This window comes from Myxocyprinus asiaticus, chromosome 8, assembly GCF_019703515.2.
Source record: "Myxocyprinus asiaticus isolate MX2 ecotype Aquarium Trade chromosome 8, UBuf_Myxa_2, whole genome shotgun sequence".
Lineage (NCBI taxonomy): Eukaryota > Metazoa > Chordata > Actinopteri > Cypriniformes > Catostomidae > Myxocyprinus > Myxocyprinus asiaticus.
Window position 1 is genome coordinate 52496155 of NC_059351.1, and position 69429 is coordinate 52565583.

The 69429-nt window shown below is 37.5% G+C and overlaps 3 protein-coding genes across 3 annotated transcripts; 2 read left to right on the plus strand and 1 right to left on the minus strand.

Annotated features, from left to right (window-relative positions):
• The first annotated feature begins 6561 nt into the window (after nt 1-6561).
• On the plus strand, nt 6562-15697 carry LOC127444710 (golgin subfamily A member 6-like protein 22). The gene is made up of 4 exons (XM_051704257.1): nt 6562-6628; nt 11641-12321; nt 12471-13391; nt 13893-15697. The coding sequence occupies exons 1-4, from the start codon at nt 6610-6612 to the stop codon at nt 14735-14737; spliced, it is 2466 nt and encodes an 821-aa protein (XP_051560217.1). The 5' UTR covers nt 6562-6609; the 3' UTR covers nt 14738-15697.
• A 21628-nt stretch (nt 15698-37325) lies between these two features.
• LOC127444731 (GTPase IMAP family member 9-like) lies at nt 37326-42146 on the plus strand. The gene is made up of 2 exons (XM_051704297.1): nt 37326-37471; nt 39902-42146. Exons 1-2 carry the CDS (start codon nt 37453-37455, stop codon nt 40582-40584), a joined length of 702 nt encoding a protein of 233 aa, XP_051560257.1. The 5' UTR covers nt 37326-37452; the 3' UTR covers nt 40585-42146.
• Nucleotides 42147-45386: 3240 nt separating this feature from the next.
• On the minus strand, nt 45387-60210 carry LOC127444809 (uncharacterized). The gene is made up of 7 exons (XM_051704349.1): nt 59417-60210; nt 58416-59214; nt 55738-55873; nt 51135-51756; nt 49291-49326; nt 47537-48463; nt 45387-46985 (listed from the first exon to the last, which is right to left on the minus strand). The coding sequence occupies exons 1-7, from the start codon at nt 59418-59420 to the stop codon at nt 46267-46269; spliced, it is 3243 nt and encodes a 1080-aa protein (XP_051560309.1). The 5' UTR covers nt 59421-60210; the 3' UTR covers nt 45387-46266.
• Between the last annotated feature and the right edge of the window lie 9219 nt (nt 60211-69429).

The following is a 69429-nucleotide window of genomic DNA, read 5'->3' on the forward strand; positions in this document are numbered from 1 at the left end:
TGTCGTTGCTGTGTCCGGTGCGTGCTTTACGCATCTATTTGGATCGCACACAGAGCTTTAGAATCTCTGAGCAGCTCTTTGTCTGCTTTGGTGCACAGCGGAAAGGAAGCGCTGTCTCCAAGCAGAGGATCACCCACTGGCTCATTGACGACATAATTATGGCATATCTCGCCCAGTACATGCCGCCCCTGGTAGGGCTACGAGCCCATTCTACCAGAGGTGTAGCGGCTTCCTGGGCCCTGGCCAGAGGTGCCTCTCTAACAGACATTTGCAGAGCAGCAGGCTGGGCAACACCCAACACCTTTGCAAGGTTCTACAACCTCCGGGTGGAACCGGTTTCGTCCCAGGTAGTGGCACGCAACACAAGCGGATAAGCCCGGGATAGCTGGCCGGTTGTATCGCGTGCACATAGCGCCTTCCACCTCCCTTGGAGCTGAAGATGTGCGCCATTAATTCCCAGTAGTGTTCACAAACTTTGTTCCCTGGTTGACTTCCTCCGAGCCCTGTGGCAGTCGAGTTTTCGGAGAGACTCACTGCCGGCCAAGTACACGTGCTAATTAAGAGTCCTGTTCTGGGGTAGGTGCTCCACATGTGGCGGTTCCCTGTAAGGCTAACCCCATGCGATATATATCTTCCGCTAGTTCGTTTCCCTGTTGGCAAACTGCGTCTTCCTTGGGAAGAGCTCCTCTGCCCCAGTCTCCATGTTTGTAGTAACTCCTCCCCCATTGGGCAGGATCTACCTTGAAGACTCTCCACATGGTTGGAAAGACCATGTGATGTATTCTTCCACTTAAATATCCCCCACTCTCTTTGGGCAAGGTGTGGTCTCTGCTGTATCTTCCCCTCGGGAGGGACACCCCCCAACTAGACCTGGCGGCCCAGTCGGATATTCTCCCTTCTTTTTTAGGGAGTGAAAAAAAAGAAGAAGGGGAAAAGAGGCCACGACTGGGTTAAGCATGTCTTTATCTTTTGGGTAGTCGACTTGTCCCCAAAAAGGGCCATTCGACACTCATAACTATGTTGGGGGAGGTTACGTGTCAACCTGGTGTGCTGACTATGAGGTACACAGTAGTCTGCCCACCACACACCGCCAGTTCACGTAACACAGTTCAGCCAGTTGTGGCGTTTTGTATAGGAACCCCTAGTGTCACTACATCGACACAACGTTGAGTGAGTGACAGATAGGGAACATCATGGTTACTTGTGTAACCTCCGTTCCCTGATGGAGGGAATGAGACCTTGTGTCCCTCCTGCCACAATGCTGAATTTCCCGCTGAAATGGCCGGACCTTATATTGGCTCCTCAGCATAAAACCTGAATGAGTGGTTGCATACCAGCTCCTTTTATACCCGTATGTCCGGGGGAGTGGCATGCAAATACCACACGCCAATTTTCATTGGCCTTTTATCAAAGACCAGAGGTGTCTCAGGCTCCCAAGAGTGACCCCTAGTGTCACTACATCGACACAATGTCTCATTCCCTCCATCAGGGAACGGAGGTTACACAAGTAACCATAACGATCATTCAACATGGCGACTGGCAGACAGTATTTTGAAATACCATCACAACATCCAGGTGAGCTAAATTCCTGTACAAAAGTCTTATTGAACTCAGTACATTTGTATTAAATCAGCATATTGTAAATTTTATTGGCTTTTTAAATGAGTAATTAAATAACACTGTAAAAATGTACCATTGAAAATTAATAATTCATTATGTTCATTTTATATAAATAAATATGTGTCAGATCTATGTACATTTGGGATACAGTATATGCAACAACAAATCTTTTTGATATACAACAGTAAAGAGAAGACTCAGGGGTGCAGGCCTTATGGGAAGAATTGCAAAGAAAAAGCCACTTTTGAAACAGAAAAATATAAAGAAAAGGTTCGAGTGGGCAAAGAAACACTGACATTGGACAACAGATAATTGGAAAAGAGTGTTATGGATTTTAACCCCATTGAGCTTTTGTGGGATCAGCTAGACTGTAAGGTGCGTGAGAAATGCCCGACAAGACAGCCACATCTATGGCAAGTGCTACAGGAAGTGTGAGGTGAAATGTCACCTGAGTATCTGGACAAACTGACAGCTAGAATAACAAGGATCTGCAAAGCTGTCATTGCTGCACATGGAGGATTTTTTGATGAGAACTCTTTGAAGTAGTTTAAGAACTTCTGAATTTTTTTTTCAAATTGTAATTTTTCATGTTATTAATGTCCTGACTATACATTGTAATCGGTTGAATGCTACTTTTGGTGAATAAAAGTAAAAAGTTATTTCCATAAGAGCTAAATCTGTACATTATTCCAAACTTTTGGCCGCCATTGTAGTTGACAAAGGTTGTGTCATTCTGACTTCCTCAAAGATAAAAAAAAAAAAAAAAAATGGTAAATTCAGCATGAATAGAATAAGAAACAATAAAATAGCTGATAAATCTCTTGAGAATTGTACTCTGCATCTTTGCAAACTAGATGCAACCTTGATGACATCAACAGTAAGTTGATTTATATAAATCTCAGCACGTGTAGGAAATGTTTTTTGACTTTTCATAGTCAATAGAGCTGTTCAGGTTCTAGTCCAAGAAACTTAAAACAATTAGCATTTTCAAGCAATGGATTCCTTTGGAATTTTCTTATGGGTTTTATTATGGCAGTTTTGGATTTATGAGAAAAATAAGATCTGTGGTAAACATTACTTGAATATACTTGGAATTTTGGTTCTACAACATAAATTACACACAGCCAACACTTTAAAGGAATATACTTAAAAAACCAAAAAAACCAAAAAAACAAATAGCAGTTTCAAAATTCAAGTTTGAGGTATGACGTAATTTCTTTTGTAGAACAAAACGTCCTTGTGTTTCAAAGTAATGTTTACCACAGACCTTATTTTACTCATAAATACACAACTGCCTTTATAAAAATCCATAGGTAAATTCTGAAGGAACCCATGGTGAATTAGGCTTCCGAGATTTGCCTACAAATCTATTTTGTGTTTATGTGGCTTATAGAGGAAGGAGATCTTACAGAGATATACCAACCAAAATAAAGTATTTATCATTTTGTAACTGTCGCATTTATAGTCCCGTGCTATTACTTGCTGTGATTGATTCAGATACATTTGATTGACTTTAATTCAATACTCTACATCTTTCTGCAGGATGGGAGCGGTCAAATCATTCATCTGAGTTGAGGATTGTGCTGCTGGGAGTCTCTGGTGTTGCAAAGAGTGCAACAGGAAATGCAATACTGGGCAGAGAGGCATTTAAAGAGAGCAGCACACTATTGAGTGAACTACAGAGAGGATGAGTAGAAGACAGAAACATCCAGTGATCGACACTCCAGGATTCAACAACACTGAACTGACTGATGAAGAGCTGCAGAATGAAATGATGAAGAATCTTTCTCTCTCTTATCCTGGTCCTCATGTCTTCCTGCTCATCATCAGACTGGACAGAATCACAGAGGATGTAAGGAAGATTGTACAAAACAATCAGGAGAACTTTGGACCACAAGCTTCAAGTTCACCATAGTGCTGTTTACTGGAAGAGAACAAATGACAAATAGAGAATGGGTGGTCTTTATGGTTAATAAACAATTTCAAGAAATCACCAACCACTGTAAAGGTAAATATCGTGCAATAAACAGTAAAAGTGAAATTAATTCATCTCACATCTCAAAGCTTCTGATGAAGATTGATGAAATCATCAAACAGAATGAAGACCAGCATTACAACAATGAGATTTACCTGCTGTCATTAACAAAGTTTATGAAAGAAGAGAAAACAAAGGAACAAGAGAAAGCAAAGAAAGAGGAAAGAAAAGAATGTGCAAAAGTCTTTTGGGAGAGATTTAAATTTGACCCAAAAGGAGATCACTGTGTAATGGAAAAGAACACAACAAATATTGTGACTGACGAGGAAAAGGATCAGATTTCTCAAAAGAGAACTCAAGTGAATGCAGGAAACATAAAAAAAGCAAGAATGTTGAAGAGAAGATTGTTGTAAAATCGCTAGTAGAATCACTGAAAAACCCATTTGAAAGAATGCGTGAAAACTATGAGAGAGTCATAAAGATTCCCAGAAATGGAAGAGAAGCTGGAATACAGGAGCAAGCGTAGAACAGGTGCATTTCGCGGCATTCGCCACCCCATTCTCCCTGTCGATGTTCGCAGGAGAAGCACATCTATCAGTGAATGCCTTCTTTATAATGCATGGTCATAGAATAACAGTACCACCCGCTCCCCCCTTCCCCCCCTCCCATTGGATGACTGGTAGGGGGGCCCAGTGGAACGGTGAGCCCATGGGGCCTGAGGTACATTAATGTACCCCTGGTCAGAAGATGACTCGGTCACAAATAAATAAGAGAATTACCACTGTCAAAATGGGATAATTTTACAGACAAACCAAAAAATGTACAAGAGATTTAAAAAGTAATTGGAATTTAATCAAGAAAATATGTTACAGGCAGGGGTTAAATTGGGGTGGAACAGTCAGGAATGGTGTTCCGGCACCTCCCATTAAAAAAAAACAAAAATACTGTATACTGTATATTGGCAGTTTATTTGTAAATGTATTCTATTTTGTGCAGGCAATCTCCAGTTCAGTTTGTTTGACACATTCTGTCTCCATTTAGCAAGTGTGCTCACTGAAAACACATTTAAAGTTCTTTAAAATTAATTACATAAGCATTATGCTTCCATCTAGTCATGTTGGAGGGGGCTGTTAGTGTTACCCCACCTCCACCCCTGGTTACAGGGATGTATAGGTTTCCAATTTCAGTGTTTTCAGCAATTCATTTCAGTCATGGCTTATATGAATGCAGAGCAACCAGGATCATTCAGGATGATGCAGTTGAATGATTTTGATAAATTACAGAGTGATATACAGGCCCGCCCAGCTTTCAGGGGCCCAGCCACTAAGGTGGGCTCAGGAGAGATAGATTAACACCCCTATAACCCCACCAACCCCTCATTATGAAGGTCATGAAGTCAGCTGAAATTTACTTTATGAAAGAGTGAACACTAGATGGCATTCACACTCACATAATCTTTAAGTCTTTCAATAAATATTTAAACTAGTTTTATTACATAAGTTAGTAGGTTAACACACTAAAGAGAAATGTATATTATTTTCACCTTCATTATATGTACCTGTTTGTTGTTTTCCATGTACAGGTTTCTAATAATTATACAAATGTTATTCCGAGTTACAACTTAAACTCCTACATCCTATAGTGCCATTCCAACTTAAACAACCTTGCCAGTCATTTCTTTGGGTACAGTAATTGTGTACCCATAGACCTTGATTGGTCTTGGCATGTTTAAAGTGAATCGTAACCAGACAGAAAGGAGCAAAATTGAGCACAGATTGTATGTATTTACTGTATACATATGTACAATGAATAATACATTTACACATGACGTGGGACCCTGGCTCGGCAACCATGACGTGGGACCCTGGCTCGTCGGCCATGACGTGGGACGCTGGCTCGTCGGCCATGATGGGGTACGCTGGCTCGGTGGCCATGACGGGGGACGCTGGCTCGGCGGCTATGACGAGGAACCCTGGCTCGGCGGTCATGAGGGGGAACTCTGGCTCGGCGGCCATGACGGTGGAGTACACTGTAGGAGTGCATACAGTGTACTCCTACAGTGAAAGATGAACCGCTCAATTGTAGGGCTAAATCAATGTACTGAGCCACATTGAGGGTTATTCGACCGTCAGGCATCAGGGAGGAGACAGGCTCATTCAGCCCATAACGGAAAAAGTCCTTGAGGGCAATATCATTAAAGCCCACCCTGCAGACCAGTGCGCAGATGTCCTCTACATATTCCTCCAGGGGACGATTCCCCTGACGTAGGCATAGGGGCTGAACTGCTGGGTTCATAGTTGGTCAGGTATGATCGCTCAGCAATGACAGGCAGACGAAGAAGATGTGAAGAACTCAAGTGCAGTTTATTTACAGTGGCATTCAAATGTGAAACATAAGCATGAACTTGACTAGACTTGACGAAATTTGACTTGACTTGACTTGACTTGACTTGACTACCAAACAACGTTACATTAACAATACCTGACAAAGGACAATGGCAGACATGAGGATTTAAATACACGGATATGGGTAACAAGTAAATAAGACAACCAATCACAAGACTCATGAACTAATAACAAGCTAACAAGACTCATGAACACAAGCCAATGAGAACAAAACACATGGAGCAAGAGAGGATCGCATGAGGGAACAGATCACATGACATGGCAATGAAACAGGTATAAACTTTCAAAATAGAAGACATGAACACAAAACATGAACAAAACACATAAACATGACACATTAATGTATTCCAATTTTAAGTATACAAATCTGTTGAAGACTGTATTGTGGGTGGGATTTCAGTTTGTTATTGCAAGCTGAGTAGCCTACTAGACCAAACAAAACTAGGCTTGTGGTACTACCATAAACTGCGCATGACTAATATACTTAATGGGTGGTGCTGCTGTTGGGAGGAAACAGAAAGCTTACACACATTTTCTATTATTCAATTTACACAGAACAGACTGAGAAACTCTGTATGACAAAAACAAACTGCAGAACTGCAAGTAAGAATGGCATCAGGATATAAAGGTCAGTTAACATTTATTTACCTACAGTATTCACAGACTACATCTAGTTTCATAGAATACTGATAATGATATTATGTTTCATTCTGATTCATTTTTTTTTTTTTTTTTTTTCTGGTATTTGAGTAAAAATAAAAGGAAAAAGAGTGAATTTGGACATCTACATAGTACTGTATCTAGTGGTTGTGTTACAGCTTTGAATAAAAATCTCTTCCATGAAATTCTAAATATACATGAGTTTAACTTCACTCCATTATAACATTTGTATAAAAGTACAGAATATCTTGATGTTGCAGTAAATACATTATGACGCTGCCAATGTAATGGTAATCTGTCAAGCTTGAACAACCATTTATATACAAAAGACGTACTGTGTCTGTGACAACACCTTTTAGCTACTCACAATGCAGCTCTCTCACAATAGTTAATGTCAACACCTGTGAGAAACACCTATGTTGACCACAGTGCACTAATGAAATAATGTTTTATCACCCTGTTTGTCCCTCACTAATAATATAACATCATCATTAAATTAATTCAGTACCAACACATTGACACTATTAATGTTTTTGCTTTTAACAAGGATATATAAGAGTTGGTTGGTTCCTCCTCCTTTTTTTTTTCTTTTTTTTGAAACAGAGTATGCAAATTAAGTTTCCAATGTGTCATGACATTGTTTATTTTACAGGTATTTTCTTAAAGGGATAGGCTCTTGCGGTTGTGCTTTTTCCCATGCGAGAGCAGACAGTGACCAGGAGGTGTTAAGCTGCAAACCCCCAACCCCCCCCCAAAAAAAAAAAAACTCCATAAAGGTATCATAAAAGTAATTTATATGCCTTATGCACTATTTTTCAAATCTTCTGGTCATAGGACAGCTTTAAGTGAAAAACTGGTTTAATTTATTAAGCTAATTAAATTATTACCTTTATTAACTGTTAAAGAAATATTCAATACAAGTTAAGACAGCATTGTGGCATAATGCTGATTACCATCAAAAAATAATTTTGAATCTGGGTTTGTGAGGCTCTTAAAATGGAAGTGAATGGGGCCAATCAGTAAAAGTTTTTATAATATTATTAGCTTGTTTCTGCCTTTAAACTCTCTAAAAATTTGCCCCTTTGACTTTCATTGTAAGTGCCTCACTGTAACCAGGATTTTTTCAAGAAAAGGATGGACAAGTCAAAATAGATTTTTGTGGTAAACAGCATTATGCTACAGATGCTCTCGATTGAGTTTAACTTGTACTGAACCCGAAATATTCCTTTAATCTTCCCTTTTTGCCATAGCTCTCAAATCACGTTCACCTTTGCACATGTTCAGATTGCTTAATGATGTCTGTAATGAGAGATAGTGGGAACAAACAGACCTAAGAGCAGAGGAAACGTTCAAAGGATTTATTAAGAACAAATAAGTGCAGTCACTGGGCTATGGAATGTCAAAGATCCCGGCACCGGCTGCCGCAGCGGGAAGCAATCTCCAATAAGCGTGCTCACTGTGGCCACGCAAGGGGCAATCTGTGAAGAGTGTGTTCGTAGGATGAGTGTGTGCATTGTGGAAGTCAGGAACAGACTCATAGAAACCTCCATTGACATGTGGGCAACCAACAGGACAGGAACAACTAGACAGGGAGAGTGAGGTTAGTACTCAACATCAAACAACAATCTAGCAAAGAAACTGAGAACACGACAGTCTAAAGAAGGGAGTGAATTAGAGGAGAACAGGTGTTGTTTGGCACGTTATTCAGTGACATGATCAGCGTTCCCCCCGAGAACAATCAGTGCTCCCATGGAAACGCAGATCATGCATGCCGGCCATGCCTATGAGACATGAGGATGAGAAAATGACAAAACATACAAATCAAACCAACAAACTTACTGGAGTCATGACAGTGAATTACATTCAGAACAACACTGTTCTGGACTGGACTCATTCAACTGGACTAATGACCTTGGCGATGGGAAATGGCCTGATAAACTTGGGACCCAGCTTACGTGAGGGGAGTCAGAGTAGGATGTCCTTAGAGGACAGCCAAACCTTCAGCCTGCACACATATGCAGGTACCTTAGACCGGTGCCGGTCTGCCGACCTCTTAACGCGAGTGCCAGTCCATATGAGGGCTTCTCTGGGGGCTTTCCAGGTGCATCAGCACCTCTGCATAAATGCGTGGGCAGACGGAACTTGGACGTTGGGTTCTTGTTTGGGGAATAAAGGGGGCTGATAACTGAGGCTGCACTGGAAGGGTGATAACCCCGTAGATGACGACTGCAAGGAGTTGTGGTCGTACTCGACTCAGACTAAATGATCGCTCCAAGAAGACAGATTGTGGGAAGCCACACAGCGCAGAGCCTTTTCCAGGTCCTGATTCAGCCACTGAGCTTGCCCATTTGTCTGGGGATGAAACCCAGAGGACAAACTCACTGTAGCACCCAGCTGTCGAGAGAATTCTGCACAAAAACATGACACAAATTGGGGGCCTCTGTCAGAAACCACATTGACCTGGAGGCCATGGATGCAGAAGACGTGGTTACTGACTACTACCGCTGTCTCCCTCACTGAAGGTAATTTGTGGAGGGGAAAAAATGAGCTGCCTTCGAGAACCGGTCCACTACAGTCAAAACGACTGTGTTGCCATGGGAGGGGTAGACCAGTTACGAAATCCATGGCGATGTGTGACCAGGGTCTCAAAGGGACAGGCAGCAGTTGGAGGAGCCCTGCTGGGGGTTCACAGGACGTCTTATTAGTCAAACAAATGGGGCAAGTGGCTACGAATTGACATATGTCCTGCGCTAATGATGGCCACCAGAATCACTGTCTAATGAATGTCTGAGTGCGAGTTGCCCCTGGATGACAAGCGAAGTTGGATGAGTGACCCCACTGTATGAAGTGTGTCCGGGCAGATCGCGGAACAAATAACTGGCCCACTGGGCACGTGGCGGGGGGCGCATGGACTTCAGCCTCCACCTCCCTGGATACCATGCCCACCATGCGAGTGGCTATTAGAATGGTATCTGGTGGGGCAGTAGAGGTCTCAACCTCAAAACATCAAGATAGGGAGTCTGGCTTGATGTTTTCAGAGCCCGGGCAATAAGGCAGCATGAAGTTGAAATGCATGAAACATAGTGCTGAGCGAGCCTGTCTAGAGTTGTGTTGTAAGTCCTTTTTTTACTATAAATTATCCTCCCTACCAAGAACATGGCGATATGTACAAAGAATGTGAATTGCCAAAAACAAAGGAAGAACTCTTAGGAGAGCAGAGCGCTTAGGAAAGTGAAAGTGGAGACTTATAGTAAAAAGGACTTAAATATTGATTTGTTTCTCACCCAAAGTTTTGGACCCTGTTGACTTGCATTATATGGACCAACAGAGTGTAAATATTCTACTAAAAATGTGCGTTTGGGTACAACAGAAGAAAGAAAGTCATGCACATCTGGGTTTGCATGAGGGTAAATTATGAGAATTTTAATTTTTGGGTGAACTATTTCTTTAAAGTAATCCATAAGACTGCAGTGGTTTAAACTTCTTAAGCAGTACAATCAGTTTTAGGTGAGAAGAGACCACAATTTAAGTCCTTCCTTATTTTTGGATGAACTACATCTTAAATATTGTGTATTTTAAGACAAATAAATTTTGGGGTCATACAAAAATTCTGGCTCCCAAGAATAAGGTCACTGTAAGACTGCATCGCCGTGTTTGTGACCGAAATTCCACATATCTTCTGTGTGCTGCGCTGTGGGATGCAACCAAAGTTGGCGAAATATTTGTTTATATTTATAAATCATGAAAATGTTAAACTGCTGTTTACGTACCAGAGCCAAAATTTTCTTTTTTATTTCACTAAAGTTATATCATTCAGGTGACACAGGCTCATTTCACCAAAGTCAAGCAGCGATGGGAGAGCAGTGGTAAAACACTTGGTTTTTATTCAGACAGGTATGTGTCAACTAAATGTATAAAATAATTGAGTCAGATACAATTAAAGTAGCACATTAAAAACACATAGGACAATGTTAAATTCATAACATCCAGACTGTATGAAGGTATATCATAATTGTAACACACTGAAATAAATAAAAAGCAATATAATGTCAATATAATGATGCTTTGTAATACTGTGACCAAATAAGACCAGATACATTTGTAAATTCTGAATGAGAGATGCTTAAGATTATGTACCGATAGGTGTGTGTACTGGATGATAACACATCATACTCGCCGGCGTACATGATGTAAAATAGATAAATCTAAATGTCTACAAAAGTTATTTTTTTAATAAGTGTGCTGACTTCAGACCTGCATACACTTTCCTAAAAGCCTTGGGGTGATTGGAATTAATATGGATGTAGAGATAATTAGTTCATTTTGCGTAAGCTCCGTCCTACACTTCAGCGTTCAGATACTTGCCCAAACCATCAGACCCTACAATAAGGGTGGCATTGTTTGTGCAATACCCTTGCAAAAGGATAAACAGCATTTTGTGTTGAGCCTTATGATAAGGGCGATCATTGTTTGTGCAATGCCCCTGCAAAGATAATCAATGTTTTGCTATGTGAAGGGAAATTAAATGCTTTATTTATTAACCACATTTGGTGTTGTGGGTTGCTTAGAAGCACAGCACATTTGCACTGCTTAGAATATGTACTGAGCAAATAGCAGAAAGCACACTGCAGTTGATTGTTTTAGTTGATTACAGATTGTTTCCTCCCACTGATGGCCACAAATACAGTCTCTGCAAGCAAAAAGTGATGTCACTGAAACAGGTCAATATACCAAGAGGCCATGCTACATACAACATGTGGTCAGATCATGTTAGGTATACAAACTAAGGATAAAGCTTTCTTTCAAAATGTGAGTGGGCAAGTAGACCTGACAAGATAGCAAGGAATAATTTTCAAAATAAGACATAAAAATCATACACTCAGCTAAAAATCAGGCAAGTTGGAGTCATAGAAGTATAAGTAAACAAAGAACAAAGCTAATAAAAAATTTATAATGATATCTACTGTATTAATTTCACAGAGCCTGATGAGTTGAGGATTGTGCTGCTGGGAGTCTCTGGTGTTGGAAAGAGTGCAACAGGAAATGCAATTCTGGGCAGAAAAGTATTTAAAGAGAGCAACACACCAGTGAGTGAACTACAGAGAGGAACAGTAGAAGACAGAAACATCTCAGTGATCAATACTCCAGGATTCAACAACACTAAACTGACTGATGAAGAGCTGCAGAATGAAATGATGAAGAGTCTCTCTCTTTCTCATCCTGGTCCTCATGTCTTCCTGCTCATCATCAGACTGGACAGATTCACTGAGAATGTGGAGAAGATTGTACAAAAGATTCAGGAGAACTTTGGAGAAGAATATTTGACGTTCACCATGGTGCTGTTTATCGGACGGGAAAATATGTCCAGAAGAGAGTTTAAGCGATTTATTGAGGATGAAAAAACAAAAGAATTGCTGAACTATTTTAAAGGAAGATATCATGTGATAAACAGCAAAAATGAATGCGGTACAAATCAGATCATAAAGCTGTTGCAGAATATTGATGAAATGGTGTGGAACAATAAAGGAGAACATTACAACAATGAGATCTACCTAAAGACTCAGAATGAACTCAGAGAAGATAGAAAGAGAAAGAAACGAGAAGAGTTGATAAAAAGACACATGTTGATCGGGGAAACACAAGAGAATGTTAAGGAAAAACGTGAGCAGTGTTAATAATTTTCACAAATTATTTTTTAAATGTAAGAATAATGTTGGTCTTTTAACAAAAATGTCCTAATGTTTTTTGTTTTTTTTTAGTATTTCATGTTATATTCATTCATTTTTGTCAATTTCCGCATCTTTCTGCAGAATATGACATTCCAATTCATTCGTCTGAGTTGAGGATTGTGCTGCTGGGAGCCTCTGGTGTTGGAAAGAGTGCAACAGGAAATGCAATACTGGGCAGAGAGGTGTTTAAAGAGAGCAGTACACTAGTGAGTGAACTACAGAGAGGACGAGTAGAAGACAAAAACATCTCAGTGATTGACACTCCAGGATTCAACAACACTGAACTGACTGTTGAAGAGCTGCAGAATGAAATGATGATGAGTCTTTCTCTCGCTCATCCTGGTCCTCATGTCTTCCTGCTCATTATCAGACTGGACAGAATCATAGAGGATGTCAAGAAGATTGTACAAAAAATTCAGGAGAACTTTGGACCACAAGCTTCCAGATTCACAGTGGTGTTGTTTACTCAAAGACAGGAAATGTCCAATAGAGAATGGACTGAATTTAGGCTAGATAGAAAAACCAGAGAACTTCTAAGCTACTGTGAAGCAAAATATCATTTGTTAATTCATAAAAACAAGCGAGATAGGAGCCAGATATTAAGCCTTTTGAAGAACATAGATGAAGTAGTGAGGAAGAACAGAAGAGAACATTACACTATAGAGATCTTCATGAAGATCAGAGAGGAGGAGAGGATGAGAAAAGAGGAGGATAGGAAGAAATGTCGAAAAGAGAAAGAAAGAAGAGAGCAGGAGAAGGCAATAAACCTAGAGAGGGACATAAATTGGCAAGAAAAAGAAGTGAAGAAGAACAGAGCAGAGGACTGGAGGCAAGAGGAGGTCAGTAAAGAGGAAGGGTGGAATGGATTTCAAAGAAGAAGAGAGAAATTTGAGAAAGACAGACTGTACCAACCAGAAAGAAAATCTCAACACACTGAGGGACGTCAAAGAGAAAAAGAACTAGAAGGATTGATTTTGGAGAGGGAGAAAAGAACTAAACAAGGTAATCATTATAGATACAGATACAGTATACATGTATAGTGAGCAGCTTATGCTTGGTCTATATTATACAACATGTTAAAATATTTTTGACTTCTTCAAAATTGCGACACTGTACAGTAGTATCACAATCACACTGTGTAAAAAATACAAAGGGATGAATTCACTAAGAATGAATTGTAGCCAGTAAAAGCGCCGGTTATTTGCATGCTGGTTTAGAGCCAGGTTCAGTAAAGGAATTATGCAGGTCAGGCAGTGGCGCAAACACACCTACAAAATGCTAGTGAATGCACAATTCTTATCTTGCGGTCCGATTGTTGCCGCTATGAAGTGGAGGATGCAGCTTATTGGTTTTTGTGCTTAAATACCACACGCTAAACTGCCGCAACTGTTTAGTTAATTTGCCTGAAAATGTCGAAAATCTTGTGAAGGTACATTTAGGGTGTCTTTGAACTTAAAAATAAATGTACTGCAAAATTGTTGCATATCTTCCTATTGTTATCAGATCTGAGGATTGTGCTGCTGGGTAAGACAGGAACAGGAAAGAGTGCAACAGGAAACACCATCCTGGGCAGAGACTTATTTGAATCTTCTTCTTCAGCTGAGTCCCTCACTAAATCCTGTGAAGCATTCAGTAAAGTGCAAGCTGATAGGACCATCTCAGTCATCGACACTCCAGGGGTTTTTGATACATCAAAGCCTGAAGAGCAGGTAAAGGATGAAATAGTGAAGTGTGTCTGCATGTCTGCTCCTGGTCCTCATGCATTCCTACTGGTGGTCAGAGCGGATGTGAGATTCACAGATGAAGAGAAGAACACAGTGAAATGGATTCAGAAGAACTTTGGAGAAACTGCTGTGAACTACACCATCATTCTGTTCACTCATACCGAACACCTGGGGGATAGAGATATGTCTGTGTTTCTTAAAGAAAGTGAAAATCTCCAATCACTGGTTAACAGCTGTGGTGGCGGATGTCACTCACTCAACAATGTGGACAAAGAAAACCGAGATCAGGTCACAGAACTGCTGATGAAAATTGACAAAATGGTGGAGAGAAATGGAGGAACGCACTACACCAATGAGATGTATGAAGAAGCCCAGAAAACTATTGAATGGGAGAATTTCAAACAAAAAGCAACAAACGTTGGTAAAATTGCGCTAGTAGCATTAGGAGGAGCAGCAGCAGGAGGTGCAGCCGTTGTAGCAGCAGGAGGAGCAGCTGTAGGAGCAGAAGTAGTAGGAGCAACAGCTACATTTTTACAATCAGACATAAGCAAAGCAGCAATGAAAATGATAGCCAACGCAGCAGCAGCAGCAGTAAGGAGAAAGCTAGATGAGATGACTAAATAGCAGTCTTGGGGCCCTATTTTTGTAAGGTGCTACATGCTACAACCGTCTGGTACATTTAATCCAATTATTCTGAGAGCTATACATCTAAGTGCAATATTTGTTTCATGGCAACACACAGCTGGGGGTGTATGGAGGCATTTGCATGATAGACATTAAAAATTGAATAAATATTCAGTTAACCTTAGCTAACATTACATTTGTTTCTTCTCACTGACGTGTACACTTAAGCAGAGACATATACTGACATACTCTGTATGCATATATATGTTTTTTTCCAAACCACATGTCCTGTCTGGGCAAAATGTATAAATTAGTATACTACTGCTTTGTATTATATAAAAACTTTATTAAATAGTACATTTTAAAATAGTATATAACATAGTGGGTAAGTAAATGGCAACACACTGTAAAGTGAGTTGATCATTTTTACAAGCAGTTTTATTACAATCATCAAGTCAAAAGACAATTTAAAATATCAGCGTAAATAAAAAACATAATTTAGGAGCAGTCCTCTGCATCAGAAGAAGGGAAAGAAACAGGACAGTGAGAAAGAACTCACAGACCAGCTGGGAGAGAAGGAGCAGTAAGTCAATAAGACTGTCCTTGAATGGTATAATAAAACTCTTATTTAACTAAATCACAACTACTGACAAAATATTCAACCAGAAACAGGCAATTCACCACTACAGTATATAAGTATTCCTATTAAAAACATAGTAAATTATATTCATATTCAACCTTTAAAATAACTTGACTGAAAGAGTTTGAGTCTAAAGAAATAGCATTTCATCCAAGCAGTAGTGATATGACGTTTGACACCGAAGCAGCGAAGCTTGTGTCAACAAAATGACACATTCCACATTAAATCACTATATCGGAGCTTGATTCATTTTTGCTAAAAAAACAAAAAAACGAACACGTGATCTGTGATCTGTGATTGGGGAGTAACGGAATACATGTAACGGGATTACGTATTTAAAATACAAAATATAAGTAACTGTATTCCACTACAGTTACAATTTAAATCATTCGTAATTAGAATACAGTTACATTTAAAAAGTATTTTGATTACTGAAGAGATTACTTTGCATTTTATTGTCATTTGTTTCATCTAATATTTAGTCCTTTCAGATGGAAAACATTTATACATATAAATGATGCGATCCAAAGTGCATTTGAACAGCGGTGAAACACTTTCTTATGATGTGTTACATTCATACGAACAGACAGAGAAGTAAGTTTGAAGTAAGTTTGGAGCAGAAGAAATAGAAATAATCCTTGTGTAAGTTGTCAGCTTTACGCTAAGCTAAAATGCTATTTCTAGCCATTTTACATGCACATGTTACCAGACACGATCATATTTTATTATCAAGAAAATTCACATTCGATAATAATATTTTTCCTAGTAAGATCTTTAATATTAGGGTAAAAATCATATTCTTGATAATCATTTTTGTATTGTTTTCCTGTAAAAATATCTAAAAATCCTTAAAACAAGATCAGTTATATTTATCTTGTTTTAGAAACAACACTGCATAAGATATTTCGGTTTTTCAGAGAATGTATTTTTATCATGTGTATTTTGTCTTACTGTACTGGCAGAGTTTTTATTGTCAAAACAAGTGAAAAAATCTACCAGTACTGAAGAAGTAATCCAAAGTATTTAGATTACATTACTGACCTTGAGTAATCTAACAGAATACATTACAAATTACATTTTACAGCATGTATTCTGTAATCTGTAGTGGAATACATTTCAAAAGTAACCCTCCCAACCCTGTTTGTGATGTCCAAAGCTTCACTCTGCTGAAAACCATGTCATTGCTTCAGTATCTGGTTCAAAAGAAGCGCAATACAAGTTTGATCCTTATACAGTCACATAAGCACAGTCCTCCATTAATAAAATGTTATGGATCAGACCACAGCATATTTCCACTTCTCATTTGCGTAAAGCTGAGAATTCTCAACTTTTTTGATGCTCTCAGCTGCTCCCCACACGTTCTCAATCCCACAATCCACCTCGAGAGCAGGGTGCTTGACTTCCATAGGAATTAATTGAAACGCTCGCTCACCTTAGCTCACAACACGGCAATGGAAATGTGCGGTTAGAGAGTGAATGACTGATGTAAGAGAGCTACCTTGCGTAATGGCCTTTAGCCTCCTTGTTAGTGCACCCGCTTCCCATGCCGGAGACCCCGGTTCAAATCCCGCTCAGAGCAGGTCCAACAGGACTGGTGACAGTGGTGCCGTGACCCAGGTGGGTGTGAGGTTTGGTGTGTGAGTGTAATGGTAGCCAGCTGTGCAGGGTGTAAACCTCACTCCCCTGTCCTCAAGAGGCACACTAGTGACTGACGCTAGAGGTTTTAGCCTCCTTGTTGGCACACCTGCCTCCCATGCTGGAGACTCCGGTTCAAACCGTGCTCGGAGCGGGTCGAGCAGGACTGGCGACAGGAGTGTGAGTTCTTAAGAAAAGGGACACATTTTTATTTATTTTTTTAATATTAAATGAATTTGAAAAGGATTTTTTGACAAAGGTCTCAGCTAACGAACCATGTAAGGAAACAGGTTTATATAAAAACACTATTTTCATGAAAATCGTTATTTATTCACTTCATAACTTACATTTTACTGTCATTTGCGTCAATTTCGTCAGACACACTAAAAACATGCTATTTTAATTTGATCCATCCAACAAGAGTGTAAAGTCTTTAATGATCTAATAATGGTGTTCAGTAAAGGAGTTACGTGATAAAATACATTCTATAATTTTTTTCTGTTTTCACACTATTCTGAAAATTCTCGACAAAATTGAATATTTTTCAATCTTAACCATGTGTTGTTCACTGGAGCAGTTTTGCTTTTGTTAAAGGTGCCTCTATAACCTAAACCAAAAGCCAAAATATATCACACAATTCTAACAGAAATAATCACAATGGGAGTGATGGAGTTGACATGTTGAAGCTGTGATCACAGAGACTTATATATTGTTTGTTTAAAATATAAAACTTACCAGATCACGGATCCCACTGTTGGATCCATCATGAGCAGGAAGTGAGAAAGGGGTACTCGCAAAGTGAGGACACAACTTTGATAAACAGTTTATGGAAAAAATAAAGTTTATTTTATGTATTGTTTTATATCTAACAGATCCCAACCGTTCATCTTATATTAATATTTATGCATTTGCAGTTTTAAACACTTTATTTGGATGTTTAACATTTGGCAGTTTAACATTGGTACCTCAATGTGTGACAGTAACCAAGACTCAAAGATGGTGGTGAAGCCACAGTATTGGGGGGAAGATCGTACAGGAATTTAAAACTATTCAGTAAAAGTTGCAGACACCAGCTGTACAGTACTTTATGGTAATTTTATGTATTTGGACAATACTGCCATAACATACATATTAGGGCAAGATGATTTTCCATTACTGCATCACAAGTAAAGAGATTTATACAAATCACTGAAATATACAGACAAACTGTAAGAATTCGTGTGGAATTTTTCATTAGTAATATTTATCATTTTAACATTTCACACACTCAATCACTTGATCATAATGAACACAAAGCATTTTTACCACACCAAATATGACAAAGTACACTGATATACTTGCAAATTTCATTTGCAAATGTGAGTGAAATGCCCAGACCCATTACTTCACTTAATGGATCTGCTGTAAATCAAGACATTCTTGTAACCTCTTGATACTAATAAAGCTACACTCTTTAATTTGATGAAATATAACTAAATAAAATTTGATTGGAAAAACAAAGAAAAAAACACTGCACACCTGATCGATTATCAGCAGGTGTGTAGGAAAAAACATTGAAGTAAATAAACAAGTGTGCTGAAATTGTTCTTGTCTATTGAATTTTGTTATGAAATCTTGATTATGAAAACAGGCTATCCATCTCATGAACAGTTAAAACTGCCCCATTGAGCAATACTTATGTGCAATATCCAGCTTAGTCTATTTATATTTATATAACATATATACTACCTCTTGTGCACATTACATTCCCTTGCACTGTCTGTATATCACAGATTTGTATTTGTACAGTACATATGTATATTCTTTATCTCTTACTATATAAACGTTTGAATGTATTTAAACAATGGTAGATCTTTGTGTTTAGTAGTGTAGTAGTGGCCACTATCATTAGAGGAAACCATGGATGTAACATGTGTAAGAGTGCTATGGTAATTACTATTTAAATAATAAATAACTTGCTCTGCATATCTCCTAAAATTGAATTTTGATTAAATAAAAAAAATAAAAAAAAATAAATAAATGAGGATTCATTAAAATCCTTAATGTGCTAATTTTACACATACAGTTGTGCTCAAAAGTTTGCATACCCTGGCAGAAATTGTGAAATTTTGGCATTGATTTTGAAAATATGACTGATCATGCATTTAAGGATAGTGTCTTTTATTTAAGGATAGTGATCATATGAAGCCATTTATTATCACGCAAAATTATCTTTAAAATACAGAATTCTGAAAATGGGACATTTCTTTTTTTGCTGAGTTTACATTTAAACTCAGTTTTTCACAATTCCTAACATTTAATCATAGAAAACATTCCCTGTCTTAGGTCAGTTAGGATCACTACTTTATTTTAAGAATGTGAAATGTCAGAATAAATGTTGAGAGAATAATTTATTTCAGCTTTTATTTCTTTCATCAAATTTCGGCAACGGCTCCTTCACTTCCTGGCGAACCACACCAATACCATTGGACCATATCTCCTTGGCGTTGTGACCCTCCAACAGTGGCAAGGGCTTTCTGACAGCGCATACCTCCTCATTCCCGGGTTTCAGCTCCAATGTAACAAGGTTCTTAAGATGGGCAAAGAGGAGGTGGGAACCGGCTGAACAGTCAACCTTTAATAACAAACTGAACTCAAACATAACATAAACTGCAAAATAATCAAAGACACGCACACACACAGCTTTGTGTGTCTCTCTCTCCCTCTCTCGAACAGGCGTCTCCAGCCCCCCTTATCTCTCTTCCGCTGTTTAGTCAACTCAGTGCCAGGTGTGCGTCATCACAGCCTGGCCACATCCCCCTCCTCGTCACAGGGTCATTGTCCATTTGGAAGACTCATTTGTGACCGAGCTTTAACTTCCTGGCTGATATCTTGAGATGTTACTTCAATATATCCACATAATTTTCCTTCCTCATGATGCCATCTATTTTGTGAAGTGCACCAGTCCCTCCTGCAGCAAAGCACCCCCACAACATGATGCTGCCACCCCCATGCTTCACGGTTGGGATGGTGATCTTCGCTTGCAAGTCTCACCCTTTTTCCTCCAAACATAACGATGGTCATTATGGCTAGTCAGTTCAAAAAAATTTTCTTAGATCAGAGGACATTATTCCAAAAAGTAAGATCTTTGTCCCCATGTGCACTTGCAAATTGTAGTCTGGCTTATGGCGGTTTTGGAGCAGTGGCTTCTTCCTTGCTGAGCAGCCTTTCAGGTTATGTCGATTTAGGACTTGTTTTACTGTGGATATAGATACTTGTCTACCTGTTTCCTCCAGCATCTTCACAACGTCCTTTGCTGTTGTTCTGGGATTGATTTGTACTTTTCGGACCAAACTACGTTCATCTCTAGGACACAGAATGCATCTCCTTCCTGAGTGGTATGATGGCTGTGTGGTCCCATGGTGTTTATACTTGTGTACTATTGTTTGTACAGATGAACGTGGTACCTTCAGGCATTTGGAAATTGCCCCCAAGGATGAACCAGACTCGTGGAGGTCCACAGTTTTTTTTTTTTATTTACTTTCTTGGCCTATTTATTTTTTATATTTTCCCATGATGTCAAGCAAAGAGTCACTGAGTTTGAAGGTAGGCCTTAAAATACATCCACAGGTACACCTCCAATTCAGTACACCTCCTATCAGAAGGCAATTGTCTAATTGTCTAAAGGTTTGACATCATCTTCTGGAATTCTCCAAGCTGCTTAAAGGCACAGTTAACTTAGTGTATGTGAACTCCTGACCCACTGGAATTGTGATATAGTCAATTCAAAGTGAAACAATCTGTCTGTAAACAGTTGTTGGAAAAATTACTCTTTAATTAAGTAGATGTTGCATGGGAGACGCATGCAGCCACTGCGTGTGTACGTCAATGTTGTGTGTTCCGCTGAAAAGCAAAGTTTTATGTTGTGTTTAAGTTGAACATTAAAGTCTGTGTGTATTGTTCACACCAGTTCCCACTTCCTCCTTAGTAAGGAAGGCATTATTGTCTGCCACAATAATTTATTTATATATTTATTTATTTATTAATGCATACTTTCCCCTTGATTCCTTAAAAGAATGTTATTGCATGTAAATTATGGAACAATTTGGATCAATCACTTAGCACAGCATACAGTAAATACCTAAAGTCTTTGCCAGAAAAATGAATTCTCACTCCTGTAGGTCCTCTTTCAATTCCAAACATTAGAAACAGACAGGGGTGGAAAGAGTACTGAAAAATAATACTCAAGTAAAAGTACTGTCACTTCTTAAAAAATGTAGTTTGAGTAAAAGTACCTGTCCTAAAAACTACTCAAGTAAGAGTAAAGGAGTTGCTCATTTAAAAATACTCATGAGTAGTGAGTATTGAGTACTGAGTTGCGAAAGCTATGCCCCTTTATAATAAAAACTTGATGCTGTAATTTAAAAATGTAGCACACATACCGTAATTTACATTCCTTTTTATGGCTGTTTTCCAGAAAGATAAAAAAAAAAAAAAAAGTATTTTATAGGTGTTTGTGATTGACAACTTTTAAAATACATCACTTATCTATGATACTGTAAATACAACATGAATCTGATTAAAAGAATAATTAAAAGGGTGACATGATTACAGAAATGAAAAGATGAAAGTTATTTTCAATATCATAATGTATGAAACAATTACATTAAAATCAGTTTATGTGTAGGGTCTAAATTTTCCTTAATGCAGACAGAGAGAGTTATTGTTGCACATAAAACATGTTCAAAACAATGCAAGGAATGCAAAAAACCCACTAAAAAAGCAGGGTCACTCGGTGCATATGTCCTGCTCAATAGAGGCGGTAGAGCAATTGTATGGTAAAGGGGCCACATCGGGCTTCAAAGGAATAATTCACACAAAAATGAAAATTCTCTCATCATTTAGTCACCATTATGCCATCCTGGATGTGTATGACTTTCTTCAGCAGAACACAAATTAAGATTTAGAAACAGAAACAGATCAATATTTAAGATCATTTTTGCAGGAATTTCTCCTCCCTGCTCAGTCAATCTCCACTTTAACTTTCACTTTCTTCTTCTTTTGCTTTTGGTGATTCACGTTCTTCATGTATATCACCATCTACTGGGCAGGGTGAAGAATTTTTTAGCAAAAATAGACTTAAATATTGATCTGTTTCTCACCCACACCTATCATATCACTCCTGAAGACATGGATTTAACCACTGGAGTCATATGGATTACTTTTATGCTGCATTTATGTGCTTTTTGGAGCATCAAAATTTTGGCATCCCTTCACTTGTATTATATGGACCTACAGAGCTGAAATATTCTTCTAAAAATCTTAATTTGTGTTCTGCTGAAGAAAGAAAGTCATACACATCTGGGATGGCATGAGGGGGAGTAAATGATGATAAGAGAATTTTAATTTTTGTGTGAACTATTTCTTTAAGTAGCACATGGGGGGCCACATTGTCCTCCTTTTGAGATACAATGTCATGCATTGATTTAGTTCTTGTATCTTTTAAGCCCAGAAATAGTTGTGTTCTCATTCTAATGCATGATGCACAATTTTCTGAAGTTTGTGACTGGTGGAATGTCCTGCTTGAAGAATTGCTCTCCAAAGATTGACACTTTTCTATCAGGCATAAGAAAAAACATGATAAAGGCTAAGCATAATTATAAATTATTTTATCATCTCTACTTTCCTGGTCATTTATTATACCAATTAACACTCTCTACATCAGGGGTCGGTATTATAAAAAAAAACTAACAATATTATTAAAAATTACTCAAGTTATTCGGCCAAAATTTGTGAGTGGTTTTCTCATTTCCTTGTTTTTGTTGTTTGATTAATAGCCTTTTTATGACATAGCCAACTACAATGTTGCCGCGGCACACTAGATTGCCAGGTGTGCTGTGGAAAATGATCAAATTCCACAAAATAAATAAATGCATGAAAAAAATAATTATAATTTCAGGGCTCCAAACTCCTCCTTCGCCATTTTGAAACCATAATTGGTCACTTTTGTGATTGTGAAGAGTAATGATTAATGTGCAAAAGTGACTGATATTTATACGCGTTAAGGGTCTTTCACATGACTCGCGTCAGCGCTGCAGAATACTCTGCAGTCTATGAAGTGACGCCACTTTACACCAAAGTGTTTTTAACACACATGTTTTTGCTTCAGCAATAATGTCTTTGAGAGTACTAAGCAACAAGAAATTTGTGAAGAGACAGTGAATGTCTCATAATTGCTTTTAATTAAATATTACCTTATTGTTTACGAATATCAGAGACCCCAGTTAAGAAAACGCTTAGACCTAAACATAAATGAGTCCTTTTATTCCAAATACATGTTTTCAATGTTTATTGTGCACACCTCCTGCTTTTTTACATGGCAAACTCATAAAATCGCCCCTCTGTGACGCTTTCTGGAACTCTTGACATGTGGAGGGCAATGCGGCGCTTGACGGTGGCGTTGAACGGAGCGTTGACGCCTTGACTCAACTCATGTGAAATGCGCTTTACAATGACGAAATAACATTATTGAAACTCAAAATGATTATTATTTGTCTATCATTGTGGTCTTTTCTAATAAAAGCCATGCTCGGCAGCTTAAATAGGCTACTGTAGGAAAATCTGCTTTGTGTTTATAATTCTTATACTGAAGTCAGTAGATTTGCAGCCATGCAAGTTTTAATAAAGGAGAAGGTAAGGACGTTATTGAAACTCACTATTATTAGACTATTATTATTGTCTTTTTGGATGAAAAATAATGCTCAGACTGAAGGAAGACTATAGATCTGCTTTGTTCTTTTAATGCTGAAACACTATAAAGTCTCTTGGTAGATTTCGGTCATGAACGACTCAAAATGATTCACTGACTCACTCATAGCACATAAGACGCTCATATGTCGCCACCTAGTGACATTTCCAGAAGGGGTCACTGAACTAATCAGTGAATAAAATTGAACAAATTTGTGAAACAGAAGCAAGCCTCACCAAAATACTCTTTATTTTGCAGCTAATTCTGCACAATTGTAAACTTGAATAAACTTGAATTACTAAAATAGCTGGAATTGGTGCTTTTAGCTTATTCTTTAAAAAGAATATCCCCAGAAAAAATGTTCGTGGACCAGTGATTGTCTCACCTTTTTTGCCCCTCATGAGTTTGCATCCCTGTAATTTGTTGTAGCATTGCAAGAACAAATCTACAGATTAGAAAAGAGGCAAATTTGTTGTTTTTTCATTACCCATTTAGCGCTCTTGCCACCTGTGACCTCACACAGCATAGCCTACCTATGTGACTTGTTTTTTGTTTTTGCATAGCAGAATTTCAAACATTACAAGTAAACACGTTACTAAGACGGACAGAAAACATGGACAAGTTCTTGAAAAGGAAACATATTGACGATGGTTAGCCTATGTGGGATAGTGGTGTGCCGTAGAGTTTTTTAGTCATAAAAAGTGTGCCGTGGCAGAAAAAAGGTTGGGAAACACTGGCCTACTAGACAGTGCTCAATTCGGTTACATGTACACTTCAAGTCCAACATTTTGAAGCAAATACTCTTTTTGTCCCACTGTTTACATTCACTTTACACCAAACCGACTGCGTTTACATTAATGCCTCATAAAGACGGGCATTGGCGAAATTATGAAGTGTATTTGACCGTTTAGGCATGTACCCGCATTAGCGCACAAACATCAGCCGCCTGTCAATCAAATAGCACACAGCTACAGACGTCAGGAAATAAAAAGTCAATCTTTTATATTTTATCTAGATCAATCAACCAGTGGTTGTCTTGCTATCGTGATTGATGTAATGAACACCCCTGGTCTAGATATAGAACATACAAGTATAGAAAATTACTCAAAAGTTTATCATCGATATCGATCTCTTTTTTTATTTTATTTTTTTAGATAAACATCAAGATTGTTTTATCGCCAAGCCCCATTGATAACAAAGCCATAATCTCTCACATCAGCCCAATAATCTCATGATAGTTAAATTACAGGCTACATTATAGACACAGAATCTAATAAGCAGAAATATGAAATTTACCTCGATATGTTTCTTCAAATTAGAGGCAGGATTAATGTTGATATCTGACTTGAGCAAGTTAAACTCACATGAGACGATCAAGCAGTTGGACTTTTTCACTGCGAAAAGCCCTTTCTGTGATGTTCAGGTGTTGAAATGTGTTTGAGGCATCCATAACAGATGGCACCTGATCTGCAGCTGCCGTTCAATTGTGTGATTTGATTTGATGGGAGTCAGAGACTCTCCTTAGCCAATCATGTTGATAGATAAAAATTAAATCAGGACAGGGAAGTAGCGAACACAGATGGTGGGAAAATAGCGCAGTAAAAGTACAGTTACAGCACTTAAAATGTACTCAAGTAAAAGTATAAAATGTTTAAACTACTTTAAAAAGTACAATTCCTGGGAAAACTACTTAATTACAGTAACGTGAGTATTTGTAATTTGTTACTTTACACCCCTGGAAACAGAATAGTTATTACAAAGAAAAATTATTACAGTTAGTAATTACAGCTGGACTTAAATCTCACTTTAGGTCATCCTTTAATTGTAAACATTATGAATAGAACAGTTAGTTATTGCAAATTAGTTTCAGTAAAAATCAGTGGCTCAACTTTTCCCAAACTGTTCAGGTTCACACCGTTTTTATTTAATTCATTTTAATTTATTTTAGTTTAATTTGATTTATTTTATTAAAAATGTTACTATACTTTAACTTTATTTTAACTTTATCTCCCCTCTTTTGTAAACCTTTGGTAAAGGGCAGGTTCACTCAATATGAAAATACTCTTGTTATGTATGGAAAAAATATATACAGGTTTGGAACAACATTAAATAATGTCAGAATTTTCATTTTTGGGTGAATTCTTTATTAAAAAACAAAAACAAAACAATAATATTAATAATAGAAAATACTAAATAAAAAAATTATAAAAACAGCCATGGTAAAGACGATTAATATCTCCATTGAAATGTCAAAACCAGTTTGAAGCAGATTTGAATACATGGAACAAAGCATTTTAACAGGAAGGACTGACCTTTCTTTAACAGAACAGCTTTGTTCTCTGTCCTGTCTAGTTCCCTAGATCTGAAACAATTGCCATGTTGTCTTCATGAAAGGAAATGCATAATGTTAGTATATGCAGCTGAATCAGTTTCCACTGTGGATTCTAAACTGAACTAATCTGCCTTGCATTTGATGTGTGTGTTCAAGTCTTGCTTTATATAAATAAGGATAAATACATAAATAAATAAATAAGTATAATTCAGAGAAAGAGAAAGATAGGGAACACTGCAGAACTGCAGAAGATGAAGAAATAAAAATGACAAACTTCACAGAAAAATGGCCAGAAAAATATTAATGATTTATATGAAACCTACAGACACCAGTTATACTTTCATGTTAATTTCATGTATTAATACAATACTGTCATAAAATATAGGTAAGGACTAGATGATATTCTACTACTGCATACACCACAAGGAAAGAGATTTATACTCTACAAATCACTGAACTAATCAGACATTACTGTAAGATGCTGAATTATTCCTTGGCAATATTCATCAATTTTAAATTTCAAAAACTCCAGCTGTGACACACATGACAGTTATGACACATATATACAAATTACACAGTTAGTCTAAAAACAGTGAGCTACAGTATGTAAACTGAAAGTGAAAGTAAGCTGCCAGAGACCAACAATGAAGTTGACAAATGAGTTTACCTGATGACATTCCTATGACATTGGAGAAGAGTGAGATATATACACAAAGTATATACAAGGAAGCACACATAGCAACTGCCTAGGCTATATTAATTGTATACTTCTGCGTTTTACTACTACACTGTCCAAATGGCAGTAAATTGCACCGTGGCCAGAAGCTTAGAGTAATGACAATACTTTGAATACATTTATACTGAAAGCCTCGTTGGAATGCAAAACTTTTTATGAGGGTGAGGGAATGCAAAAATATTTTAGGAAATATTGTAAATTTGTCTTCTTTGTCTGTCTCCTAATGGATCTTTTGTAGACTGTTTAGCTAGCCACACCTGCTGTGATACTAAGATTGAAGTTGAATAGCCAAAGGCGTACTAGACAAAGCAACACTGTTGGCACAGGTGCTGTGTAAGGGACGTCAATAGAATGAACAAATAGAAAGAGAGGTAGCTAGCTACAAAGGTAAACAGGCAGATAGCTATGTATATCAATTTTTCTTTTGTAGGCATTGTTCATTCAGTGTGCAGAATTGGGAGCTAAAACACTTTCACTTTCTCTCATAGAGCAGAAAAAGCAGTTAAACAAACGGAACACCGAGAGACCCTTAATGTGATGAAGGATTTAAAACAATAATGGAATCACAATGTGAAGATCAGCAAAAATGTTAATTAAGTGACATGATAATTAACTGACTAATTGTAGTTTATAGAGTACTAAATTCCACCTGTTACTTTTTTCCCTAGTGAATAATAGAAACTGGAATGCATAAAATAGAACGTAAACATGGACATTTTTCACCAATATTCAGTGGTCATTTGACATATTAATGCATAATGCTCTTCACCTGTGGTTAGAAGCATAGTTCTTTGTTAGTTTGTGTTGTCGATGTCATTGATTTTGCCGCAGCTGGGGTGACCCACCATCACATACACTACAACAGTCAAGTAAGTAAAGATTTTCTCAATACATAATATAAGTGTATTGAGCAAATCTTTACTTGACTGTTGTAGTGTATGTGATGGTGGGTCACCACTGCAAAACAATAAAGGTTTGTATTTCATTCCATATGATTAATAATTATACTTATTAGTTAGTATACTGCATCACAACATCTGCCAGGTTGTCAACTAAAATGCCAAAACTGTTAACATAATTTAGAAGAAAACTAAATGAAGCTCATTAAATTAAGTATTAACCATTGAGAACAATAATTCTGCAGAGTTCAAATGGAAAATTGTACCCCAACATAGCCAAGTGTGTTCAGACTTTTGACCGGTACTTGCACAGTAAAAGTACAGGACAGCAAAGATAGTGAGTGGGCTGTGAACTGCATTTCAAGTGATATAGCATTTTCTAAATGCAACGCGAGAATGCAAATCATTTGCATTTCAAGATACATCTGCCTCACACGGCTGCAGACCATTAAGGTCATGTAATTAATTAATGTTGGCATGTAAGATGATAGGACATACCTGTATATTTGTGTAGGTAAGGGGCAAACCCTGTTTTTTAAAAAAAAAAAATTTCACAGGTGTCAAAGCATTTATTTTCATATTTATTAAACAGATATTAATAAAGTCAATTTGAAGGTATATCATATTTGTGTCTCTTGCGTGAACATTATTAACTGTTTTTTTTTTCTTCGTTCTAACCAGTTACCATTTGGAAAGGAATCTGCAGAACGCCCAAACTGAAATGAAAAAATACTGTTTCTGCTCAAAACATACTGAAATGAAAAACATTTAGTTTTTAATCCTGGTTTATAATCCATTCAATAATGAAAAGACCCAAAATGTTTAAAATGTTCACATTACCCAAAGTGAGTGTGAGTGTGCCATGCACATTTATTGTCATTAGACTATGTACTTTCAGAGCAGTATTTGAATGACTGATGCGGATGCATATGTAGAGAGTTTCAAATGAGGCATCATAATTGAGGATGCTGTCATAGAAGAGGTTTGCTTTCGAAAGAGGAGAAACAGGAAAATGCTGAGGTTGGAATGTGTACCGTATGTGTTTGTGTGTGTGTGTGTGTGTGTGTGTGTGCATGTGCATGTGTGTGTGTGTAAAACCTACTGCAATCTTCTATTTGTTTAGTCAGTCAGTTTTGATTTGCCGATTAGCCTGCCTGGAAAAATATCATTACGGACCGCAGCTGTTGGGCATGGTGAGCGATGGGCAGCATTCTGTTTAGGACTGCACAGTATATTGACCCTTTAGCCTGTTTGTTGGATTTACCCCTTTGTCTATTCGTTTGGATTTTGTTTGCTGTTTGCCTGCCTTGCTGTGTTTAGAACCTTGCCTGGACTTTGGTTACGTCTTTTGCCTGTCGCCTTGGATTGTTTGACTGTTGAATGTCTTTGACAATAAAGAACCTCTGCAACATGGATTCTAATCTGCCTCCAGCTATGGGTTCATTACAGGGTCTTATTGTGGCTTTAGAGCTAATTATTCACTGCAGTAATTATTGAATTCACCAGTCATTAACACCATTTTATAAATTGATTTGTTATGTCAGATTCATTATTTCAATAACAATATGGTATGTGGTGTATAATATATTACCTACCTATGAATAGGTTATCTGTACAACATGGTAGGCACACATCACACCAGAGATGCATCATGGTTTCGCTGGTGCAGCCTTTCACACAACATTTCACACACTGACTAGTCATCTCCGTTGATCGAGCTGTAGGGTGGTATCTCTGATGACAATGGCATGTGCATTCATAATTGCGATTTTCATTATGTGTTTGGACACAATGTCTAAATGTAGCCAATTGTATAAAATGCTAATAATGGTTTCTGAAAAGATAACTGAACCACAAAGCAGCAGATTATTATTTTAAGATTGCATATACACAAACATATATTAAAAAAGCATTCAAAAGCATCATTCAGTAACATAGTGTACCTTGAATAGAAAGTGAAGTCCACAGTAGAGAAATGAAGGAAGCTTTTACAAGGGTGAGATACATTTAGGGGTGGGATTGTTAGAAGAATGGTGGGTATCACTTAATAATAATGTTCCATAGTTAAAACATACAGTAACTTTGTTACAGTAACTAATGCAGAACTAATGAAGAGTACAGCATTAACTCTCCAGTCACTTCTACTAACGAATATGGAAGAGTAATTAATTAGTTCGTAGTTAATGTCAAATTGATGACTGGGGTAGTTCACTATTAGATGAATATTTTATACATACTGAAGAATAACCAACTACTGTAACTACTGAACACTTAAAATAACTATTAAGTTGTGACTAGGGGTGTGCTGTGAAGCAATTATCTTTATTTGTGTCTGTATCTGTTCATATATCAAAATTATCTGTATCTGTCTCTGTATTCAGATAGAACCGGTGTGGGCGGGGCTTAAACAGGAAGTGCATCAAAACTAAATGAAATGCCCATTTTTAAACGTTACTCTTACATTTATAGTATCTATTAATAAAATATGCCTTGTATACGCCTTTTCATAACAATAGCTTAATTATTTGTATTATTAATTACTATTATTATTATTATTATTATTATTACTATTATTATTATTATTAATATTATTATACAACTATTATTTAAAAAAAATAATTTTATTCAATTTTTCTTTCCAGATGAAGCTGAATTTGTAGGCTACATTAACTGTGGAATATGTTTTGGTTTCTCCTGGTATTTCAGATATTAATATCTGCATGAAACAAAATTTTCATTTGTCTGTTCATGTATAACAGCATTATTCTGGAGGCAAGAGGTGTCAAACAAAATGTGAAATGTCAATCTCACATTTTGCAGTGAATAATAAATACAAATTTAAACATTAAAATTTAAAAAATTTTTATAAGACACCATTAATTAGTTAAATAATAATAATAATAATAATAATAATAATAATAATAATAATAATAATAATACATTTGTATAGCACCTTACCAAAGGTAGCACAGTTTAAAAAAAAAAAAAAAAAAGATGGAACATGTTTCAGTTTCTTTGTTTTACATAAGGAGGAATATTCCTAATAGATGAATGCTGGATCATTTAAACCTTTATGGAGCATTATAACTTTTTTCGGAACAAAGTCTTAACCAGATCATTTCTTTAATCGATGATGTGGATATAAATGTGGTCAACTTTAAAAGACGGATAGACAGGCTACGATGTAAAATCATCACTTCAGGTCAGGAATTTAACATCACGCTCAGGTTTAGGCTACAAATAAATACATGGGAATCACATGTTAATTGAGAATCAGGATTTGGGCTTGCACCTTGAAAGAGGTGAACAACCATCACGGGGACAGGCGCCGGCCTCCTGGAACCTCCCGGAACAAATACAGGGCAGTAAATAATTTCCAATGCATTGTGTCATTGTAGCTGCTTTTGACTCGAGTCTTCTCACTGCATTTACATGCCTCTGATCAACATATGTCTTCAGCGTGCGGAGTTTCGAGCTCTTTGAAACAGTGAATCATTTTCCTTAGCAATTGGTTCAATTGACTCTAAGTTACACAGCACTTCACAGCACAGCAGCTTAATTCATTACATATATGTAACGGGGGTTAAAATGGGAAAGGAGGAGGCGGGAACCGGATGAACCATCAAAATAATATTTTAATGAAAACTTAAACAAAAGACACGAACATAATCACACACGGCAGCTGCGTGTAGCTCTCTCTCTCATGAACTGCCACATCCGGCTCGTCTTTATTCCTCTCCTCAGCTGATTAGCCCGATTGGCCGATCAATTCATCCCCCTCCTCGTCACAATATAGTAGAAAGTGCATGAATGTATTGACTTGCATCTCAATGGACGCAATTAATCCATACAAATAAACAATTTTAACTCAATGCACTCCCTTCTAAAATGGCCTCTGTAATGAAGCCATGTGGGCAAATTGACTATTGTAATAGAGCATGCAGTGTTGCACTCTGTTGGCCGATTTCTTTTACAACAATTCAATTATGACATCTGTTATGTGTTCATACAAACAGTATTCAAGATGCTCCTTTAAGGTGTTGTATGAACAGGACATTTCGAGACTCACGCCCGTTACTAAATATTATTGTCAATCCCAAACACTGACTGTGTGAATGTGGGCTTTGATGTGCTAATAGTCTGGACAATTCCTGATAATAGTCTGAACAGAATTGGCTAATTGCACAAGATGGCGCCTATGAGCTTCCGTGATGTAAGTGTGTGCATGATTACTTCCTGTTGTATGAGAACTCCTCATTAAAATAAGTTTTGTTTTTGTTTTTTTATTGTGACATATTATCTTAGAAACAATTGAAAATTACATGTATACTCATTAAAATAAGTGAGATCATAAGTATCAGCTGAGAGCACGGCTTGAGCAGGGCATATAACTGTTGCTGTTAGGGGAGACTTGTCAGAGACTTTAGCTGAGACCAGCATGAGCTTGTTCATAAGTAAAGAACGAGAGGAGAGTGATCTATTAGTGACGGAGACATCCTCTTTACATGTCGTGTGCCTCTGCCAGCTGACCAATGGTATGAAGAGTTCAAATTGTGTGTAACACTTCACAGTAAGGTTCTTCAACGTTAGTAAATGCAATAGCTAATGTAAACTAACAACAAACAATACTTTTATAGTTTTTAATACTCTTGGTTAAGATTAATTTCTGTCGTATACTAATACATTTTTAATATTCAAAGTATAAATCAACATTAGGTCATATATTTTGAATGAACAACAGTATTTATTAAATATTATTATACTGAATGCACAACTTACACTATATTGCCAAAAGTATTCGCTCATCTGCCTTTAGACGCATATGAACTTAAGTGACATCCCATTCTTAATCCATAGGGTTTAATATGACGTCGGCCCACCCTTTGCAGCTATAACAGCTTCAGCTCTTCTGGGAAGGCTTTCCACAAGGTTTAGGAGTGTGTTTATGGGAATTTTTGACCATTCTTCCAGAAGCGCATTTGTGAGGTCAGACACTGATGTTGGACGAGAAGGCCTGGCTCACAGTCTTCGCTCTAATTCATCCCAAAGGTGCTCTATCGGGTTGAGGTCAGGACTCTGTGCAGGCCAGTCAAGTTCTTCCACACCAAACTCGCTCATCCATGTCTTTATGGACCTTGCTTTGTGCACTGGTGCGCAGTCATGTTGGAACAGGAAGGGGCCATCCCCAAACTGTTCCCACAAATTTGGGAGCATGGAATTGTCCAAAATCTCTTGGTATGCTGAAGCATTCAGAGTTCCTTTCACTGGAACTAAGGGGCCAAGCCCAGCTCCTGAAAAACAACCCCACACCATAATCCCCCCTCCACCAAACTTCACAGTTGGCACAATGCAGTCAGACAAGTACCGTTCTCCTGGCAACCGCCAAACCCAGACTCGTCCATCAGATTGCCAGATGGAGAAGCGTGATTCGTCACTCCAGAGAACGCGTCTCCACTGCTCTAGAGTCCAGTGGCGGCGTGCTTTACACCACTGCATCCAACGCTTTGCATTGCACTTGGTGATGTATGGCTTGGATGCAGCTGCTCGGCCATGGAAACCCATTCCATGAAGCTCTCTATGCACTGTTCTTGAGCTAATCTGAAGGCCACATGAAATTTGGAGGTCTGTAGCGATTGACTCTGCAGAAAGTTGGCGACCTGTGCACACTATGCGCCTCAGCATCCGCTGACCCCGCTCTGTCATTTTACGTGGCCTACCACTTCGTGGCTGAGTTGCTGTCATTCCCAATCGCTTCCACTTTGTTATAATACCACTGACAGTTGACTCTGGAATATTTAGTAGCGAGGACATTTCACGACTGGACTTGTTGCACAGGTGGCATCCTATCACAGTACCACGCTGGAATTCACTGAGCTCCTGAGAGCGGCCCATTCTTTCACAAATGTTTGTAGAAGCAGTCTGCATACCTAGGTGCTTCATTTTATACACCTGTGGCCATGGAAGTGATTGGAACACCCGAATTCAATTATTTGGATGGGTGAGCGAATACTTTTGGCAATATAGTGTATGTTAACAAATTGAACCTTATTATAAAGTGTTACCAAATAGTCGAATATGTGAAGTGTTAACAGAAATGACAACTTTATAAAGTATTTATCAAACTGTCCAGCAAAGGATTTCTTTTATTATCTTTTCCTTTTTACTTCTTTGCAAAAGATTTCTTTGACATGTTATCCTGCAGTTGCATTTCCAACTTAAAGTTGTATAACTTTTTAAATCAGTTTCCAAACCAATAATTTTGTATTCATTTTCACAGAATCTCACACCCATACATGAGCTTCTGTTGTCTCTGGTTTATTTGGTTATCATTTCTTAACTCATTGTAACTGGTACACCTACTGCAACTTGTTCAAATGTTATTTATTCTCACTGTTAAGAGAAATTTGTTGTGCTTTGCATTTGACTCGTTGCAATTTCTTGCAGTGAGCATTGTTCCGGAATGTTGAGTTTATGTGCGTGTGGGGAAGCGCCTCCCATCAGGGTGTGAATGGGTAAAGGTATCTTAATTATGCTGCCTCTTAAGATATCTCGTTTTGGCCAAATTCTAAGGTAGCATCATATGCATCCTTCCCTGTTTAGGCGATCCCAGAATGCACTGTGAGGAGCATGGTGGAAAAATAAATCCAAGATGGTGGACGAAGCGAGATAGATTTTCACTATAAATATACTTATAATTCATTCATTACTGAAAAGTATCAACAAATAACAGTTTAATATGACACAAAATCGGCTATTTTACCCAAAATGTGTGTGTGTCATGCGTATTTATGCTCATTAGAGGATCTCGTCATTTCTCTTGCATCACCTGTACTGAAGTCAGTTGCAAGTCGAGTGTCTCGAGCGCTGTGCGGGAGGAGCGCTATTTGAATGATACGTGGAGCTGCTGCCTATGTAGTGCGTTCCAAATCACTCTCTTATGAAGCATCATTTCAGTTAAGATGCTGCCACAGTAGACTGCTGCCTATGGAGGCAGGAGACAGCGAGGCAGCTCACTAAGTTTTGGAACAGACCCACAGAGAGAAAAAGTAAATGTCGTGTAGCATAAAAACAGCATATTATTGGTTCCTTCAGAGACCTTTTAATTCCAAAGATTTTTTTGTATTTTTATTATTTTTTTTGAATAGCAAGAAAGTGAATGAAAATATGTTGCCATGTGACCACACAGTACTAAAAGTTAAAATTGTTTTTGCAAGAGTACATTTTTATTTATTTTTTTATTTGTTTTGTTTTATTTTTTATTTTGCCTGTTTAATTTGAACTGATGAAGACCTCCCATCATTTATCTTGATAACACACTAAAACATCATGTGACATTGTTGCAAGTTGTGCGTGAGTCAGTAATAGACTCCACTGATAGGCTAAAACCAGTTTGGCGACATTTGATTAAAGCTGATTTGAAAGCGTTCAAAGACAAAGGTTGGACTTTTATATACAGCCATATATGTAGACTGCCAACTGTTTATTAGACTAAAGAGCCCCCTTCTATGCACATGTAATAGGGTTAGAAAATACTAACAATTATTATTAGGTCCTTGTGGGTGAATTCCATAAAACTAGGCATTCAGTTGTGTTCAGTTATATTCAGTGGTGTTTGAGGGCCCCCCTAGTGGCTACTGTTGTACTGCAGAGTGTACTTTGTTCCTTCTCGCATACTGTACTCCAACAGATTCTTCCTCACTGTGCTGATTTATGTCTGTCTCTCTCATACTGACTGAATAATCGTAGTGAAGGCAAGACGAAGCTTTCTGAAGCAACAAAGAGCACCACCTGAACTTGGGTGCTTTGATAGAATGGCATTTCATTTTAACGCATTGAAAGTCACTGTCTAAGTCAATTTGACAGTATTGTCGCAAAGTAAGTGAAATAAACAACGTAATATCAACACAGAGATATCAGGTAGAGCAAACCTGCATTTTTGGTCTTTTAACAAAGCCTCAGACCTGTAATAACAGCAATGATATTACATGGGCAAGACTTGTGTGGGCTATATATTTATATTATATATACTGTATGTTGCTATACTTACATACTATAACTGTTATAATGTACAATATAATAGTGACGTTTTAATTGGGAAATAAATGTGCTTGTGAACTGGGCAGATTATTGGAAACGTATTTATTGGGAAGTAAACAGGCTTGTTTTTACTGTATAAAGTGAAAGTTCTTATGGTCATCATCTCAAAGGTTTTTGTGGAGTAACTGGATCTTTTCCACAGTGTTAGGGCTGAGCCGGTTTCTTTTTTTATTTACAACTTCTCCTGCTTTAGAGAAGACCCTCTCACATGGTACAGAGGAGCTGGAGTGCATAAAAAACTGCAGGGCAAGTTTATACAGGTGTGGATATACTGCCTTTTGCATACACCAAAACTGCAGTGTATCCTCAGAGCGTGGCACATTGGGGTCACTGAGGTATCGCTGAACCTCTACAGTGGCATCTGAAGTGGCATGTTTAAGCCGCCTGGATTCCACCACATGACTGCCCAATAAATCCCACAGACCTTCAACTGAAAAAATAACTAAAACTGAAAATAAATTACACATAATTAATTAAAAAGTTAAAACCGCCCGCTCCCGTGAGATTTTCATCCCAGTGCTGTCCTCTACACTCTACCACACAAGTAATGCACATCGCAAACCCTGAAATGAAGAGCCAATAGAAAGAAAAGACAATCTGAAAGAGTACCAGAGTGAGTTGCAGCATTGTCTGCTTACAGGTTGCTGTACAACTGCAAGGCTTTTTTCATTTTCAGTTTGGGATTGCTTGACATTTATGGCTTTCTTTATTACCAAATTCAGAGCATATGCAATACAGGTTGCGTGTCTCAGTTTTAAGGTGTTTGCACATGCTATCATATTACCAGCGACATCAGTCGCTGTAATGCTCCACTCATCCATGAGAGCTGTCGTGAATTCAGCTATATTTTCATCTGAATGAGCCTTGGAAAATGTCCCAACTCCCAGTAATGCTGCTGACAACACATCCTTATAATTTAGAAAAATGACATGTCACTGCAAGTATGCATCCGTATGTACCTGTCTGATGTGAGACTCACTGCTGTTTGCCTTCTGCATCTCCTCCTTTGCTTCTCGTTTCCTCTATGTATTTTACTTCAGTCATACCTTTCAATATTTTTCTAGATGGGATATTGTATGTTGGATCTAGAACACTCACAAACTGCCTAAATCCTGAATCATCTACAGTGGTGAAGGGCTGTAAATCCTTCACAATCATATTCACCCAAGCATCATCTATCATCTGTTTTCTGTTCCCTGCAACACAAGCAAAGATGTGAACACTTCAGCTGTGAACCGAATGTTTACCTCAGGATCGATGCATCATATCAAGGTGTATCCCATGTTGACATTAGCAGTAAATTATAAACTAACAAGTGAACTAAAAAGAACTAAAAAGGCCTGTTGTATTGGAAGCAAGTTAAGTAGTGTGTAATCGAACCAAGGCAACGTATGGTATGACTAACTACGCTTATATAAAGAACTACATTTAAATATAGGAGTCATCCCAGTTAAAAACTACCCTTCTATTTAATACAGAACAGAGGTACATGCATTTCAGGGAACCGTGTGAGAAAACCAGAAAGACTCTATTTCATTTAAATGACATGATCAGGCTGTTTCCTGTTCAAACGGTTTTACTTTCAGTTTTCAGAGTGAAGGAGAAACTGCATATTTGGGAACTCTGGTCGAGTCAGTAATTTCATAGAAATGGCTGGAGCTCATACAGGTCAGTTCAAAACCTATTTACAGCTATTTATTTACATATTAGAGTACAGATAAACTCCATAATATACCAACAGATAGATGTTTTAATCATGTAAGCCTTTAATCAGCATGTGCAAAATCACTACTGTATCACTACTAGGGTTACCACCCGTTCCGTATTATACGGGATCGTCCTGTATTTAAAGATCATAATATGTCCCGTATTGAATCAATATGGGACACACTTTGGTCCCGTATGTAAAGATGAAATTATGAATCCCATAAAGAATCAATACGGGACGCATTTTTTCCCGTATGCAAGATGGGCCGATGGAGTCACGGGGAAATCTGTCATAATCGTCATTTAAGCTTGATATGCGTTGGAAATTTTACCTATGGTATGTAAGGGACCGTCTGAAACGTCCACACATTGTGCTAAAATAGTGGAGGGTGTGGTAAGGGACCGTCTGAAAAGTCCACACATTATGTTAAAATAGTGGCGAGTGTGGTAAGGGACCGTCTGAAAAGTCCACACATTATGTTAAAATAGTGGCGGGTATGTCTGAAAACGTCAGCCAGCATGTAGCCAGCCAATTCTAGTCTAGAGAGACTGTCCAGTATTTCACAATTTCAAAAGTGCAACCCAACTATCATGACATATCAACTTTTTTAGCATTGACAAGACTTTTTAAAACTAAGAACATTTTTTTAGAACTTTTTAAAAGTAATCCAATGCAAAAATACTTATATTGTTATATTGTTAATGTATATACTTATATTGTTAATCTTTAGTGTGTGATTATTTGATATTGTTATTCTAATAGATATTATTAGATAGGTATATTAAAGTTACTAGGCTATTGATTCCAAGCAGTCAGAGTTTAACTGAGAAGCAGACCTGTCTTTGAATATTATTGGGCTTAAAGCTACTAAAGATATCCAGCCGAGGACAGTGATCTTTTTCTTTTTTCTTGTCAATATTGGTTAATATTAACAATATAACAGAGAGCAGCAGGTCTATTAGGATGCATTTACACATTGCACAGATCGGATATTTTGAGGTATAAGATTATTGTCCTGTCTGCTTACACTCATGTAATACAGGACATTAACAGCTGTGTTTACACTGACATTGCATCGACGGCAGATTTGGTCTCTTCAAAAGGGGCATTTTGATCAAGATGCACATTTACCTGTTCACACGTGCAGCTGCATTCACAGAGAGCGATGCACACTCACGTGCAGACATTCGCATGTGAGCGCTTGAAAGCAGCCGGCTGCACTCAAACAGTGTGCGGGTACAGAATTGAGTCAGTTCTCGGTACTTTAAACATCAGTTGCAATTAAAATATTAAACTGAGAGGAGATTCCGTGGCACCCCAGGGTGTGTTCCCTCTCTGTTCCTGGCTGTCTATTATCGTCGTCTAGTGTCTTCTTCATGTTAAGGTAATGGCAGTTTTAAAGGCTTAAAAACATACTGCAGCAAAAACTAAAATGAAATATGTTTTAAGATTTAAAATAAATAAATATTTTAGTACTTTAGTTTCAGTTTTCCCAATTATGCTATATTTTTTATTATTATTATTAACTCATGATTTGTAAGGTGATACATTTTAATGTTTGCATTATAACCAGCTACATTTACGTACAAGCTTGTTCAAGTGCGATTTAATTGTGCAGTAGCTCAACTGATAGAGCGTTGAACTTGCTATGTAAAGGAGCGGTGTATGAGTCCTGAAGAGCATGTCGACATGTGAGCCAAAAATGTCTTAGTAGCGCCACAAAATGACGTGGTTGCTTCAGCAATTGTGTTTTCATCTCACATTTGCTTTTTCTGACTCTGTCGGTTAGGTTTAGGTTTAAGATCAAGCTGAAAACACTTTAGCAATACCCTACAGACTATAGGCCGGGGGTGGGTTCAATTATATTTGGCCAGTAAGCAACAACTACGGTGACATCCACACTTGAAGTTTGAAAACACATTGATTTCTCATCAACCTCTCATCAGCACTAGAAAAGTTATTTTCTCCACTGAAAACAGAGTCTTTCAAAATGCTCTTCATCATGTAGGCAAAACGATGACATTACAAAACTGAAAACAGAGGTTTCAAACGTCAAAAATTAGTTTGGACGTGGCCTAAGCTGCTAACCACACGTAACACCCTAACAAGCACCTAACCCTGGCAATCACCAACAACAACCGAGCAACTGCCTAGCATCTCCCTGAAAACCACCCATAACACCCTAGTGGCAGCCTAGCAACAGCCCAAAACATTGTGCCTAGCATTGTTGTGTTTTCTTCAGAAAATGTAAAAATCTAGTGCAACGTTACAGTCTAAAACACTACCAAACACTACACAGTAATTATACTGTAAAACTGCACTTCACTCTTGTTAACATGAGTTCTCTTAACTTACTCATTGTTATTGTGTCACACTCATTAATAATACAGATCTGAGGATTGTTCTGCTGGGAAAAACTGGATCAGGAAAGAGTGCAACTGGAAACACCATTCTGAACAGAAACATGTTTCAAGAGAATGTTGTTACTCAGATCTGTGTGAGCAGAAAGGCAGTTGTGGGCCAGAAGGCTGTCACAATAATCGACACTCCAGGACTCTTTAATCCATCAGTGAGTGAAGAGGAACTGGTGACTAAGATAAAGAAATGTGCCCGCATGTGTGCTCCTGGTCCTCATGTGTTCCTGCTGGTCATCAGACTGGATATGGGACTCACAGACGAGGAGAAGAACATTGTGACATGGATTCAGAATAACTTTGGAAATGATGCTTCACGCTTCGTCTTCATTCTGTTCACTCATGCTGATCAACTGAATGGTGAATCTCTGGATGAGCATATCAGAGAAAATGATGATCTTCAGGCACTGATTAACAGTTGTGGTGGCAGATATCACTCATTCAACAATAGAAACAGAGCAAACAGAGTTCAGGTCACAGAGCTGATGCAGGAGCTAGTGCGATTTGTGCGGGACAACAGCGGTTATCACTACAATTTACAGGGGGATAACATGCCCCAAGAAGGTAATAATGTGGAGTTGGTGGACAATATTGTGGTAATATTGGGAACAGCGCTTGGATTAATACTATTACTTGCTACAATGACACTTAAGCGATAGTAGCAGCAATGAACAAACAGGGTTAGACAATAGATCTGTTCAGTCAGTTTGTAGGAAGGTTATTTCGCCTTGAGTTACTTCTGGAATTTCCAATGGATTTTTGGAGGTTTTCGATTTTTCAGTAAATTAAGTACCCCGTTTTACATTACTTGAAGAAATGTTCACGTTTTGTTCTACGACATAAAATCATGAAGGTAATTTGCGATTAAATTGTACATATGTACTACAATGACATTCAACGATTAGTCAAGCATGTAAACTCAAATAATTGTGGTAGTTGCAGCCCATATTTAACTTTCTAGGAACTTAAAAAAACCCAGTGGCTTATTGTTTAAAAAAACAGCTGCAAAATCAATATGATAATAGACGCCAATATTGAATAAATTGTTTTATTATTATTATTATTATTAATAATAATTATATAATGGCAACAACAGCAATATGATGAGATGCTAATGTTAATTTACCATTTAATTTACTATTAATAATTATCAGAATAAGTGATAAATAGAATGCATAAATATATATATATATATATATATATATATATATATATATATATATATATATATTTACAGAATTTAGAATTTAGTTTTATAATAATGACAAATATCATTGTCATATAAAAAGTTGAATTTGGCGATTGAAATATAGCCGACATGTTTATTCTGCATTAACTATGATGTCATAGAATGCTTTATTATCTTAACATTAAACGGTAAACTGGTTTAATCACAAATAGCAAGTAGAAAAGTATCTTATATATGACCTTTGTAATTAAGATTATAATTAACAGTTAACACTGTAAGTGGTCATAATATGGAATTCTGTTTCGTTTCCATTTCTATACCTGCCAGGAAACCAATGGCAATAAACCAACTTTGACTTGATGTCTAAAGATAATAGGTGACCTGAGACAGCATGACACACAAATTTATAACCATTCACTTTAGCACTTTAATAAACTTATTTAGTAGTGGTTGTCTTCTTCTTTATAAGCTTAATGTATTGCCTTATTTTCTGTGAAAAATTCCTTTTATCTTATTGTTGTTAGCCACCTTAGTGGAGTGGTGGTGGCATAGTGGACTAAAGCACTGAATTAGTAAGTAGACGGTTGTTGGTTCAATCCCCACAGCCACCAGCATTGTGCTCTTGAGGTAGAACTCCAGGTTGCTCCAGGGGGATTGTCCCTGTAATAAGTTCACTGTACATCACTTTGGATAAAAGCATCTGCCAAATGCATGAATGTAAATGTTAGTGACAAGAAAGCTTCTCTGATTGGTCATTTATATTGTATTTTTTTAACATTGCTTTTTAAACGAATAATTCAGGCTTTTTCTTACAAGATACGGCAGTGTGCTAGATTTTTTTTCTTCTTTTTTCTTCATAATAAATTATCCTGTTTATGAAAATGAACAAGGAATATGACTGAGTCTTTTCTGCTACTCATCATGAAGCAACAGCATACTTGATTGTCACTTTGATTATTATTTTTCCCACATCAGTCAAAATTATTCTGCAAAATCTGTCAAATAAATTGTAGTCATTTCTCAGCATCTCTATGCTTAAAACACACTATTTTCTCATAATTGCATGTGCCCAAGTTTCATGGGGTTCAAGATCTGTCCCACCTCCCAACTGATCCAACAAACCTATTAGATCTTGGATTATTTGAACATTCTTTGACGGATCAACACATATATGTCGTTTGTCAATTAGTGTACCATAAACTCCACTGTGTAGTAAATAATTGAGCATTTACTACCAGGACGACCAGGAAAGCATCCCCACACCATCACACTACCACCATCATGCTTGACCGTAGGCAGGGTTGGGAGAGTTACTTTTGAAATGTATTCCACTACAGATTACAGAATACATGCTGTAAAATGTAATTTGTAATGTATTCCGTTAGATTACTCAAGGTCAGTAATGTAATCTAAATACTTTGGATTACTTCTTCAGCACTGGTAGATTTGTTCACTTGTTTTGACTATAAAAACTCTGCCAGTACAGTAAGACAAAATACACATGATAAAAATACATTCTCTGAAAAACCTAAATATCTTATGCAGTGTTGTTTCTAAAACAAGATCAATCAAATTGATCTTGTTTTAAGGATTTTTAGATATTTTTACAGGAAAACAATAAAAAAATTATTATCGAGAATATGATTTTTACCCTACTAGAAAAAAAGAAATTATGATCCAACGTGAATTTTCTTGATAATAAAATATGATCGTGCCTGGTAACATGTGCATGTAAAATGGCTAGAAATAGAATTTTAGCTTAGCGTAAAGCTGACAACTTACACAAGGTTTATTTCTATTTCTTGTGCTCCAGACTTACTTCAAACTTACTTCTCTGTCTGCTCGTATGAATGTAACACATCATAAGAAAGTGTTTCACTGCTGTTCAAATGCACTTTGGATCGCATCATTTATATGTATAAATGTTTTCCATCTGAAAGGACTAAATATTAAATGAAACAAATGACATTAAAATGCAAAGTAATCTCGTCAGTAATCAAAATACTTTTGAATGTAACTGTATTCTAATTACTAATGATTTAAATTGTAACTGTAGTGGAATACAGTTACTTATATTTTGTATTTTAAATATGTAATCCCATTACATGTTTTCCATTACTCTCCAACCCTGACCGTAGATATGATGTTCTTTTAGTGGAATTCTGTGTTTGATATACACCAGATGTAACGGGACACCTGTCTTCCAAACAGTTCCACTTTCGACTCATCAGTCCACAGAACATTCTCCCAAAAGCTTTGAGGATCATCAAGGTGTATTTTGGCAAATTTTAGAAGAGCCTTAATGTTCTTCCGGGTTAGCAGTGGTTTTCGCCACACCACTCTTACATGGATGGCATTTTTGGCCAGTGTCTTTCTGACAGTGGAGTCATGAACAGTGACCTTTATTGATGCGAGAGAGGCCTGCAGTTCCTTGAATGTTGTCTTGGCTTTTTTGTGACTTCCTGGATGAGTCGTCGCTGTGCTCTTGGAGGAATTTTGGAAGGTCGGCCACTCCTGGGAAGGTTCACTACTGTGCCAAGTTCACTACTGTGCCTAAGTAACTATAATCTGATTTAAGTGGCAGATAAAATTGTGTGACATCAGCATAACAACAATGGTACGAAAGATTACAATACATGTACAATATAGGGAGAACAAAAGAGGACCCAAAATGGAACCCTGAGGAACGCCATAAATAATGGGTGCAGGCAATGAGAAAAAAATACTGATATTAACAGAAAAAGTTCTCCCTTTGAGATAGGAAGCAAACCACTCAAGGGCAATCCCCTTGATGCCCACCACACACTGGTGCTCTAAAAGAATGTCATGGTCAGTTGTATCAAATGCTGTATAAGATCTAGTAGTACAAATATAGCATTGTCATGAAATCAGAGATGCTCTCCTTGAAATCCTAACATGACTAGATGAATGTTTACTTCTTAACTGATGCCGTTGCTTTGATAGAGATTCATTATAATGTTAGAAACTCATTAATGTTCATCATTTTCATTTGTGTCTCTTAAAGGGTTGCTGACCTCTAGGATGATCTTTCGGATTTTGACCTTGATAGAGTTCTCAGTGAACTGCAGCACTGAGTTTTCGCATGATGTAGGCTATTTGCGAGGTAGAGGCATGCAAATTCAAGGTAGTCTATAGGTCTGTTCCAAAACCTTGTGAGCTGCCTATCGCCTACATAGGAAGCTGCCTTTGTGTGGCAACATCCTAACTGAAATGGAACCTCTTAAATGACTGATTTGGATGGCTATACACAGGGGTTTTATTTTCTGTGATGGGTACATGTAATGCTGCCTAATCTGGATAAAAGAAGGCATTTTAGGAGGCAGCTTAATTAAAGGAATATGCCGGGTTCAATACAATGATGTGAAGTATGTTTAAGTTAATGGGGTGCCTCATAGACAATCAACTTTCACGGAAAATTACAAGAGAAGACAAATCTCAAAGTCTGTTAGACAAACTGATTTTGAAAATGCTTGTAATAACTAGTGATTCTGAACTTTAAGTTAGTTTACTTCTTGAACTCATGTGTAACCTGTCTTGCTGACATTTGCCAATGGAATTGAGGAGAATGGAAAACACTTTGTCTTCGGTAAACTCTCTCTCAGTTGATTACAACTTTGAATCTGTTTTTTGTTCATGCTGGCTTTTAAAACTGGGTCAAGCTGTAATCCCCAATGTATGTTTATTTAGTTGAACAGATTTTGGGTGACACTACAGTACTTGGCTTTTTTTTTTTTTTTTTAAATTAGGAATATTCAGATTGTGCTTTTTTTGTGCCCAAGACCAAAAAATGACCAAAATGGCAATTGCGACTGGGGTGGCTAAGCTTCGGTACATGGTGGCCACGACCACCACTGGCCACCTTCTAGCTCTGGCTGTGCGTGCATTGAGACGCATAAAGGTAGGGAATCAGGGCAACTTTTATATAATACAGTTTGATGTAATGCAACATTTACTTTCTACCCATGGCCCTCAATGAAGGAAAATGTTTGGTCGCCTCTTACATAGATTAAATGAATTTGTCTTTGCAATTAGTGTACTGTGGGTCATTTTGCACATAATAATAATAATAATAATAATAATAATAATAATTCCTTACATTTATATAGTGCTTTTCTAGGCACTCAAAGCGCTTTACATAGTATACAGGGACTCTCCTCAACCACCACCAGTGTGCAGCATCCACCTGCATAATTTCCTGTTAAATGGCATGTAACAAAGTTTCAAGTCCAATACATTCAAGTACCTGCTATATTGACAATGACAAACAGAAAAGTGCAGTTTAATTAGAACACTGTTAAAAGCTACATTAACACATATTGCAAATGAATTTTTTCCTCTAAATGAGGCAATGCATAAGCATACAAATATTATGTACATTTAGAAACAGTGTTGGGAAAATATACATACTTGAAAATGCTTGCCTAACTTATATTAACATGCTTAATGTTTAATGAGCAATACAGTCATTAGGTCCAGCCTAATAAATAATTACGGACAGCATTTGAGTAAATAGGTTTCTAAAAGTAGTGGTTCATGACCACAGATATAGGTGGGGCAGATTCTTCTCCTGAGTGCTATAGGTTATGTATAACTGCAGGGAAATTTTACAATATTCAACTCGTTGAACACATAAACGCGATACATGCATTTTCATATTTGACCACACATAATATTTTTGTCAGTTTATAGTATGGATCTGTGTTTTAAAGTGGATGAATATTTTGGTGGGGCACTGGCACTGGCACAGTTCCACGTGCCCATACAGAGGCCACAGGTTCCTGTTCATCTGTTATTGTTAGAATCTGTAATCTGCACTAATTACAGACAATCTGACTCCAAAATAACAATAAAAATAGCAATCTGTAATGAAGTCCAATGAACTTCTGTTCTGATTGCCCCCAAATCTTTTGATAATAGAGTTGATCTTCTGCTACTTTATCATCTTATATACTGTAGCTTTACCGATAACTTTACATTCCTATTTCTGTTACAGCTGAACAAGCAATAAAAGCATGAGATCCAGCCTAATAAATAATCACAAACAGATATAATCAGACTAATTAGAAACAATAAACTCTGTCTTTTTACTTCTGTTAATAAAGATGCTTCTATCTGCTGCTGTAGTCACTCCTCATCCTTCAAGTCCAGTTTTTGCGAATGCTGCAGCTGCTAGAGCTCCTATTAAGAAAACCAAAACTCCTTTAAACCATGTTGCTTTCTGTTCTTTCTCCTCCTTTTCAATCTTGTCCTGAACTTTGGCATACATCTCATTAGTGAAGTGCTTTCCTCCATTTCTCTCCACCATTCCTTCGATCTTCTCTAGTAGTTGTCTGACCTGAGAGCGTTTCCACATGTCCTGATTGCTGAATGAGTGATATCTGTGACCAAAACTCTCAGTGAATGCCCGAAGTTCTGGATTGTCTTTGATATGTTCATGTAATAATTTACCCTTCAGCGCATCAGCATGAGTGAACAGAATGATGGTGAAGTTTACAGCATCTTCTCCAAAGTTCTGCTGAATCCATTTCACTGTGTTCTTCTCTTCATCTGTGAATCTCTCATCCAGTCTGATCACCAACAGGAACACATGAGGACCAGGAGCAGACATGTACACGCACTTCTCTAGTTCTGTCTTCAGTTCTTCATTACTGATAGATGAATCAAACAGTTCTGGAGTTTCAATCACTGTGATGATTCTTCCACCAGCATCTGCTTCATGTTTCTCTGAAGTGTGACAGACTGATAGAAAACACTTATTCACTCTGAATGAATCTCTTCCCAGGATGGTGTTTCCTGTTGCACTCTTCCCTGATCCACTTTTACCCAGCAGAACAATCCTCAGATCTGATACTGTAAAGTAAAAGAGAATGTATATGCATATTAATTTGCAATGTCCACATTCATCATTTATCATGTCCTATATGGATATATTATGTATATTACATAAACTAGGCCAATTTCAGGGTTCTGATTTAAAACGTTGTCTATTAGGCTTTGGTTACTTTGAGTGCACAGTAAATGAGTGTATTGATGTCCAAGGGCGTGGCCAGAAAATTACTTTTGGGTGGGCTTCAATAAAAATGGATGGGCCAAGTTTTCGCACAAATGTTTGTTTGTTTGTTTTTACAAATGTTTTATTAACAACAGAGAAGCGACACATTCAAACAGTTCTTTCACACTTCAGAAATCAGAATATATAAGTTTAGTAAGTGATTTTATCACACTAAAATCATGTTAACACACATACTGTTTGTGTCTTCTGGCTATACTTTTGAAACATTGTAAGTGCCTCACTGTAACTGCACTTATTTATTTATTTATTTATTTATTTTTATAACTGAGGGAGTCAAAATATGAACCGGGCATGCTTGTGATAGGCTATGCAGAACTGACCCATTTACCTATTAGTGAATGATTTTCTGGTGTCACACTCTTTTCCTCCTCGATCAAACATCTTTCATGTTCTCTCTCGCTTTGATATCCTTCTGTTTGTGGAGATCTTCTTTCTGGACCGCATCCTTCTTCACTCTCATGTGTTTCCCTTTGGTCTTTCTGAACGCTCTGTTCTATTTGTTCCTCTCCAGTAACAAGCTCTTGACTGCTGTCCTCTGATATGTCCAACTTTTCTTTCTCATGGAGTATTATATCTTCATTTAGATGTAATCCACTCTCTTGCTGTCTTCTGTCCGTCTCCTCTTGTCGTATTGTCCTCTCTTTCTCTTGTCCATTAATCTTCACGATGATCTCTTTAGTGTAATGTTCTTGTCCGTTCTTCCTCACTACTTCATCAATCTCCTCCAACAAGCTCAGGATCTGTTTCCTGTCTCTCTTACTTTTATGAATGAACACATGACATTTTTCTTCACAGTAGCTTAGAAGTTCTCTAGTTCTTCTATTCAGCCTAAACTTGATCCATTCTTTCTTAGACATCTCCTGTCTCCCAGTAAACAGCACCATAGTGAACCTGAAAGCTTCTTCTCCAAAGTTCTCCTGAATGTTTTGTACAATCTTCTCCACATTCTCAGTGAATCTGTCCAGTCTGATGATGAGCAGGAAGACATGAGGACCAGGATGAGAGAGAGAAAGACTCTTCATCATTTCCTTCTGCAGCTCTTCATCAGTCAGTTCAGTGTTGTTGAACCCTGGAGTGTTGATCACTGAGATGTTTCTGTCTTCTACTCGTCCTCTCTGTAGTTCACTCACTAGTGTGCTGCTCTCTTTAAACGCCTCTCTGTCCAGTATTATGTTGCTTACAGAACTTTTTCCAGCTCCAGTGTTTCCCAGTAACACCATCCTCAAATCCTGTAAAGCAGGTGCTTCATCAGACTCTGTAAAATAAAAATAACAATAATTTTCAGGTAGGCTGCACTAATAAAACATACCACGTATCACCTTTAGATTTAGATTACTTTATTATAGCTTATTACCCCTTTTATATATATATATATATAATTTTACAGTAAATCATCTTGAAGTCCCATTAGAAGTTTCCTGAGGCCCCCTGATTGAGAACCACGGGTTTACATCAAAGTACCGTACCATGGTAATATTATCTGATACCATTACTGCAGGATGATACTGCCAGATTACCGTTTGTAAAGATGTAATCTTGACAAAGATTAATCTCTTAATGTTTTCATCATGAATAATGTTGTGTCTTTAAGTCTAATGAAATACATATTCAAAACACTCATGAATATTAATCTTCAAGCTCTAAAAACTCTACTAACACACTGGCATAAAGTGACAATTCTAAGTACAGTATGTTGATAATATCTATTTGAAATAAATGCTACAATCACAGATCACATTTCTGATATCTGTCAACACACAGTTGGTCATGTTGCTTTTGTTGCTACACAATTAGTGGAAATTTAGACACATCTTTGATACATACATAAACTTACATGAAGGTTTGATAAATATAGTTTTTAATCATATTATTTTCTATATGTTCTATTTACGTGAGGAACTACGTTTGGTTATATCTCCCAAAATAGCTCACTGTTCTGCGACCAACACCCATCTTAACAATGTTGCAGCACATGAGCCTCATCAAGTTTTTTCTCCTACATTGTACAGTCTAGTTAAGCAAGTTTTGTTCGCTTTACATTTTACAGTTTGTTAAAATTATACCACAATAGTTCAAGCTCACCTGTGTGTGTTGAATTCATTTCTCTGTGAATCCTGTCTTTGCTGGTTTATTGCTGTGTGATCTTTACGTTTCCAGCAGAACTCACTCAGTCTGAATGTAATGACAGAGACCAAAAGTATTTGAGTCATGACAGTGAAACTCCCTCTATTGTGATGAGCAAATTACAATTATATGACCACAGGTATGGTAGGTGTTTGGAATGCATTCTGTGACGAATTACTCTTTGATTTGAAGCTTTGACTCACCCAAATGTATGATGCAGGTCAGTTCAAGTGTGGTTTAAATATAGAACACCTTTCAGCAACAGCAACTGACACAAACTAGCACAAGATAACAATGGTTATGAAAACCATTGTCATCATATAACTCTTTCGTAACATAAATTGTTCCCTGGGCTAATTTCAGTCTTTTATAATTAGATTTGAGCTATCCCACAGTTAAATAAAGCTCAAAACTGCTGAATAAGACGTCACTGAATTCATGTTTGGTATTCGTCTGTGATCCACCCTTCACCACATGCTGAACCTGTTGAACGAAGAGAGCAGGAAGAATGTTCACAATGATACAACAGGGCTAAAGTCCCCCCAGGTTAAAAGGCACATTTGATTTGATTTTCTCCCATAACACTAGATAGAAAATGGTTAACCCATTTTTTAAGTAGTTATTTTGTATAAGCATTATCTTAATATGTTACTCAAAAAAAAGCATCTCGCTGTCACATTTTTCACTATAACTATTGTACCTATAGTTACACTGTCACTGTGAATCCCCTGGGGCAACTCCACACAGCCTTTAAGAAAACAAAACCTGAATTTTAATCAAAACAACCTACTGTTATTATTTATTTTCACATTGTGACCAGAAAAAAAGCAAATGTTCCTTAAGGTGTGCCTTTAGCTCATCGTACCCTACATCTGAAATGTGATTTGTGCTGCTCAGACATGGCAGTGAATACATTTTGAAAGCACCATTTATTTATTTTTTTGTCTTATTGTCATGTATGGTGGGCATTTGTAATTGCGCCGTTGGACTCTTGGGCGCCACCTGCTGGAGTTGGTGACTGGCTGTTGAAGAATCTGAAACAGGATTACAGTACTAATAGGGTGGCCAGACATCCTGTTTTTCCCGGGACAGTACAGTATTTAAGCACTTTTTCAAGAGTCCGGATTTCTTCTGAAAAAATAGTATTTTGTCCCGCCTAACGCCTATGCGGCTTTCTCAGTCACGTAAGTATTCTATAATCAAAGGTAGCCAAGGATACGGCTTGTAAAACCAATAAAATCACACTGTGTTATTTGAATTACATGATTGGATTAAACTATCCAATCACAATCCCCTATCAATAGACGTCCAGTTAGTGAACTGATTGAAGAGACAGTTTGAAAGAGCACACAGATGAAATTGTGTCTGGAAAAATGTCAAAGAAGCGTGCATGTACATTTAATGAGGATCTTCAAAAACAGTTTACATTTCTGAAAAAGGAGTCACAGACAGAGCCTAGTAAAGTGAGGTGTGAGATTTGTGAAGTTCACTTTTCCATCACCCATGGAGGCCGCACCGACATCGCGCAGCATGTTCATACAAAAAAAGCATGTGGATGCTGCTAAAAGTAAGTGTGATTTTTTTGTGAAACAAAGTTCCGAATCTGACAAGGTGCACGCAACGCAAGTGATGGATAAATAGATTAAATAAATAGATTAATTCACAGTTTCCTTTCAGTAAAATTATAACAATGCATGATTTTTTTTCAGTCAAAATATGCTCAAATGGAATAGCATGTAATATGGTAGTATTGGGTTCACAAATTAAGTATTTTAAATGAATATAAACACAAACATACTTACAGAATTGAGCTCTTTCTTGTATCTTTCTCTGAGCCTCCTGGTACATCTCATTAGTGTAATGCTTTCCTCCATTCTTCCCCACCATTTTATCAATCTTCTCCAGCAGTTCTTCGACCTGAGAGCGGTTCTCCATGTCCTCATTGTTGAATCTGTGATATCTGCCACCAAAACCATCTATCAGTTCCTGGAGATCTGGACAATCTTTGATGTACCCCTCTAAAGGCTTTTTCTTCAGTGCATCAGCATGAGTGAACAGAATGATGGTGTAGTTTGACGCATCTTCCTCTGTGTATTTCACACTCACTCTGATCACCAGCAGGAACACATGAGGACCAGGAGCAGACAGTTTGACGCAATTCGCTATTTCTTCCTTTAGCTCCTTTTCTGACATTGATGTGTCAAACAGTCCTGGAGTGTCAATTAATGAGATGATTCTTCCACACACATCTGCTTCTTGTTTCTCACATGTTTCAGTGGTTGAAAGAGCAGAAATATCCACTCTAAACACATCGCTGCCTAATACAGTGATTCCTGTTGAGCTCTTTCCTGATCCAGTTTTACCCAGCAGAACAATCCTCAGATCAGGTGAATAAATGAAATATGGAATTAAACAGAGCATTGACTACACACACACACATACACACACACACACACACACACACACACACACACACACACACACACACACACACACACTGTCTAAGCCTATAATTTGATTATAATTTATTTAGAAAAATGGCAACAAATATAAAAATGAAATAAAGTTTTTGTGTCCGGTAGAGTGGAATTTAAGTTCATGCACTCAATGAAGGAGCTGTCATATCTCATAAAAAAAAAAAAAAAAAAAAACATCACCCGAAATATGGCATTTCAAAATTTCACACCTGCATCCTAACGCTTCTTAAGGCAACAATTTTTGAATGTTTAAATGAGTGCAGGATTTGAATGTTATGATTGCTACAGTGGATGGAGATGAAGATCATTGAATAAAGTTCCTCACACAGAGCTATTATATCATGTCTTCTGAAGACTTGGATTATAGTGCACGGATATAATGAATTACTTTTGTAATCATTTCAGGTGCTTTTTGGTGTGTTTTGTGGTCTTTCTTATTAACTGCAGCTTATTCAGAAAACTCCTTTGGTGTTTTACGGCAAACAAAATAAAAATGATATAAGTAATAAATAGACAATCACAGAATTGTAACATTTTAAAGTTTAGTCTTGGTTAAAGTTAAATTATTCTATGAAACACATTGAACACAGCACCAGGAATAATGTCAAATTATTTAAATGTGTTAAATTCATTAAATAAATGTGATAAAATGTAACAATTAATTAATCTGATTGATTATAAATACAATACATTTAACAGCTTAGTTCCATTAATACAATATTCATGGTTTCAATAAGGATTGGAAACATGTATACATCTCTCAAGTTGTTCAGAAATGCTGCCAATACGTTAATGTATGTTTTTTTGTGTGATCTGTGAGGTCAGCCATGTTCATTCAGTGATCTTTTAATGTTACGTCCCACCACAAATCACTCACAAATCACTCCTATATCAATTAAAAAGTGATAAAGTGATAGTTCAGGACTGATGCATCAAACATTTTCAAAGGGGAACTGAATTTAAATTAAATGTTTACATTTAATGTTTACATGACTGCATGATCAAAATAAAAATAATTATATCAATGAGAGGAAAGTGAATAAATATTTAAACACTCAGGCAACAAAAATCACACAATATGAAAAGTTCTTATTATCTTTTTAAATGACACCTCAAGATTTCCTCAGCTGAAGTAAGATTTTAGTACAACATTCATTATTTCTAGGTTATAATCCAACTTCAGAATATAAATGTTTTGTGTTTAATTTAGTCACTCTTTTCTTTCTGTTTGGTTGTTAATGATCACTGTTATAAAATTAAAATATCTTCAGTAAGTGTTGATTGAAAACTTCACAGAAAGCTGTGACGTAATCAAATGATCACTTATTATCTTTTTAATTAGACAGAACTTTTTTTGACACAAAATTTCGTAACTATTCAGGCGACTATTATAAAAAAATGCAATTATTACAAATTTTCTTGCTGATAACATACAGTATATTTGAGAAAAGTTTGTGGTTGTACAGAAGTCCTGAAGGTAACCAGGCTCTAGAAACGGTCTGTTTGGAATTTGTGGAAATTGTGACGTCACAAGGACCAACTACATCTGCATAGGGCTGCATCTTCAGTCATTGCACCCTTTTCCCCGCCCACTGGTGCCCAGTCTGTCACACACACTGTCCCAATGTGCTTTTTAAGTCCTCGTGGTCACATAGTGATGCGCCTCAGTCCGGGTGGCAGAGGACGAATCCCAGTTGCCTCCATGTCTGAGACTGTCAACCCGTGCATCTTATCATGTGGCTTGTTGATCGCGTTGCCACGGAGACATAGCGCATGTGGAGGCTTCACGCCATCCACCACGGCAACAATGCTCAACTCACCATGCGCCCCACCAAGAACTAACCACATTATAGAAACCACGAGGAGGTTACCCCATGTGACTCTACCCTCCCTAGCAACCGGGCCAATTTGGTTGCTTAGGAGACCTGGCTGGAGTCACTCAGCATGCCCTGGGATTCAAACTAGCGAACTCAAGGGGTGGCAGTCAGCGTCTTTACCACTGAGCTACCCAGGCCCCCTTTGACAAGCATTTTTGACAATTTGAAGTTCTTTTTAACTTCACATGGTGTTCAAAATATGCCGGTCCTGCGTGAGACACTGAAGAAAAAGCGAGACGTGGTGCAAATGTCAAAGACATTCGTCCATCATGTGTTTAAACAATGGGAAAACAGAACAGATGTGCAAAAACACATTCACATGGGTGAATGGCCCCCAACTCGTCCGTTCAGGCCTTGGTTGGGTTGCAGACCTCTAATTCAAGTTATTACCATTTTTTACCATTTACCTGGACCATTTTTGCACCCATCTGTGCTAATTTTAATTGTCAGTCTTTTGTGCACATGCACTAGATGGACATCTTTGATCTTTTGATGTGTTTCCAGTGATGCGCATCACGTTTTAAGAGTGGTACAATCACAACTTTTAAAAAAGCATCTCATTCTGCTGCATCCACTGACTGGGAGAAACACTGTTATGTAAGTAAACAATTTAATTCATGAATATTTAATATGTCATGACTATTTTTTGTTTATGGTGTTGCTTGAGTAAACATTTTAATATATTGAAATGTAGTTTTATAATGTTGTGTGGAGTTTGTTCATTTTCTTCCGATTGAGTTTCAAATATGTATGTATTTGAGGGGCTGCATGATGTTAGCTATTTAGAACAGTGGGCATTTACATTGAAGACTTAAAGGGCCAGAGAGCATGACCAAGCTTTTCAGACAGAGAGCCAGAGACAGGGTGGGAAATTATTATAAATTATATGAATAAATTATGTCTTCGACAAAGTTTTGGTGCACAAAAAAAAAAAAAAAAAAAAAAAACTATTCTAACTTTATAAGTAAACCTATAAATAAATAAATAATAACATTATATAAAAAGAGCATATCATACCCCCTATACATTTCAGGAAAAGATAAATGTATAACATTTATTATCTTAAACTTTACAACAATTGAACCACAATTGAAGGCTAGAAAACATGCATAAAGTGAATTAATGGAGTTTGGGAACTGACCTGTATTTTCTGATGCCATTTCAGCTTTATTTTCTGTCCTGAGGATCAAAGTCTTCAACAATGCTTGCTGCCACCTGGTCTCATAGGACAAACCGAAAGTATTTTTGCCTCTTCTATTTGAATAAATAGTCATGGTCTGAAATTGTCATTTGAAACACTTGTAGATTTAACTGAAAATAAGTTAATTTAATGCTGAATGAGGTGCTTTAATTCACACACATGTATCAGTGTCAGGACACTCTTTCTTTATATTCTTGTTCTGTAAAGATGGAATAAATAAATCCTGAATCTGAATTAAATAAACATGTAATTTGTAAATGGTTCCTTTTGTAAAAGTTGTGTTTGCATCTTCATTAATTAACACTTTATTTATAAGATCTCCAAATTTTATTGACTATCTTCAGCAACAAATAACAATTATGTGACCAAATGTATGATGCTTTGACTTTTTTAAATGTTGTACAGGTCAGTTCAATTTCAGTTTAATTGTGGAGCACTTTCAACAACAACAAGACAATAGTGATAATTAAAACATTTTAGTAAATACAGAGAACACATTTGGACAAGGATATATAAAATATAAAATTAGATATTATATACCATTATAAAACTCTTTAGTAACAAAACATCTGCCCTGAATTCTGCAGTCTTTCATAATTAGATCTGTACCAGCACAAAGCTGCTAAATATCAGACGTCATTGTATTGTTTTTAGTATTTGTCTGTGATCCACCCTTCATGTATGCTGAACTTGAACAAACTGAGTGTAATGGTGATATATTTTTCTCTAAGGGACTTTTATTTTGGTGGGTGGTGCTGTCTACATTGTGCACGAGAGAGAAGAGGAAGAGGTCAGTCGCGCCTTGGACATTGAAGAAGAGAGTTGCCGCCGTGCGAGAAGAGAGTCACGCCGTGCGAGAAGAGAGTCGCGCCGTGTGAGAGAGAGTCACGCCGTGCGAGAGAGTCACGCCGTGCGTCAGGAGAGTCACGCCCTGCGTGAAGAGAGTCACGCCCTGATAGCTGTGCAAGAGGTCGACATTTTCTTCGCTGAAAATGTAAAGGAAGACAGAGGCACACAGTCAGTTTAAGTTGTGTGAGTTAAGTATACATCGACGTGATCGTGTGAAACAGAAGACGTAGTTGAAGCAGAAGCTCGGTTGATTATGCCATTGAATGGAGAACGGTGTTAGAGACTGGCCGAGAGCACGAAAGGGAGTTGCTAAAGCCGTACACCTACTTATTCAGAACATTGTTGTTTCTGGCGTAATACTGAATTTAAGTTTTTGTGGAATCATACTGCGTTTTTAGAGTCATCTATGAACTGTGTCATAGATCGTGATACATTGGTTTCCCCGCGAATCACTTAAGTGCACTTGTAAGTGCGCTAGAGCTAGAGTTAGTTTTGCACTGAGTGATTTTTCCCTTTTTCTGAGTATTTTTGGCATTTAGAAGAGTCTGACAATTGCCAACGATCAAGTGTTGCTTTCAAGAAGTATTTTTCTTGTTTTGTGGATCAACCCTATTCAAGTGGGCCACGTGCGTGCTGTGGCTGAGCCGCGCCATTTTGTTCCGGAAATTTCCAGAGTTTTCCAGAGCCGCGCTGAAGCTTCTCAGGTGTTTTTTTTTTGTTGTGTTTATTACCCTGCCAACCAGACGACATCTCCTCAATGTCCTGTCTCAGATGTTTATTTCATTGTTACAAGTCATCACAAATCGCAACTTGTCACAAGTCATCGCAAGTCATCGAAAGTCGACACATCAAAGTCATCGTTGCTGCAATCTGGTATAAATGTTCTTTACATACACCTATATGAACATTTTACTGAGTTAGATTGAACTGAACTGAGTGATTATTTGAAACTGTGAACTTGAACTGTGATTTTGAACTATTTGATGTGAATCTGAGTCAAATGGAAACTGAATTGTAAAGTTGATTCAAAAGAGTCATTAGTCACAAGTTAAAAGAGTCATCAGAGTTATCTGAAGTGAATCATTTGAATTGTACGACAAGAGTCTTTGATTTGATTCAGAGTTTCGTTTAATAACATCCATTGTCATTAGAGAGTCAATTTACGTATCCAGATATTGAAATTCATTTTGAAAAATTTATATCTGAGGGGTTATATGTAAAAGTTTTGAAATTGTTAAGTCTTGAAGATTTACGGAGGTTGTAAGAGAACTTCAGTGAACCTGTCATTCGTTTTATTATTTTATTTTATTATTTCATTTAATTGTAACAAACCTTTTCAGAAGAGAATCTAGTTTCCTAAAAAAGAGAAAATAAATAATTAATTGTTAAAAGTAATACAGTTGATAATTATTTGTGGAACTTACCTTGGAGTAAGGGCGTCTCACTTACACTATTAGGTTTAGAGGGGTGGGAACATGAGCTTGAGTTATTACTTTGCATCACTTTTATTCTTCATGAAGCCACCGTGTTGACACTTAATTGCCTGAAGCCCACACTTCTTATTCCTGCAGTATATTATACAATAGGTAAGCTAAAACACATACACAATTACTCTGTACACTGAGACTCAAAGCACCGGGGGTGGGGATTAAGATCCTGTCACTTCTAGGTCTTCCAGGGTAACATTGTTATATTCCCCTACTAGGTGGGTCCTAAGAGCCCGTTACATGAGCAGAAAAACACGTGTCTACTAACAACTATATGAACAGTGATTGGAATCTCTAAGAGTTACTGTCTGCTCAGACTCTCATGAAATGCATTTTAAAAGCACTTTGTGTGTGTGTGTGTGTGTGTGTGTGGTGTGTGTGTGTGTGTGTGTGTGTGTGTGTGTGTGTGTGTGTGTGTGTATGTGCACTTTGTTACAATGATGTTGCACTTGCCCTGCTGGGCACCACCCCAACAATCAATGAACAGAGCCCGATACAGAATAATTACTCCCCATAAAATCAGTTTTGTGTTCTGTGGTTTTGGGGAGAAATGATTAAAGGCAGCATTGGAAGTCAGGCAAAAGGAGAGTTGGTAATGGTTGGTTACAGTTTCCGATAGAGCAGCTTGACAGCATTTATTTAGGGTAATGTTCAACTTAATGTCTGTGGACCACATTTGTGGCATGCTGTCAACAAATTATGAAAACCTTAGCATCTTTACATGATACTATGTAGGATAACTTACTGTTACTAATAACTGGACATTTCTGATAAAGGTAACACTTTTATTTAATTAAAATCTACAGAACAAAGCAGAGTTACAAACTATAAAGTAACAGATATGCAGTACATTAAAATAAAACTCATTAATTTCTGACGTGTTTCTCTATTGCAATGATCAAAATAAACTCAGCATACAGGACAGTGAAATATTCCAAAGAACTTCACAATTTGCACAGAAAACAAACAAACAAAACAAAAATAACATTCATGCTTAATCTACTGTATCTCTTGTGTTAATGCTTTGTGTTGGGGTTGGCAAGAACACTGAGCACCTTTGTGGCAAAACTGCTGCAAGAGAAAAGTTTTTGACTCAAAATCTAGAGTACCTACTCCAGTAACAACTTGTGATATTGCCCCTGTGACAGCTAGCCCCAGTTTCCCTGATATATTATGATGTATTACTTAGGGCAGTTCAGACATTTTTATCATTTTTAGCTTTGTATTTTCTTGAAAAATAATACACTCCTCCAAATGTTGCTGCTGCCACAAGTGCACCTCCTCTGCTGCTGCTCTTCCTTCAGTTAATGCAACTGCTCCTGTTTTAGAAGCTAATGCTCCTCCTACTAATGCTCTTGTACAACATTTTTCATGTAGGATTTTATCCTGAGTGTCCTTATAGTCCTGTTCAGTGTATCTACTGCTTCCATTCATCATCTTCATTGGCTCAATCTTTTTCAGAAGTTGATTGACCTGAGAGTGATCCTCATCTTTGTTATTAAAAACATGATATCCTCCTGAACACTGATCAACTACTGACCTCAGTGTTTTGTATTGACTCAGATATTCCTCAATTGGCTGCTGTAATTCATCTCCATGAGTAAAGAGCACTAGTGTGTGTTTTGAGGCCTTTTCTCCAAACGTCTCTTTGATCCACTTCACAATGTTCATGTCCTCCTCTGTGATTTCCTTACTCAATTTGATCACCAGCAGAAACACATCAAGACCATGACATGTACACTCAAATATCTGCTCTATTTTACTTTGTAAACCTGTAGTCTTCATTGATTTATCAGAGAGTCCTATTGTGTCGATCACATTGATTCTTTGTCCACCCACTTCTGTACGTGCTGTCTTACAGATCCCGGTCACAGACTCAAGAGACAAATTCACTATAAACTCATCTCCGCCCAGAATTGTGTTTCCTGATGCACTCTTTCCTGCTCCAGTCTTGCCCAACAGCACAAAATTCAAATCATCTATCTGTTTTCCTGTGTATTTTAAATATATACAAAATAATCATTTGATAGACTTTTACTTGAAATGTTAAAGAGAGGCATCATGATGAAGGTCTGACATATGCAGCATATGGATGCCACAATGATTTCAGGGCCACTAAAATATATTATTTCTTCTTTAAAAGACTTCCAAGAAATAGATTTGATAGTGGATGGGGAAATCTGTTGTACTTACTCATTTCAGCTTATTTTGAGAATTCAGTTGAATCTACAGAATGACACAAAATTTGTATTAGAATATTGATGGAAAGGTTTGGAAACTAAATGAGAAAATGGGAAAAATTTGCTTACAATCTGAGTACCAAAGCAGTGAATTTGTTTTGTTAAACCATGTAATCACAGTTCACAATAATTTAAATGAATCCTGGTGAAGGAGAAAAAAATAAATAAAAAATCACAAATTTATCTCAGATTCATCCATCTTTCAGTCCATCCAATATTTCCACTGGCCTCAAATAAAAGGGCTCCTGAGACACGAGACATGGACTTGTCCTAACAGTAGAGATTCATAGAAATTTATAGCGGCAAAAATAACCCATGCCCTCTGCCACATCAAACATACTTTACGTTACCTAACATGCCAGAATCAATGAACTATTATCATGATATAGTTAGACTAAATAATTTGCAATATATATATATATATGTTTTAGTTATTAAAATGAAACATCCTCAAAGTGGGAGTCTGGCAAAATGTGATACAGTAAATTCTTTATTTTCTTGCATTCGATTAATTTTACATTTTATATTTTTCTTTGCAAAGAATAGCGTAGCAATAACTGCTGATGTTTCTGCTCATGTGATTGAAGGGTCTGCTAAATGAAAACATGTAAATATAAACATTTTGTTTTACAGCATATTTGTATAAGGAAATAAAACTTGTGTATGTAATAATAACACAATATTCACACTTACCCTGTTAACAGCAGATAGTTTTCAAGTTTTCTGTCCAACAGACGGCAGGTGAAGAGAAGCAGAATATATTCCTTTGGATCCTTTAGAAAAAGCACCCACACCCAAACACACCCATTCTTCTTGTCAGTTTAGGGATATTTGAATAGGTTTGTTTACATTTGTTCAAATATTTGTTTATGTGATATGCAGTGCTGCGCATGCATTTACAACACTGCTATACATTACATAATATAAATATGAAATGAAACAAGTATTTTAAACCTAGAAAAAATACTGAGTACAATAATGCTGGACCTTCTGACCAGTTTGCTTGTATGTGTTTTATAGAACAGTAATAAAAGCATTATCAATTATATGATTTAAACTGATAAATAATTCAAAGAACTGCCTATATTAACAAATTAACTGCCCATTTTACAAAAAAAATGTCTTTCATTTTCAAGACAGTTATGTGTCGACCTGAAATACTGCCTTAAATGTGAAAAACATCCTACAGAAACTGCAGAATATAAAATATGATATGCCCAAATCATCTCAATGTCCTCAGAGGAAACTTTTCTACTTCAGGTCTGCTATAGTTCACGTCAAATTATTTTTATTTGTATAGCGCTTTAATACATATACACACTCACTAGCACTTTATTAGGCACACCTGTACACCTACTTATTCATGCAATTGTCTAATCAGCTACTCATGTTGCAGCAGTGTAATGCATAAAATCATGCAGATACGGGTCAGGAGCTTCAGTTAATGTAAAAAAAATTTGTTTTGAGGAAGACTCTTATATGGGTCGAAACATTAACAATATAGTTATTAATTTGACACATTTTTTTGGAGCATTAAGTGCGTGAGTTCTCTATTTTTTGATAGTACTTATTGACTCAGCACCTTTGACTCAGAAATTTTGCTGGGGTGTGCGTGTGCCTTTATGAACGCTTCAGTTAATGTTCACATCAACCATCAGCATGGGGAAAATGTGATCTCAGTGATTGTGGCATGATTGTTGGTGCTAGATGGGCTGGTTTGAGTATTTCTGTAACTGCTGATCTCCTGGGATTTTCACACACAACTGTCTCTAGAATTTACTCTGAATGATGCCAAAAAATAAATAAAAATAAAACATCCAGAGACGGATCAAACTGTTTCTTTTTACTCTAAATATTCACCCCCGTGGGGACCCGGGGTAGAATAGGTCCCTAGCACCCCCTTGCTGTTCATAAAAGGCAACAAATGGGGAGACATATTGGCCGTAAGTTGCAACTTGTGTCTGTGGAAGAAGAGATCCTGGCATCTGAGGAATGCGGGCAGTTGCGGCTCCCCCAGATCCAACACAATGCTTTGGCTCTAATTTTATACAGACGGGTTGTTGGAGAGACCCAATCCAGTCAAGCGGCTATTCATGACGTGTCCTGGGCAATTACTGGCATTTAAATCAGCCGCAATGACATTTTTCCCTGAAGGCGGTGGCATAGGGTCAATCAAACAATTTGAGCTTTTAGCTCTCATTGCAAGAGTATACCTTTCTTGTATCCCTGGTGCATATCTGCTGGAGTCCCGCGGCTCTGTGCTTCCCATTGTTGGGCTCCGAGGCGGGTGGGGTGCAAGAATCATGAAATAAAACATAACAAATATGGCAAACAAATAAACCCCCAAAAGACGGATACTAGAACAAAATTTGAATGATGACTTGAATGCTATGTGTACTTGTGTACTTGTTTCAAAAAATTAAAACTGGGAGAGAAGAAGCCACACCAAAGCACAAAAGCACAACCACAAAAGGCTAGTCAGGAGAACAGACCACGGAAAGCTGATCATATAAAAGATATAGATATGGCGGAGATCTTAGAACTCCGCAGTCGGAGTGCCTTTCCTAAGAGTAGGAGTAGAGTCCAAGTTCCGGTGCTACCAACTTGACAAGCAACAGTATCATTCAATGGAACTGTCGAGGTGTCAAAGCAAACTTTGCAGAACTTCAACGACTAGCCATGTTACTCAACCCTCTTGCATTTTGTCTCCAAGAAACACATTTACCACCAAATAGTCAAATATCCCTAAAAAGTTTTAACACAAATGGACCAAACATACAACGTCCTTCAGGAGGAGTAAGCATCTTAGTTCATCGCAACATAATTCACAGTCAGGTCACAATAGAAACTAATCTCCAAGTAATAGCTGTATGTTTAACCCTCCATAGGGCCATCACATTGTGTTCCATTTACTTGCCTCCAGATACACCTGTCACACTTCAAGATCTGAGAAATCTTGCTGATCAACTCCCAACCCTCTACATACTTACAGGTGACTTCAATGGTCACAGACCTTTATGGGGAGGAAGTCGCACACATAGGAAGGTAAAAATACTTGAAGACTTCATTAGTAACTTTGAACTGTGTATCTTCAACGACAGCTCAGACACTTACCTGCACCCAGGACATGGAACGTATTCAAAAATCGATTTAACAATATGCAAACCTGATCTCTTGCTTGATTTCTCATGGCGCACCTGGGATGATCTATGTGGAAGTGATCATTTTCCCCTAATTGTTACATCTACAAGATCAAATATCCAACATCATTTTCCAAGATGGTATCTCAAGAAAGCCAACTGGTACCTGTTTCAGACCCGGTGTTACGCTAAACTTAATTCAGCAACCCTAAGACAGCCAAGACCCAGTTACAAGTTTCACAGACAAGTTGATAGAAATAGCAAATTATACCATCCCTAAGACATCACCAAATCCAAGTCGCAGGCATAACCCATGGTTTGATGACAACTGCAAAAAAGCCATAAAAGCTCAGAAAAAAGTGGATAGAATCTTCAACAGACATCCAACAGAAGAAAATCTGGTAAGATTTAAGACATGCCGAGCACAAGCACGATGGATTATAAATAATGCAAAAAGACAGAGTTGGAGAAAATACGTATCTAACCTAACAGCAAATACACCATCACCAAAAATCTGGAACCTGATTCGTAAGATGAAATATAAAGAAGAAGAAACTCAAATTCAACACATCAAGCATCAAGGCACTCTCGTAAATACGATCCAAGAAATAACCAACATTTTAGCAAAAGCTTTCGAAAAGAACTCTTCATTAGACAACTGCCGACCAGAATTCAATAGGATATGTACACAACAGGAACAGAAAATCCTGAATTTCCACTCAAATAACACTGAGCCATATAATCAACCCTTCACTATAGTGGAACTTACAAGGGCTATCAAACGTTCCCATAATACTGCAGTTGGACCAGACAGAATCCATTACGAATTCTTGAAGCACTTACCACATACAACAATACTACTCCTGGAGATTTTTAACAATGTTTGGAAAACAGGGAATATATCACCTTCATGGCAAGAAGCAATAATTATTCCCATCCCCAAACCAGGTAAGGATCATTCTGATGCAAACAACTACCGTCCCATAGCTCTGACTAGCTGTCTCTGCAAAACCATTGAAAGAATGATCAGTGACGTCTGGTATGGATTCTGGAATCAGAGCATAAGATTAGTGATTACCAGTGTGGGTTTAGAAGAGGCAAAATCACTTTGGACCACCTCATCAGACTTGAATCTTTTGTCCTGGACAGCTTCATTAAAAAAGAACATGCTGTAGCTGTCTTCTTTGACCTTGAGAAGGCCTATGATATCACCTGGAGATATGGAACACTCAAAGACTTGTACGAACTTGGGCTCAGAGGCAACCTACCCATCTTTATCTCCAACTTCTTGACAAACAGATGTTTTTGCGTTCGAGTAGGAACTACACTATCAAACCCACATGTACAAGAGCTGGGAGATCCACAAGGGAGCATCCTTTCAGTGACTTTATTCAGCATCAAAATCAATAGTATAATCAAAGTTATTGACCCCCACATGTTTCGTAGCCTATACGTTAACGACCTATGCATACGCTATAGTGGGAAAAATATGAATATAATTGTATGACAGTTACAACTATGCGTAAATAAAATAAGCAACTGGTCAATAGAGAACGGATTCAGATTTTCCAAAACAAAGTCAGTGTGTATGTATTTGTGCCTTCTCCAATCCTTACACCCCGACCAAGAGTTGAGTATGGAGGGAAAACCCATCAAAGTAGTGAATGACTTCAAATTATTAAGCCTTGTCTGTGATAATAAATTCAACTTTATCCCACATATGAAGATGTTGAGGACATTTTTTTTTTTTTTAAAACAATGAATATTTTAAAAGTCCTGGCCAATACACAATGGAGTGTGGACACTACCGTTCTTTTACGTCTTTACAGAACATTAATTAGATCCCAACTGGATTACAGGAGTGCTGTGTATGGTAAGGCAAGGAAGTAATACATTTGAACAATTGACACATTACACCACCAGGGAATACGTCTAGCTCTTGGAGCCTTCAGAACAAGTCCCATTAAAGGCCTTTATACAGAAGCCGGTGAACCTTCCCTCCAGAATAGGCATCTGAAACTGGCCTTACAATACACAGTCAAACTCAAAGCAAATCTAAGTAATCCGGCCTCTATACCAGTATTCCAACCAGAATGTTCTCATCTGTATGATGCTAGACCTAAAGCGATCAAACCTTTTGGAATATGGATTAAACCATACTTGGAGAACTTGAACACCAATCTGGACAACATAAACATTTTTGGCCTGTCCCCCCCAGACCTTGAAAAAACCAACTATTTCTATGGCATTGGCACAACTAAAAAAGGCAGAAACTCTCCCCAATGTGTATCAACAGGAATTCTTGGTACTGAAATGTAGTCTCCCACTCCATAGTACAGTATTCACGGATGGATCCAAAATGGATAACAGTGTGTCAGCAGCAGTAGTGATTAGAGATCAACAGTATGGCATATGTATTCCAGAACAGAGCTCTATCTTCACAGCTGAGGCCCGAGCACTGCTACTGGCACTGGAAAACATTGAGCAGGGCCGAGGACGAAACTTTTTAAGCGCTACAGACTCAAAGTCTTGCCTTCAAGCACTTGAATCCATGGAGACTGATCACCCCATAATCATAAACATTCTGACTAAAATACATCGATTACAGAAGAAGGATTTCAATGTTATCTTCTGTTGGGTGTCGGGACATATTGGTCTGGCAGGAAATGACAAAGCAGATACAGCTGCAAAAGAGGCATTGAACTTAGAGATCTCAGAATTTGTGATACCACCCTCTGACCTCAGGCCATTAATAAACTCGTATATCACCAATAAGTGGCAATCAGAATGGAATGAGTGCAACAGAAATAAACTATACGAAATAAACCACAGGGTCCAAAGCAACTTAAACATTTTTAAATCTAGGCACGACCAAATAGTGTTTACCAGATGCCGACTGGGCCATTCAAGACTAACACGTGTTTTTACTGACTGGTGAAGATCCTCCCATATGTATACCTTGCCAAACCCCTATGACCATCAAGCACATTCTATTGAACTGTAAAACTTTTGGAACTATCAGACAATGCTTCTATACAGAGACTTCCTTAATAAAAATTTTTTAAAAAGTGCCATCTGAACAGATTTTACAGTTTTTATCTTGTATAAACTTAAAGTGTTTTATCTAATATTGCAAATATGTATTGACGAACCTTTGTTTGACATGTGAATAGCCTAGTTGCTGACATGGCATTAAAACTAAATAAACAAACAAACTCGAAATATTCACTTTCACATTTACATCTGAAAGTCACATGTGGTGTCTTAGTATGTGTTCGACTGTCACCAGAGACGTCTCCTAGTAACCCAATTGATAAACAATGCTGCAATGCTGGCATTTGTGCTACAAGTGTACAATTATCAAAAGTGAGTATAATTTACCATGTTTTATACATCTGTCTCTCCAAACATTTGTTAAACAAGCTTTAATATCATGTAATGTAGGTACTTTGACTAATTCGTTAATATTATTATAATAAGTTAATGTTTATCACTTACTTTGTATATCTTCCTGGGTGCCGATATGTTTGTGTGACATCACACACCTGCATCTAGGTGAAATCAGAGTAGAAAATATCAGTATGAGTTTCCAAGTTGGAATTCCAACTTCAAGTGGCATTCCATTGCACTTTTCCTAGTAGCATGTTGGAAAATCCGACTTTCCGAGTTGAATAGAATGCAGAATGAGGTTTGTTACCGCTGTGGTAATGCAAGAATGCATGCTAAGATTGTTCAACCAGACCATGTGGTGGCAATTCTGTGGCCAATTGCTTACAGTATTATGAAACGGTTACAAATCTGAATTCTGCTCAGATGAGCCACACTTGAAGTAATTGTGAATCGCTGATAAACACAAACCTGTGAGCAGGGGTGGAAAGAGTACTGAAAAATAAAAGTCAAGTAAGAGTACTGTTACTTCATAAAAATTTTTGTTTGGGTAGAGTAAAAGTACCTGTCCTAAAAGCTACTCAAGTAAGAGTGAAAGAGTAGCTCATTTAAAAGTACTCATGAGTAGTGAGTATTGAGTACTGAGTTGCGAAAGCTATGCCCCTTTATAATAAAACTCTATGCTGCAATTTAAAAATGTTGCACACATACTGTAATTTACATTCCCTTTTATGGCTGTTTGCCAGAAAGAATAAAAAATATAGGTATTTTATAGGTGTTTGTGATTGACAACTTTTAAAATACATCACTTATCTATGATACTGTAAATACTACATGAATCTGATTAAAAATAAATAAAAAATAAAAGGGCGACATGATTACAGAAAAAAAGATGAAAGTTATTTTCAATATCATAATGTATGAAACAATTACATTAAAATCAGTTTATGTGTAGGGTCTAAATTTCCCTTAATGCCGACTGAGGGTCATGTCCCGCACAATAGAGGCGGTAGAGCAATTGTTTGTACAGGGACCACATCGGGCTTTAAAGGAATAAGTCACACAAAAATGAAAATTCTCTCATCATTTACTCACCCTCATGCCATCCCGGATGTGTATGACTTTCTTTCCTCAACCGAACACAAATTAAGATTTTTAGAAGAATATCTGAGCTTTTCTGGTTCATACAATGCAAGTGAATGGGTGCCAACAATCACATAAGGCAGCATAAAAGTAGCCTAATCCATGTGATTCCAGTGGTTAAATCCATGACCTCAGGGGTTATATGATAGGTGTGGGTGAGAAACAGATCAATGTTTAAGTCCATTTTAAAGACATATTTGGTGGTGAAAACTGCAGCAAGATCTGCAATAACGTTGGTTGGAATCCTTCACAGATAACATGGCCTTCAATGCTGATCATCCACCGTCCAAAAGTGGCTCCATCACCAGCGACTGACAAAGACAATAATTAGGGTTAGAAGTAGGGATGTTTAGAGACAATATTGAATGTAGGTATTAGAACTTGATTGAGGCTCTATTAAGGGATTAGGGCAGGTTACAACAGTATCAGTCGAATTCTGAGCTATATATACTTTTGATGGCAAACAACTTTGATGAGTGAACTATACCCATGTGAAAGTAAAACACAATAGTGAGTGGTTAGGCAGGTAAGCAGACAGAATGACTTGTATTCTATACTCCATTCCTTGCTTATGTGACATTTATCATGCTCTCAAATCTGCTGCAGTGGCTGACATCTGCAGGATATGGACAATAGTATCCAAATTTATAATAGTATCATGTGTACTGTATAATCATAGCATACTGAAACAAATAATGCTGAGCAAAACTTGCATCAGCAAAGAGTATCTGTCCCTCTGTTCTCTCATTGAAGTAGGATAGGCCATCAGAAGTTGGATGATGTGACGACTCAACTCCACATCTTCACTCAATAGACTGCACATCTTTGTTTTTGTTTTTTGTTTTTTGCTTTTGTCCTTAAATACTTCTCCATTTCTAATAGAAAGCTCCAAGGCATGCAACATGCTGATGTTGATTAATGCCTAAATATGAGAGTACATACCCCTTCGAGTGAAAAGACAGGGCCGTGTTATCATCTTAACAGGGTTTGGAAGACTTTCAAACTAGTCTAACAACACAGATACTCTATACCTCTATTCATTTACCTCACTATAAAAAAAAACCAGACATATTTATATTGCAGCGTGACAACTAAAGTGGACGTGAAAGCAAAAGTGACTGTAGTCTGAACAGGAAAAATCTGATCTGGCCACATACAGTGGTGTGAAAAAGTGTTTGCCCCTTCCTGATTTCTTATTTTTTTGCATGTTTGTCACACTTAAATGTTTCAGATCATCAAACAAGTTTAAATATTAGTCAAAGATAACACAAGTAAACACAAAATGCAGTTTTTAAATGAATGTTGTTATTATTAAGGGAAAACAAAATCCAAACCTACATGGCCCTGTTTGAAAAAGTGATTGCCCCCTAAACCTAATAACTGGTTGGGCCACCCTTAGCAGCAACAACTGCAATCAAGCTTTTGTGATAACTTGCAATGAGTCTTTTACAGCGCTGTGGAGGAATTTTGGCCCACTCATCTTTGCAGAATTGTTGTAATTCAGCCACATTGGAGGGTTTTCGAGCATGAACTGCCTTTTTAAGGTCATGCCACAGCATCTCAATAGGATTCAGGTCAGGACTTTGACTAGGCCACTCCAAAGTCTTCATTTTGTTTTTCTTCAGCCATTAAGAGGTGGACTTGCTGGTGTGTTTTGGATCATTGTCCTGCTGCAGAACCCAAGTTCGCTTCAGCTTGAGGTCACGAACAGATGGCCGGACATTCTCCTTCAGGATTTTTTGGTAGGCAGCAGAATTCATGGTTCCATTTATCACAGCAAGTCTTCCAGGTCCTGAAGCAGCAAAACAGCCCCAGACCATCACACTACCACCACCATATTTTACTGTTGGTATGATGTTCTTTTTCTGAAATGCGGTGTTACTTTTACGCAAGATGTAATGGGGGACACACATTCCAAAAAGTTCAACTTTTGTCTCGTCAGTCCACAGAGTATTTTCCCAAAAGTCTTGGGGATCATCAAGATGTTTTCTGGCAAAAATGAGACGAGCCTTAATGTTCTATTTGCTCAGCAGTGGTTTTCGTCTTGTAACTCTGCCATGCAGGCCATTTTTGCCCAGTCTCTTTCTTATGGTGGAGTCATGAACACTGACCTTAACTGAGGCAAGTGAGGCCTGCAGTTCTTTGGATGTTGTTGTGGGGTCTTTTGTGACCTCTTGGATGAGTCGTCTCTGCGCTCTTGGGGTAATTTTGGTCGGCCGGCCACTCCTGGGAAGGTTCACCACTGTTCCATGTTTTCGCCATTTGTGGATAATGGCTCTCACTGTGGTTCTCTGGA

What these genes read in the sequence shown, in the direction of transcription:
- LOC127444710 (XM_051704257.1), top strand. An exon ending in AGAGAATGTTAAGGAAAAAC is followed by an intron (nt 12,322 to 12,470) that starts GTGAGCAGTGTT and finishes ATCTTTCTGCAG; the next exon opens with AATATGACATTCCAATTCAT. An exon ending in GGAGAAAAGAACTAAACAAG is followed by an intron (nt 13,392 to 13,892) that starts GTAATCATTATA and finishes TATTGTTATCAG; the next exon opens with ATCTGAGGATTGTGCTGCTG.
- LOC127444809 (XM_051704349.1), bottom strand. An exon ending in CGCGACTCTCTTCTCGCACG is followed by an intron (nt 51,757 to 55,737) that starts GCGTGACTCTCT and finishes GTGTGTGTGTAG; the next exon opens with TCAATGCTCTGTTTAATTCC. An exon ending in AATGAATTCAACACACACAG is followed by an intron (nt 48,464 to 49,290) that starts GTGAGCTTGAAC and finishes TTTATTTTACAG; the next exon opens with AGTCTGATGAAGCACCTGCT.